General features: G+C 43.4%; 1 protein-coding gene and 1 pseudogene across 3 annotated transcripts; one reads left to right on the top strand and one right to left on the bottom strand.

Moving 5' to 3' along the window:
- Positions 1 to 14,663: 14,663 nt before the first annotated feature.
- Positions 14,664 to 68,888, top strand: KIAA1958 (the record flags this gene model as incomplete). Of its 2 annotated transcripts, XM_080940268.1 has the most annotated exons (4): positions 14,664 to 15,834; positions 36,949 to 37,032; positions 53,610 to 53,782; positions 68,069 to 68,888. In XM_080940268.1, the coding sequence occupies 4 exons, from the start codon at positions 14,664 to 14,666 to the stop codon at positions 68,873 to 68,875; spliced, it is 2,235 nt and encodes a 744-aa protein (XP_080796394.1). In that variant the 3' UTR covers positions 68,876 to 68,888. The 2 variants fall into 2 exon arrangements, with proteins under 2 accessions (XP_080796394.1, XP_080796395.1); XM_080940269.1 differs by lacking the exon at positions 36,949 to 37,032.
- LOC308438617 (cytochrome c-like) lies at positions 48,591 to 48,909 on the bottom strand (annotated as a pseudogene). Its single transcript has one exon. The product of its transcript is annotated as a cytochrome c-like (transcript).
- Positions 68,889 to 72,089: the final 3,201 nt, after the last annotated feature.

Genomic DNA, 72,089 nt, shown 5'->3' with positions numbered 1-72,089 from the left:
TATTTGCTTTCTCCAGGTCTGGCTGATGTGTAGTTGGAAAAATCTATTTGTATAGAAGTTAAGTCAGTTTACCAGATAGAAGCAAATGATGCCCATAGCTCGGCTTTACAGAGTGTTCTTTTTGTCAATTAAATGTATTAGTTGACTTGCAAGAATACTGTTCTTAAATATATTCAGGGGATATGAATGCATTCTTATGGATATATTCCTAATGAATCTATTAATATTTATCAGATTTTAAGCTGAGTTCTAAGCTTTTCCAATATGGTCAGGAATGTAGGCTATGAATATGAATATATGCTGATGAAAACATGAATATATTCCTGGTGAATATATTGATATTCATTAAAATTTAAACTAGGTTTTTAAAATGTCCCAATATGGTCAAGAACATAGTTCATGAATATGAATATAAACTTATAAAAATGTTCATGAATATATTCATGTTCATTAATTTTAAACTGTATTAAAAAAAAGTTTTCCCAACAGGGCAAGGAAGAATGTATTCATGAATGTATTCATAAGGAGGATATATTCATGAATCTAATCATTATAGAGAATATATTCACATTTATTGAATATATTCACAAAGAATATATTCACAGGAATGCTAGCTTATCCTAAAACCTTTTGCTTTTTTGCAATCCAAAGAGTTCCTAAAATCTGCTACAAAGCAGAGTAGAAAATCAGTGTACTAAAATTTCACTGAAGTCTTCAAAAAAGGGAAGAACTTAAATTTGATACGTTCAGCAAATTGGACTGCTGATGAATCGGCTCCTAGCAAATGGGTCTTGCAAACTAATTGAGAGCCCGCTTTCTCAGCATCAAGTGAATCATCATTCATTATCTCGTCTACTCCGGGACAACAAAGACAAAAGGAAGGGTTTGTAAACCGCCGAGCTATGAGAGTGCAGCACAGTGACCGTGGGAAGTGGGTCCTCTTCACCCTGTGACGTCACCGGTGGACAGTGGGTGCTAGGGTTAGCTGCCTGCATTTGGGAGCAGACTCTACTCACTGACCCTTTGGCTGATCCCTTTTCCCCAGTGAGGTATGATTTACATGTGGTAAAACACAGAGCTCTCCAAGTTGCTACATTCTTACATATGTATGAACACATACACCAGGCCAGTAATCCACAAAGTGCCCTTCACCTTCCTCGTGATAACAAAACTCTGACTTCAGTCACATGGAGTCTTCTGCCTGTTCTTGATATTCATTGTGTGTGTATTATACAATATTTATTCTAAAATGTATTAGTAATATTTGTGGTGCTGGCGTGTGAACATATAACACATTTGAGTTTCTTCTCCTAACGTGGAGTTTTGTACAGTGTTTTTCACAATTTGTCAAGAATAAGACTATTTATATTTTTGTGGGCTGGGGGATCCTTACACTTATTTCTCAGTGTTTGCCATGTGCACACACCCCAAACAACTCATCTTAAGCCATAGATCTGCTCTGCTTTAAGACAAAAGTAGTAAAACAGGAAATCTAAAAAATAAATATTTGCATAAGTACAAATATATATTTTGTTTGTGCTGTAATTTATTTTACATCTCTAGCTCTCCTGTAATTTACAGTTTTGTTGATGTTATTTGGCTGTACTTAGGAGCTAAGGACTTGAGTGTAGTTACCATCTGCATGAAGCAAGCTGGGGAGTCACATGGCTTGCTTTGCATGTTCTCACTTCATCTTACTGTCTCAGAAATTCACAGAAAGAAACCCCAAGGCTTTCGATAGTTGTTGCCCTGAGATCCGGTGTGCAGTGTTTGGCACAGCTTGCTTCGTCCCTGGGTGAAGTTCTGAGCAGCTTTGACACTGTTGCAGCAACATTCCAAATTTCTCAGCTTAGTTAAGAACACAAATATTACTCAATCTTAACATTTTATGGGGCCCAAGAGTAACCATTTATTGTACTAAGCAAAAAAATTAATGGTTAGATATAAGTGGATATTGAGTATATTAAAGCCCTTGCATTTGTTGCAGATTTTGTGTGTAATGTCAATTGTCTAATGTTCATACAAAGAGTGAGAGGCTCACTTGCCCTCTTCATGGACTTTACCCCAAAACTCCGACCTTCTTCAGTCTCGTTTGTACTGTCTGTGTGGTATTAATTACCATCCCCGATTAAATATGCTCTATTGTGTGTAACAGATGCTAAATGTTTACATTTTAATGACTACATTTTGGATTCTTAGATTAACCTCTTTAGAAATGATTAGTATTTATAAGATAATTTAGCTGAAGGATAAGAATCATTTGAACATAGTTTTTTAAATAATAGTTTATCTTTTCTTATGTTTGTGCTACTGTCTTTTCTGTTAACTAACAAAGGATATGGACACTAAGTTTTTGTGTGTCTATTGTCACAACAAAGGTACCTTCTTTTCTTCTGTGTACTTAATGACTTCTTAGGTTTTTCTCTCATTTTCCAACATTTTCCTCTTTAGTTAACATTTTCAGTTAGTGCACACAGTAGTGGGTTTATTGTGACATTTCATCTGTGATAGTTTTCTTTGTTTAGGTTTGTTCTCCCACTGTCCTCCCAGTCTCCGCTCCAGCCATTCACTGTTGGAGCTCTCATCATAGATGTGTTTATCTGTACGCGTACACACACATGCACATACGCTCTCTCCCTTTCTCTCTGCAGCTTACTTGAGATTCTGCATATGAGGAAAGCATGCAGTGTCTGTTTTATTTTGGTTAATACAATGACTTCCGGCTCTGGCTCTGCCTGCTTCCCTCAAATGCCATGATCCCATTGTCTCTACTGTGTATGTATAACATCCTCTCCTCTGTTCTGCACTCTAGGCTGGCTCCATTTCTTGGCTTCTGTGAAATAATTCTATAAATACGGATATTCGAGTGAAGTTGTCAGGGCCTCAGGCAACCTGCACAGCCTACGCCAGCGTCTGACCAGAGCACTAGGGAGGGAGGGGAAGTTTCCTTATTTTTAAAGTGGTGAAAACAAATGCAGTTAGGCCCGGGATTTGCTCCAACATATTTGAATGTGAAGTATCACTTTCACCAGGAGAGAACATTTACCACTTTATATTCTCTTTCATGTCTCCACTGCACAGTGACTGGAGCCACAAAATGGGTTTCCAAACTCTGGCACTGTTTTTCTATGTATATTAAACACTAGGTCTGTGCACACTCTGGGTAGGATACTTTCAACAGTGTAAGCTGATTTAGCTTTAGAAATGAGGATTATAAAGACTTAAAACCAAAGATCCTTAATTGCCTGAGTCATCATGGAGCTGTGTGCCCTTGGAGCAGATCCCATCTGGTGGGGCTTGGGTTGGAAGCACCAGGACAGGTGTGGACAACTGGCAGGGTTCAGGAGTATCTCTCAGGATATGTCTGTCACACTGTAGCAGTTCGCTTTGGATCCAGTCTTTCTGTTTTAGTGTATTTTTCGAGACACGGTTTTTCTGTGTGGCCCAGGCTGTCCTGGAAGAACATGCTCTGTAGAACATGCTGGCCTCCAGCTCAGAGATCTGCCCACCTCTCCCTCCCAATGAAGGCCTGTGTCTCCACTGCTCAGCAAGCTTTGAGTGAACGCTTAGCTTTCTTATATACCGGGTATGTATACATATTTATTAAGCATTCTGGCTTTGTTTTCCCCTTTAAGATGAAAATGATACCTCATAAGGGTCAATGTATTACTACATCTACTGTGCTTAGAGTAGCACTTGGGAGACAGTGAGCCCCCTGTCAGTGTGTGCTTTTATGTTCACTGTTAACTTCCGCTCTTGGGACCTTCTACATCTCCCAATTGCTTAGACGAGCGTAACCAGCACAGTACTGATGAGAAGGACCTCACCAGGTCTGTTTGTATGATTATCGGATCAGTGATGCTTTCTACAAAAGAGACAGAACAGCCTTTTTGGACTTGGCTCACATTATTCAGTCATTGTAAATGTTGAAGAATCACTTATAGAACGAGAATTTCTACATTTGTGAAATAACTCAACAGTCTGATGTCATTTCCTTGTAAAGCTAGCAGGAGTTCCTAAAATACGGCAGTGGGGTAGGGTGGAAAGGAAGCAGACACGTGCTCTAAAAGTCAGGTAGGTCTGCTCTGAAGGTAGTTTGGCTAAAGGATTAAAGAACTCTTTTTATTCTGGATCTTGGCATTTATCACAAAACAGAAGTATATTAAAAAGATGATCTGGAGCTGGAGAGATGGTCAGTGATGCTCTTGAGTCTTGAGATTAATTTCCAGCTCCAGAAGGTCCAGCACCCTCTTCTGGTTTTCTTGGGCACAAGAATATGTATAGACACATACATAGACACACACACACCCATATACTCACATACATATACACACAAATACATATATACACATACGCACATTCATATACACACTCACATGTGGACACATATGCATAAACAAATAAAAATGAAATATTTTTCTTAAAGTTAATATAAAAAGATGCTTTGTTGTAAGACCCCAAGGAGTCTTAGCTCAGGACCATGACCCACAGAACACAATTAGATGACAGACCACTGTAATAACGAGGTTTTTATTCCATGTACATGGGGTTGCTCATCCTCAAAGGGAGAGTCAACCCCAAACTCAAAAAAGCACACATCTTTTATCCTTTGCAGGCAGATTTCAGCAACAGCATGGGGTGGTAGATGATGTCACATTGGTGGGTTACAGTGATCTTTGGATTCATTGGATAAGGGGGTTTAGGCTGATGATGATGTATATTTGAGTCTTTTTCATGAAATCTTGTGGCTGTTAGCCAGCAAATTCTGTGGGTTTTCATCCTTGTTTTGTTTCTCAGAATTGGGTGATTAGAGCATGAGCTAATTATGACATGCGTCAGGACCCTAGCTAGGGTTTCTAGAGGGCAGGTGGCCATCGGTCAGTATATTCTGTGGTTTTTCTGAGGATTACTCTGGGCCATTGTTTTTATTTGTCAGGCACAGGCGGGATCTCATAGCCTTGGGATGACTGGAAAGTCTCTGAGTCTGACTTCAGCCATCTCTGTGTCTTTAGGGTCTCACATTTTAAGAATGGGGTGTTTTGGAAAAGTCTCAGAGCCCTTAAAAACTTTGTTTTCTACATCAGCTTATTGTTACATATATATTAATCACCAATAAGCAAAATCAAACTAAGCAAAAATACTCAAAATTGAAGGCCTGATTAACTATAGTTACTGTATTGTTAAAAGTCCTATAGGATTGTGGTGGCGAGACAGCCCAGCAGTTAAGAGCCTTTGCGGCTTTGAGAGAGGATCAGAATTCAGTTCCTAGTATCTATGCAAGGGAGCTGATCGTTACTACATGCTTCAGAGGATTTGACACCTGCTCTGACCTCTGGGGGGTCAAGCTAAAACTGAGGCTCTGTGTCACACTGTGGTGGTCATAGTACTTACCCTCTGCTTTATTAGGTGCCTCTTAGTGCCAAGTACTGGAGTTGTTTACTTTGCTGTAACAAAGCACATGAGACTGGGTGGCTTGCAAATACCAGAAAAGTATTCTTACAGTGTGAAGGCTGGGAGGGTAAGGTGCCGTCAGATTCTGTAAGTAAGGAGTGCTGGCTTCACTGACAGTCTTCCTCTAGCAACGTCCCCACATGGCAGAAGATGGAAGAGAAAAGAGGCAAGCAAGTGCCTCTGTGTCTTTACACAACACCAAGGCAGAAATACAGAAACGGCCCAAGCTTTCTGTCTACAAGGTACTTACTATTTACTTGGGCAGAACCATGGTTCAGGCATTTTTTTTAGGGTCCTCTCTTAATACTGTTACAGTGTAGTTTAAGCTTCAGTGTAATTTTTGGAGAGGACCAAACTATGCCGCTACATGAACTTCATAAACTACACAGAAAGCTGGGCAAGCCGGCGTGTTCCTGAGAGAGAGAGAGAGAGAGAGAGACAGAGACAGAGACAGAGACAGAGAGAGAGAAGGGATACAGTGGTGGTAAATATTATTGGATTTTCTACCCCACCATAGATCATTTAGTTCACAAGTAAAAGACATAAACCTTTATATTTATAATAAGCCTTAAAACTCTAGAACTGGGCAGCTCTCAGCCCTCTGTGCTATTTTGTCTACTTCCCTCTCAGTAACCGAGAGATATCAGTTGCCACGTCCTGCCTGGCAGCTCCTACACCAACAGGCCGGCCCTGATGGCCTTGTGCTCATGATCCTCATATCCTGTGGTGGCTTTCTTCCTCCTCCCCTGCCTTGTGATCTCTGCCTCCAACCCCAAACCCAGGAACCTCCTTTCCACCCCATCTCTTCTGCTCAGCCCAGACTGTAGGTACCTTTATTAACCAAGCATGGATAACGTGGGGGCAGGATTTACACAATAAAAGATGTTGCACGTGAGGCTTGTGGTGGAGAAACCAGATCTTGGGTACAGAATTTAGTGTTTGAATACAAGCACCACTAGACCAACCCCTTCACTTCCCTCTTTTTGTCTAAATAAAAAAGGCTCTTTCTCTTATAAAAATAAACAAATACACAGTAAGAACAATTATGAAATCTGTGGTGTAATAGTTACATTCATAGTGTCCAGTCCATTTGTATTTGGCAACTTAGGAGAAAATATTCTACCTTGGTGAGTTCAGAGTTTTGCATTTAAATACTTTTCATTAGCATCTCAAGCATTTAAATTTTTCAATTTTCATAACTTGCAATTATCAACCTTACATTTCTGTTCTTGTTCATATTGCTCAGATGTGTAACACCATATCCTGCTTTTTATGTGGATTCTGTGGATTGCACTTGGGTCTTCAAGTCAGCATGGCTACTTTGTATCTTTAACCTCTGAGCCATTCTCTCTACCCCCAATTTCTGAATCTTAAACAGATTTCAAAATTTGAACTCTGGGTTTACTTCTTAGCAGCCAACAAGACAGTGACTCCCTGTACTGAGGTATCAGCAGGCCATTGAGGCAGAGCACACCCACAGAGCTGACCAGATCCACAGAGGGACTCGTGAGACAGGAGCAGGAGACAGAAGAATGCCAGGCCCCATTAGTGAATGATGGGGACTGGGGACGTTAATAGTGGTAGTGTAAGATCCGTGGACACTGAGAATTCTCTAGATGTAACTGTTAGGTGTCGCTAAGCCCTGGACAGAGGGCTAACTTGTGTGCCTGTTAACATATTAAAAGCACACTCTGGCCACCCAATTCTCCCAGCGTCCCTCAGTCCTTACATTTTTCATGGTCTTCTTGGGTAGTATACCCTACCTACTACCCCCCACCCCCATTTACTTTTTCCAGTTTCTCCGATTCCAATATAAGCAAGCCATTTTGGTTATGTGACCCCTTTTGGCTCTTTTGGCCTCTTTGCCTCCTAGCCTGTTGGTTCTGGTTCTTCCCTCTCCCTTCCCTTTCTCCTCATATGGTCCAGTCTGCTGGTCATGTCCAACTGGACTCCCCTAAGATTTACCTTCATGGAAATAAAAACATAGCTGGAGGAATTTCAGACGGGTGTGTGTGTGTGTGTGTGTGTGTGTGTGTGTGTGTGTGTGTGTGTAAAATTGTGTGAACGCTCATGGGAGTTCCAGTATGGAGACCAGAAGTTGTCTTTGTGTTCTTATTTCTCTCCACTGATGCTTTGAGGAAGGGTCTCTCACTAACCCTGGAAGTCTTCCATTGGCTGGCTGATGGAGTGAGCTCAGGAATCTGCATTTCTCCTTTGACCTCAGGGCTGCTGTTATGGTTGGATGCCACTGCATCTGGCTCTGTGTGGGGCTCCGGTTAGAATTCAGATTCTCATGCTTGAGCCACAGGCCCTCACTAAGTCCTCCCTAGCCCAAGTGACGTACAACAGCGAAATAGATCCGACTATAAAATCTACAAGTAAATGAGAAAGTATGAAAATTTTGTGTTTTTACAAAGGGACTTTAATATTCAAACAAACAATTGATTTAAAAAAAAATTTTTTTTGCATCTGCAAAATGGTCTTTAGTTTCTAGAAGGAATGCTGTAGTCCCAAGGCTTTGTCTCGCTAACAGTGTCTTGAGAGTCAGACCATATTGATGTTTATCGAACTTATTTCAGAGTTTGTTACGAGTAAAAGTAGGTTACTCACACCTCAGTGTTTCTGTTTGGTGCCTACCTACCTCCTCTTCTGGAACAATTAACATTGACTTCAGCACTTGTCATTGTCATCTTGTTCCTAAAATGAGTCCGAAGAGAGGAGTTATTAGAATGAGGTACAGGTAGCTTCGGGTCTCACTCCCATGAGCAAATGTCACGGTGATGAGACAGATGCATCCTCCCTTCCTGAGAGATAGTGATTTATATGAGACTTGGTAGGCGGGGTGTTACCACATTTTTAAAAGGTTGGCAACTGCATAAGAACAAGACACACCTCTGTCTGACTGCTTCATCAGTTTTTGTGAGTTTCAGAAGGGCTGCACTGCTACAAATCACAGACTCAAAACACAGTCATTTTGAGAGCCAGTGGCTGGAATGAGTTTCCGGGATCGAACCAGGCCTGTTGGATCCTTTGAACAAATAAAAGCATCTCTCAGAGTCAGGGGAGGCTGCTAGAGTTTGAACTTCAGCGGCCGAGAGGATAACATCAATTATTAAGACAAGATGGCTTTCGGATATTAACTGGCGAGAGTCTGTACCTGATAACCAGGTCTCCATGGGTGGAGATCACTATCTAGTGCAACCATAACATGGGAAGAAAACACTGCTGAGGAACCGCAGCAAACCAAGAAGGAATGGTAGAGGCAGTACCCCAGGAGTCTAGAGAAAGAGGAATACAGAGCAGAGAAGCTTGGGGTTTTGGGGAGACCAGAGGCCTGGGGACTGTGGTGAAGTTGACCAGCCTTTGGGCTGGACAGGGTAACTCTATTTTCATGCTTTTCTGAGAAATCTTGAACCAGCCGCCTTTAGCTTACCCACAAGGTGGGATCTTTAGCATCTAGGTCAGATTCTTGGTTTGAAAGGTAGCATTGCTTTCTTAGCCTTGAACATCTGGGAAATGAGGCCGTGTAAATTTAGAGGCAGTTTCAGAATGTATGTACCATTTACTGTGTGAAAGAATTTTCAGATTTTCTGCTCACCACACTTCTTCCAATGGGCTATAAAAGCATGAAGCACCATGTCAAATCATGCCTAATGATGCAAACACCAGTTTATTGTTGTCGTTGTTGTTTTAATTTCATACATTCCGCCCCTTCTCTTCCCTTCAAGCTCTCCCAAGTCCTCCCCTTCTCAAATTCATGGCCTCCTTTTCTTTAATTTTTATTGTTACTTATGTATAAACGCAATGCCTGCTGAGTCTGTTTCCTGTCACTTGGAAGTGTACGTTTTAGGGCCCGGCCACTTGATATCAGATAAGTGGGAGTTCCTTCCTGGGGAAGACTCAGTCCTCCTTTCTCAGCAGTGATTGGCTGTGGCTCTTCACCTAGGGCAGTGCTCTGTGGGCATCCTGTCTGCGTTGCTTCTCAGCTGGTGCTGTTGAAGTAGCTGAATTGTTGAGACATGAGTGTAGTTCCCTGTTAAATCTAGAAGACTCAGTCTTCCTAGTCCTCTGGCTCTCACTCTTTCTTCTCCACATTCCTCCACGTTCCCTGAGTCTGAGGTGTAGGTAGTGTTGGAGATAGAGCAGAGGTGTGTCAGGCACCTGGTAAGTGGTTTCTGTGATAGATTCGGTGCATATAAGGATACCTAACGTATTAAGTAAGAATGCGGTGTGTCTGCACGTCTGGTATGTCTGAAGATAGCTACAACGTACTTACATATAATAAAGAAATCTTTTTTTAAAAAAAAGAATGCATGAGAAATTATACTGGTTTGAAAAGGTAGCAGTTCCCATGGCCTCACAAACCACTGGTAGTTGACTTAAGTTTTCAGGACCAGACATTCCTACTGACTGGGGGTCCTAAGTTCAGTTAAACAGCGGTTTAACTGAACCCCAAGATAAATGTGTCAAGTTGAACCTTTGGGGATATCTTGCAATGCTGGACGTTGTGGTTTGTAACCTTCACAGCTGGGTAGGACCTTTGATTCCTTTTCTTCCTTGGCAGCATGGACAGCACCTTCTGAATAGTGAAAGCTCAGCCTCGGGGAGGAGGCCTTGGGTCAGACTGTTTCTCCCAGTCGGTCCTGTATCAGAGAGTGTGGAACAGCACATGGAAACCTGAGCTGGTGGCACAGCTAGTGGAGCTTCACATAATGCAGCCAGTGCCCCTCTTGTTACTCTATCCTTCTCTGATGCTGCAGAATGGAGACCTCTCTTCAGTGTAAACTGTGACAACAAGAGTTTTGAGACACTGGGATTTCTTTAATATTTGTTTTTAATGTGTATAATTGTCTTGCCTATACTGCACTGCATGCTTGCCTGGGGCCTGTGGAGGCCAGAAGGAGGGCTCGGGATCCTCTGGAACTGTAGTAAGGATTGTTGTAATGCACATACAGTTTCAGGAATCCAATCCTGATTCCCTGGAGCTGTGACCCAGCCTTGGTTGCTTTTTTTTTTCTTTGAAGATTTATCTTATGTATATAAGTACACTATAGCTGTCTTCAGACACACCAGAAGAGGGCATCAGATCTCATTACAGATGGTTGTGAGCCACCATGTGGTTGCTGGGATTTGAACTCAGGACCTCAGGAAGAACAGTCAATGCTCTAACCACTGAGCAGTCCTTTTATCTTCTTTCTGCTTACTGTTCAGATCTGTTCTCCCCTCCTCCACCCACCTGACACTTTAAGGCTGGCTATTGTTGGATCTCCCTTGAATTCCAGCTTCTAGTTTGTCTTTCCCTCCGGCAATCAGATGGTTCTAAAGATACTCACTTGCTTACAATCAAATAATGCTTTGCCGTTATCTCTACAGCAGAGTCCAAGAAATATTTCCATGACCCAAAATGCCTTTGTGGTTGGAATTACATTGGATCTACAGATGGATTAGGAGACAGTCTAAGTATGTCTAAGTATGTTGACTTTTAAAATATACTAATATGGTTTATGTACTTATTTATGACATGCTTATTTTTTTCTTATGGCTTTGTACTTTAATTTTTCCCTCTGCCGGTAGCCTTGACTGTCCTGAAACTTGCTCTATAAACTGGGCTGTCCATGAACTCTGAGAACCAAACACCCTCTGCCTCCCAGTGCTCGGATTAAAGGTGTGTGCTACCACGCCCAGCTTGCTTTGTATTCTTGAGTATAGAAGTCTTCAGCATCTTTTATTCCTGTTGTTTTGCAAAGTTTAGTAATGTTTTAGAGCAGTGTTTTGTGAATTTTCTTGGTCTTTAAACAGCAAACAGCCCTGCCTGCCCTTTCTAAATAGGAAGGATCTGATTTCCTCCCTCTCACGTGAGGCCTTCTCCGTCACCTCGGTTTAGCTGCTTTCAGTGGCTACGTCTCTCAGGGCAGTGCTGAGTAGAAATGAGAATAGGTGGACGTTCATGCCACTTTTACTCAGAGAATGTTGTAAGACCCCCGAGGAGTCTTAGCTCAGGAGCGAGACCCACAGAACACAATTAGACAATAGACCGCTGTAATAACAAGAGGTTTTTATTCCATGTACATGGGGTTGCTCATCCTCACAGGGAGAGTCAACCCCGAACTCAAAAAGCACACATCTTTTATATTTTTTTTGTGAAGGGGGTGAACCACTATTTTATCATTGGTTAGCAGTATAATTTTGAGGAAGAGGAGAGGAAGGGGGGAGAAACTTTGGCAGTAATGTTGTTGACAATTTGCATTCTCCTTGGAACTCAGTACAGGGAGGGGTAGGGGAGCTGTTCCTAAATCAGTCATTTTTGTTTTGTCTTAACTTGGTCAGTATAGCCTGACCTGTCCACTAAAGCTTTGTTTTTACATTTTCAGAACCTTGTTTATATATTTCCATCCTTTGAGGGGTTTTGTCCTTGTTTTGTTTCTCAGAATTGGGTGATTAGAGCATGAGCTAATTATGACATGTGTCAGGACCCTATCTAGGGTTTCTAGAGGGCAGGTGGCTATCAGTCAGTATATTCTGTGGTTTTTCTGAGGATTACTCTGGGCCATTGTTTTTGTCAGGCACAGGCTGGATCTCATAGCCTTGGGATGAGTGGAAAGTCTCTGAGTCTGACTTCAGTCATTTCTGTGTCTATAGGGTCTCACATTCTAGTAAGTTCTGTCTTTGTCTACTTTCTCAAAAATGGGTGTTTTGAAAAGTCTCAGAGCCCCTAAGAACTTTATTTTTTGTATCTGAAGAAAAACGATCCACTCTTCCACATGTATGTAAGTGGCTCTGTAAATATTAGCCGCTGCGTTTGTTTGTAGATGCCCTTTGTCCATTTGTTGAGTTTTCCCAACTGTTATCAGTTTGTTAAGAGGATTTCTTTTTTCTACATTTGTTAAAGTGATCTTTTGGGTTTTCTCTTATAGACTGTTAATACCTCGAATTATGTTTGTTTATTTTCTATTTACTTTACTGTCTGCCTTGTACTCCTGGGGTATCTTTTCCTTGGTGACAATGTGTTACCTATTATTGGATTCCTTTTGTTAATGCTGTGTGAGAGGTTTTTACATAAGCATTTGGAAGTAGTCACAATTTATAACTGTTTTACAATACTGTCATCTGTTATACTGGCTGGTTATGTGGGTACACGCTTATGTGGGTACACGCTGGTTATATGGGTACACGCTGGTTATGTGGGTATACGCTGGTTATGTGGGTGCACTCTGGTTATGTGGGTACACGCTGGTTATGTAGGTACACACTGGTTATGTGGGTACACACTGGTGGAAACACTGAAGAAGTGGACGCAAGAGGATGGTGAATTTGAAGTTTGAAGTCAGCTAGGTCATGCCTTTGAGGCTGGAGGGGTTAAGAGTCAGCACTACTCTTGAAGAGAAACCAGAGCTGTTTCTCAGCACCCATATCAGGTGACTCCGGCACCTATAACTCCAGCTTTGGGAGAATCTGATGCCTCTGGCCTCCAAGACACCCTCACTCAACATGCATATACCTACACACAGGCACACACATGTAATTTTCAAAAATCTTCGTAAAATGCCAGAGATAGCATTGTATAGAGACGGGCACAAGTGCAACATGAGGTCAGATGCTAGGTCTGCGGCTTACCCGAGTACATCATTGGTGTGCAGTCCTGTAGATGAAGCTGGGGACAGTAGCAGTGCACGCTTTAGTTCCAGCACTCAGGAGGCAGAAGCAGGGGGTCCAGGGCATCCTGGTCTGTGGACTGAGTCCCAGACATTGAGGGATACACAAAGAGACCCTGTCTCAAAAAACCAGAAAAAAGAAAAAGAAATAGTATTGCTGGGTAGTGGCACACACCTTAAACCCAGCACTCCCAGGGAAAAGAGGCAGATGAACCTCTGAGTTTGAGGTTAGTCTGGTTTACAGGGTGAATTCCAGGACAACAGGGTCTACATGGAGGGAGAAACCCTGTCTTGGGAAAAAAAAGCAAACAAAACAAAACAGAACAAAAAAATCAAACCTATAGATGGTGTTGGGGTTAATGTTAGGACATCTGCTTCTGTGTTTCAGATTTTGAGTTTAATTGTACACAGAATGTCTCTTGCTTACCATACAGGGTGATGTTAAAGCATTAGAGGCTTGTTTACTAGTTTAGGGTAATCATATCTCACACTTAAGCAGACTCTTACAGCCCGGAATCTTGGTTCTCCTGTTTAGTGGTGTGTCATTTGGTAACTGTAAAATGCTGAGTGTCTGTCCTGTCAGCCGTATGAGGTATGGAGAATACGGTGTGGATACACTCTGAGTTTCTGAGGATCACCAGGGCAGATTAAGCACACTGAAGGCCTTTGTGTATCCCTGTCTAGCTTTCCCTCTCACCTGGAGCCTCCACATGCCCTCTGCACTTTCCTTCCCCATCCTCTATCTCTACTTACAGCCCAGCCAGGACTTCAGCCACTGATTCTCACTCCTGCCGGTTAAGGAATGGTTTAGTCCTGTTTTAGTTGTTCATCCTTGGGGCCCTCTGACTGGAACGCGTGGTGTCACTTCAGGAATTTGGAATGGCTGTGATGTGTGGCTCCAGAACCCAAGGCTGCCTGTTCTTGCTGCTTTGCACACTACCTGCTCTCACCGCAAATTCTTCCTGTTCTGTTGTTCTTACTTTTCCTCAAAGACTTTCTTCTTCACTTGCTAAGTTTAGTGCCGCAGTCTCCTGTGAATCTCAATTGTCTTGTTCTCTAGCGCCCAGCAGATTTGATCTTCCCACTCTGACATTTGCCCTACAATGGATCCAAACTTTATTTTCAGCTTTACCTCTAATAATGACGTTTACTAGGTGATGATGTTGAAGAGCAGTCCTCTTGGTTAATGCAAATAGTGCACACGTTTTCTGAAGGACTGAGCAACGAGCCTCCTGTCACGCTGGGAAGAGAATACAGCATAAAGAAATGTCACCACCCCCCTCCCTGCCCCGTTTTTCTGTTCCTTGTTTCTTTATTTGCAGGAATTGTAGCAACAAAGGAAGCTAAGGAACTTTTCTTGAAACTCTATCCTGTGTGGACAGCAGGCCTTCTTACCTTCCCATCCCTGTTGCAGCTTACAAGCACATTTTCCTTTTTTTAATTCCAAATGATTATAGTTGGAAAAAAAACAAAAGAGTTGTGATATGGGACTGTCTCGGGTAGTAACAGTTTCTCCTTCTGGTTGTTTCCCTTTAGGGAAGACACTGCTGATCCTGTAACATGGAGGATTGTCTTCATACCTCATCTGAGAATCTGTCCAAATTGGTCAGCTGGGCCCACAGCCATGGGACCATTTGCAGCCTCATTCCAAACCTGAAGCACTTGCTTTCTGAAGGTTCCCATGGGAACCTGACTGCAATGTGGGGCTGTAGTGCTGGCCACGCGTATCATTGGCCATTGACGGCCACTTGCAGAGCTGGGTCCCAAGAGAGGGTTTGTTTCCAGGACAACCGAAGTTTTAATTCTGATAGTCCCAGTATAATTGGGGTGCCTTCTGAGACACAGACTAGCCCTGTGGAGAGGTACCCTGGGAGACCTGTGAAGGCAAAGCTGGACTGTAACCGGACCAGAGACTCTTGTGACTTCTCTTACTGCAGTGAGCCCTCTGAACTGGATGAAGCTGTCGAGGAGTATGAAGATGAGAACACGCTGTTTGACATGGTTTGCGAATCTTCTGTTACAGATGAGGACAGTGACTTTGAACCCCAAACCCAGAGGCCTCAAAGCATTACTCGCAAAAGGCCAGGAATAGTCCCATCTTCCATCCATTCAAGTTCCCAGGGACAGATGGTGGATGAATGTAGTAATGATGTCATCATCAAGAAAATCAAGCAAGAGATTCCAGAAGATTACTACATTGTGGCAAATGCAGAGCTGACTGGAGGAGTGGATGGGCCAGCCCTTTCATTGACACAGATGGCAAAACCCAAAGCCCAGACTCACGCTGGCCCCTCCTGTATAGGGTCCGCTAAACTGATTTCCCACGTCACATCCGCCATCAACACGGAATTAGACCCACACGTTATGTCAGCATCCCCTTCTGTGATCTCCAGACCGATCATCTCAAAGACTGCTAGAGTATCTCTGGCTTCACCAAACAGAGGACCCCCTGGTGCCCATGGCACTGCCCACCAGGTGACCATGCAGATGCCTGTGAGCACGTCACATCCTAACAAACAGATCAGTATCCCTTTGTCTGCCCTGCAGCTGCCTGGACAGGATGAGCAAGTTGCTTCGGAGGAGTTCCTGCCCCATTTGCCTAGCCAGGGCTCATCTTGTGAGGTAGCCCTTTCTCCCTCTGTTAACACAGAGCCTGAAGTGAGTTCCAGTCAACAGCAGCCCCCTGTTGCTCCAACCATAACCACTGAAGCCACTGCACAGTGCATTCCAGGTATGGAACGCAAGGTGACCGACCGTAAGTCCCTCATCCGCCTACCTAAGACTTCTGCGCCGTCAGCACTTTTTAAAACAGTTGGTTTAGTTAGCTGAGGTATAGTCGTTTTCATTCTTAGGAAGACAAACAATGAAATAAATGACATGTAAGGAAATCTATGAAGGAACGCCATTCAGCTGATGCACCTTAGAGCTAAGATGGCAACTGTAAGCTTGTACTGTTGATGGTCAGACTTAAGGTTCATATCCAACGCCAGCTGAACTTTATATAGTAAATTTAGTTTTGGAAAAAAATTCTTCTACTAGTATCAAGGTAGTTAAGCCAGCTGATATTGAATAAGGTATATGATATTTGAACCAATTTCTTATTGCCGTTCATTTTAGTTAGTGTGATGATGTAAACTGATATTTTTCTAAAAAAGCAACAGGTAACTTTCTTAAAACAAGCACTTGATCCTGTCTTAAAAGTTAAAGGAATCAGATAACATACATTCGGGAGTGGGCCAGTTTAGCTCAATGCATTCTTGTTGACAGACGCGTGGAATTCTCGTGACTGCTCCCTGTGCAGTTCTAATTCTGAAGCTCTTTAGTTTAGACATCCATTGTTTGTTTGAACCAGGACACAAAGGGGTTTGATGCCTACACTTTGGGGTCCACAACTCAAATCTAAAAGGACAGACACAGGCCCTTTTGTGGACAAAGGGTGAGCAGGCACAGAGAATATCGAGAGCAGGACACTGTAGCACAGTCAGTCCTTTCCAGAGGAGCCAGTGTGGGGAACAACTTCCTAGAGTTAAGCTGCTTTTACGTTTTACACATTGACAGTTTCAGTGGGAACTTAGCACCTTTCTATTACAGTCCCGCAGGCAGTGGTGGCCCCTGCTAAGTGTCATCTCATGTTGTCTAGTTGCTTTGAAAAGTATGCTAGTTGGAAAATCATAGATGCTAATTTGGTTGTTTTTCTTAATAGTTTTATTAAAATGTGATTTACATTTTATAAAAGACACCCTTTTCTTTTGGGTGTTTCTGTGCGTGTGTATATGTGTACCAAGGAGGTCAGACATGAACGTCGGTTTGTGAATCATCCGTGTGGGTACTGGGAACTGAACCTTCGCAAGAGCCACCTCTGACACTCAAGGGCTCTTTAAAGTGCTGTGCGCCACAGAAGCCCCTGTTCAATAGCAGTCACTCTCTCCTCTCAGTACTTTCTGTGACGGACGTTACTTAGTCTATATATTCCATATAAACTATACTTTTCTGACTACTTTCTTTGAGTTAGTGTGGTATTTTCAGGATCAATTAGTCCATATTAGATCATTTTTATTGCCAAATAACATTTTACTATAAATATGTCATACTTTATTTTTCTTTAACTGATGCTCAGACATTTGGGCCATTTCCACCTTTGGTCTGTTTGCTAATGTGAACATTTATATGCAAGTCATTATGTGTGCATTTGCGGTGGTTTTTGTGGGCATGGTAAAGCCTGTAATTAGACCTCAGGGTAGGGCTGCTGGGCCTGTGTCACTGTGTTTCAGGTTTTCCAGAAGCCACTAAATCTACTTTTTTACATGTTTGATTTAAAGTCTGAGCACTAGTGCACAAGTTCCTGTTGCTATGGATGTCACCAACACATTATTTCCTGTGTTTGAAAAATTGTTCCTTTACTCCCAACACACAGGAGGCAGAGGCAGGCAAATCTTTGTGAATTTGAGGCTAACCCTGGTCTACATAGCAAGTTCTAAGCCACCCAGGGCAAGACCCTATCTTAAAATGCTCAAACAAGAACGTGCTATGTTATTGTGCCTGTGTTATTCTAATAACTAATGATATTGAGTATTTTTTGTGTTCTTATTGGTCACCCACACATTATATATTTTCATATTCTTTTGAAAATTTATCAGGTTCTTTGCTCATTTTAAAGTTCAGTTCTCTTTTCTGCTTGAGTTGTAGAGTTCTCTGTATTGTGGGTGTAAGTCCCTTACATGGTTTGCAGGTGTTGGCTCACACGCTCACCCATCCGTTCGTTCATCTGTGCTCATTCATAGTCCTCCCTCACCTCCGCTCCCCTTGTCCCTCCCACTTCTCATCGCAAAGTCTTGAACTTCTATCTTCTTTCCTTCACCCCCCAAGGGCTAGAATTACAGGCAAGGCCATGCCCAATTATGCTTTCTTTCTCTAAAGTACTTTATACTTTAATTACTGTATAATCCTGTGGACTTATGCCAGTCTTCATAGTGCAGGACCGTGTTTATCAGGCAGCAAACATCTTTACACTGGGGAGTAGCAGTTTTAATATGTGGAGGGTATATGTAATACTTTTCAGTTAAAAGGTTGGTTTATCCCCTTATTCTTTTAACTAGGAGACAACCTGGCAGAATTTTCTATGTTCTCAAACTGAATTTAATGAAACAGTTCCGAGATAGATTTTCGAGTCGTCTGGTGTGTTCACCAGTGTTCTAAGTCTGCTGCTTGCATCCGTACTAACCTGTGAAGCAGGTCATGGATGACATTTCAGTGTCATCGTGTAATCATTTGGGAGAGACATTCAACCTATTTGAAGAAGATGTGGTTTTGTTTTGTATTGTTTTTCGAGACAGGGTTTCTCTGTGTAGCCCTGACTAGCTTTGAACTCACTCTAGAGACTTTGCTGGCCTCAAATTTACAAGATATCTACCTTCTTCTGCCTTCCCAGTGCTGGGATTAAGGGTGCGGGCCACCAGCACCACAGCCCAGCAAAGAAGTGATTTTAAATCTTTCTTTAGTACACATGTTACCTTAGGGCGCTCTCTCTCTCTCTCTCTCTCTCTCTCTCTCTCTCTCTCTCTCTCTCTCTCTAATTAAAATTGCACCTCTTACCTCAGCTATAAAAATTAGGCATGACCAAAGATAGCATATAATGCATCTGATCTGTACATGACTCTTACAAGGAGAATTTGACAAGGAGAATTTGTTTGACCTAGAGTAGAATGTTCAAGGGCACTCTGAAGAACTAAGGTGGTTCTCATGTTCTGGCCCACCATTCTGAGGAAAGATACCAAATTTCAGTATGGTGTTGGCTTCAGAGAAACTGGACTGGAAACAGCAGTGAGATTAATCAAAACCCAATTAACACTTCTGTTTTGGGGAGAGTTACATAAACTTAACATAATTCTTCACCTTTGCTTCCTAGAACCTAACCTAGGTTCCATATTCTAAATTTTAAATTTTAACTTACTTGCCTATGTTTGTGTATTTATTTATCCTTGATCACTCACACACACACACACACACACACACACACACACACGACTCATGGAGTCAGCCTAAAACAAAGAGAAGTTATTTCGTTTTTAGTGGTGTTGTGGTCCATTAAGAGTAAACTAAGAGTCACCACGGATATGTAGGTGTGGCTTTGAGGAAGTCAGAGCCCTTCTGTTAGTGCTATTTCATCTCTCCACACCTCTGCCTGTCCTGTGAGTGTGCATTGTACCCACCCGAAGACGGCCCTGTGAGTTTGTCTCTGTGTCTCTCCTAACCTAGGGCTTCACTCTCAGCTTTATTGAACAGCCTTATTGAACAGCACAGGAGACATTAACAGGGAAAGAATGAGGGATACTTTACAAAACCATTAACAGATTTTTACATGGAATTACATCACTGACCCCAGCTGATCCAGATAACAAATAGTTTTACCAACGTCATTGTTTATCAGGCAATATCCACTTGTTAGGTTTATCATTTATGGTTGATACTCATTTTATAAGATGATGTTCAGTCTCTGTTTTTGCTGTTTCCCTCAAATGATTATCAAAACACACAGGTATTATTCTAGGAGCAAGGGGGTGTGTGCCTTTTAATTCCAGCTCCAAGGGGAGGCAGATCTCTGGCCAGCCTGGTCTACATAATGAGCTATAGGAGAGAGACCCTCACCCACCCCCCAAAAATTACAGCTATGCACTAACTTAGTTTGTAAAGGTTGGTTACATAAAAAAATCCAGGATAAGTAGAGTTGGTTTTCCAGAGAGGGCTGAGGAAGAAAAACCCACTCTGAAGTTGATGATATCATCCATTGGCTGCGGGTGGGGACTGACGTAAGAGAGAGCCAGGTGCAGACCAGCATCGCCTCTTCTCCGCTCCGTGTTCTGCAAGCAGTTCCCACAGGCTCCCATTGTCAAGGAGCCGCCCAGGACCATGTCCTCCGCAGCATAATGGACTATATATCCCAAACTCAAGCCAAAGTAAACTTCACTGAAGTTGTTTTTGCCAGGTATTTGGTCATAACAGTAAGAAAGGTAACGTATTTCCTTTAAGGTTCCCTTTTCTATTTACAAAATAATTTTTATGAGTGTGTGTGCTCTAAGGCTACAAACGTGTGTAACATGCTACTATAATGAGTAGTGGGGATAATTGTGCTGTGGCAGGTGCTTCTGAGTCTGAGCATAGCTAAAAATAAAAAAGGACCATGAAAATACAATAGATAAAAAATACATGTGTGTCTTTTTAGATCACACGCTGGGCATGCAGTTTGTAGGACCCATCGTTGTTTTGGGTGAGTGAGTAAGGAGCCAAGCAGTAGCTTTTGGGGGAGTGCGTCTCAGATACATTTATTGATGCCATATTGTAAGTAGTACTTAGATATTCTGTGTTCCCATCTAACACAGTTTGCCTAAGCTTGGCTGACACGACTCATTTTGTCAGGGAGCCATGGGCAGGTGCAGGATGGGCTAATGTGGGTGTCTCTTGCTTGGTTTTTAATGAAACTATCTGAGTTTAGTTAATGGTGTATGTCCTTTATCAGCACTCCAGATTTTATGAAGGCCATTAACCTGATTCCTACCCAAATTTTCTGGGAAAACTGGGTCTAGGAGGCTTTGAAGTATGTCAGTAGGACGGAGGCCGCAGCAGTTGACGACCGTGCAGTGCCCCGTGTTTCGTTCCCTTTAAAACTGTCTTCAGTGCAAATGTAACCTTAGCTTGCAGGGTTAAACCTGAGAGTCCCGAGGAGAAAAGACCAAATCCACTATTGAATTAAAGCAAGCTGCTTTTTGAGGTGCACCTGGGACTGCTTCAGGATTTGAGAGAGCAGTCCCTGCTGGCCTCTTGAAGTCCCTTTTATAGAAGGCATAGGTGTTGGCTGTTACACGTTGTTAGAAAGAGACAATGAAAAGAGAAGGAACAAACCAAGTATAAGCATCTTGTGAATGGACCCCAAGCAGTTTACACCAGATCAAAGACTCAGGAACACTTCTTAATTACAAATGGAAGCCTTTACTTGTAGGGACTTAACACAGGACAAACAGGAGCTTATTCTTAACCTTCTGCACACAGAACCCTTAACCGACAAAGTCTACTGTTTCTCCTTTGGTTTCCCATCAACCTGCAAGGAATATTGTTTCTGTTTTGGTCTCACAACTGTTAAGGTGTTTTTTTTTTTTTTTTTCTTCCCAGCTTCAAAATTTAGAAAAAAAATTTAAGCTTTCTTACTCTTATAATAACATAACATTTACCTTTAAAACAATTTGTTGTAGAAAGATAAAAACATTTTCTTTCGTTAAATTTTTATTATCTTCAGTCTGAAGGGTTTTTTTTCCCTCTTTTTTTTTAGGCATTTCAAGCTAGTTTAGTTAAAAACCAAGAAATAAACAGCCACATTAGCAGAGGCTTTTACAGTCAGAATCCTTAATTTCACTGTCTTTCTCCACACCTTGTCTCTTTGGAAGATCTTCAGGCCACAAGAGGTGGGGTTCTGCCTCCTGAGACAGGTTTGGTACCTGTTAAAGGACCTTCCTAAGGCTGTTATTATTGTGTGTATGTGTAGCTGTATATTAACTGGTTAGAGAGTTGTAGTTAGCATATAAAGGGATACACTCAGTCACCTCCAAGTGCTGTGCTGTGTACAGACATGTGCTGTACCCCAGGGTCTGCATGCACCGCCTCACCTCACAGGCATCCGTGGTGCTGTGAGGTATGATGACCTCTAAGCAAGAAAAAGTTTCCTGTTGTGTGGAAATCGTGAGATCGCTGTTACATGCAGCCTGTCATTGGCTGAAGGGTTGACATGTCAAACATGTGCTATAATAGCCCAGTCTGTCATGTCTGTTCAAAATATATTGGGACCTAATTTTGTTGGTGCTCTCTGAGGAAGTATAGATTTTCTTAAACTTTCTTGTGATAACACTTCTTTCATTCTTATCTGTTTAATCTGACATCTTTTTCTTGGCATTGTATTCAGATAGTCCTTTCCCTATCTTGAGATCAGATAGTTAGGTATCTCAGTGATAAAGCATTTAACTGATCCCAGGCATTTGCAATGATAAAAGAAAAAAATGTTTAAATGGTTATCTGGGGCTGGAGAGATGGCTCAGCAGTTAAGAACAGTTGTTGCTCTTGTTGAATAGGACGCACGTCTCAGCACACACATGGTGGCTCACAACTGTGCCAACTTCTGCATACACACAGCTAAAACACACACGCTTAAAAAAAGAAAATGAAGTAATTTTTAATTATCTGTCTTTTCCTCTGTTTCTTCTATGTCCCCCCTTCCTTCGCTCTCTTTTTGACATTTAAAACTCTAAAGTAACATATATTGGGGGTGAGATTTGATGTCATTTTCTGTAAGGTTCTAGAATAATTTATTGAATAGTTTCCATTTTCAGTGAATTAATGTATCACATTTTTGTTTACAATTGAATCTGTTTCTAGTTTTTCCTTTCATTTTTCTCCATTTTTTGTATAATTCTTACCTTATGGTTTTGTTATGAAACAAAATATGTTCAGAAGGAAGTGCCAAAATCTCAATTGTTCGCTGTCCTTTTTGAAAAATTACTGATGCAAAATTGAGTTTAATGAGCTTCTAAAAATTAATAAAGGTATATGTTGCTTCCTGTTATTTGGTTCGTGATGACACAATAATTAATGGTTTCTTTTGTCAGAAATAGAAACTGAGTTAAACCAGAGGAAAAAAATTAATTGCTGTATAGATCTTCAGGCAAGCATTTCTTCAGGGCGCGGGTGCCATCTAGTTTCTGCTGTCTTCAGCCTGGGCTTCCTTAGTACAGTATTGCTTCATCTCCGTTCCTTATTTACATGTGGAGTGAAGGTAGCTGCTGTCATGACCGTCAGTGGATAGAACCACGTCTCAGCATAAGTAATAACCCCTGATCCAGTCTTAGGAGATCAGGCCTCTACCCCAGAAATAATCGTAAGTCCTTGGTTAGCTACATAGCTGGAGAGAGGAGTCCGGATGAAGTATCCAGGACAAGAATGTTCTTGGAAGTTCTGTACTTGAGACAGGCACAGACAGCTACTGTGTGCAGTGAGTGTGAGATGTTTTATATAGGCAGAAAAGGTGATTCCTTTAGAGACATTGGCATGTACTTGAACAGTGTGCTAAGATAGAGATGTGTAAAATGTGTACACTTAAGTGTACACATACATGCATATACATATACATGTACTCTTCTTTTATGTTGCCATATTTCTCTGTTTGTGCATCTTCATAAGCAAGGTTCTGTTACCCTTGCTTATATTTTCTTACAGGAAAGTCTGAAACATAAGCGTTGAAAGATATGAGAGACCGTCAACAAATTCAGGTCTTTTTACCACCATCTCCCCTGTGAAAGAGCACTTGTCTGAGAACTATGTAGCAGGCAGCCTGGCTGGACAGAATTTAGAATAAGATAATTTTTAATCGATGCTAAATGCAAAATTGTAAGGTGAGGCCTGAGCTCCAGGGAACACTCAGTCGCCCAGTACTTCTGCCGGTATTGGTGTTTCTGTGTCTGCCTTGGCGCCTTCTGCTTGCCCGCTTGCTCGCTTCAGCACTCCTTAGGAAGTGAAGCCGATTGTGATTGTCGCCTAACTGTTGCTTTCTCTCCCTCTTTTGTCTCCGGGTGATGCCCATTTCTTGTCCACAGGTTAGGCTGTTAGATTATACCCCCCCAAAAGAGTTAAAGAACTCATTTTTCTGAGAATCCTTTTTAAAAGGAGCTAGACTTCATAAAGATTATCAGGAGCAAGAAAGCCGAGTGTGTCTTCGTTTCCCCCACCTCTAACCCCCACTTCAAAATCCCTGTCTGTGGGGGTACTGCCATTTAAAGGGGCAGACAGACCACCATTTCCGTGCATAAGATGTAGTGAAATGCAGTGTGGAACAGCTGATTTCAGGAACATGTGGAAGAGCATTGCAAACTGACCGTGAGCAGAGATGGTCAGACCGCAGCCTTGTGGAGAGTACGGAAGGAGACAAGGAGTTGAGTGTGGCTTGAGAACAGATTCGAGGGAGGGGGAGGCTGGTGCCAAAAGACAAGCTGGGGTCGGGTGTGAAAGCTGCGAGTATGATGTCATAGTGCCCAGACAGTTCATCGTCTTAGAAGAACATGCTTTATCCGTGTTAGTGAGCAGGTAAGAGTGACTGCTCACACACAGCAAGCTGAAGGCATTTGGAGAGACAGTTGGAGGGGACAGACCATTGTCAAGGGCAGAGAAGAGAGTAGAGGCCTCTGGGGATCCTTGTAAACTACACACTCCCTGTTTAAAGTCACAGCACAAAAGTTTCCAGAACACAGAAATCCTCAGTAAAGCCATGAGCCAGTTCCCTGGTAGACATGGCTCTAAGGCTAGAACCGTTCATTCACCTGCTAATTAAGCAAATGCCCACTGCGAGGCTCAGGAGGCCACAGTCCGTCAGATGACACTGGCAGCAGTGGAAATGACCCTTCCTGGACCCCCTCAAGGTAACCTGGGTTGTTCTGAGCTCCAGTTGTGGCTACGCTTGTGATCCCAACACTTGGGAGGCTGAATTTAGCAGGATGACTTAGCACCATGTGGGATACATGTCAAACTGCAGTCTCAATAAATAAACAAACAAATAAACAAACAAATAAAAGTTTTTTAGAGAACAAACTTGGTTCCAAATAATTGCTAAAGCATGCTGTTTTTAATCAAATTGAAAGACTTTGTAAAACTAAATTGGTTGCCCTTAGCACATCTATTAGAACTGTTTTAGGGTGATTTATGACCAAGAGGGAGTGGCTAGAATGGGCAATTAGCTGCTCTGATAAATGAAAGCTAAGTCTTTCTTAGCCAGCCCTCATAATTTATTCAGAACACTTTCTCCTCTGCTACAAATTAGCCTGGGTACATTAAAATTGTGAATTTATTTTTGCAGACAACTGGTAACCTGGCTCTAAGACTTCAAAATAATATCATTTACAGTGTAGCCCTGGATGGCCTGGAACTCAAGAAATCCTCCTGCCTTTGCCTCCGAGTGCTAGGATTAAAGACACTCACCACCATGTTTCATAGGGGTTATCATTAAGTCACAGTGACATGGGTTGAAATTAATCTTTTTGGTTTTGTAGCTGCATTCTTAATTCAGTAAAAAGCAATTTTAATCTTTTTCAGTTATTTTATTTTATGGCCAGATATATATCTATGTGTGCCTGGTGCCCAGGAAGGCCAGAATATCGACTATCAGTGCCCGTGGTCACACTGGAGTCACATGGTTGTGACCACCGTGTGGGTGTTGGCGATCCAATCCAAGTCCTTTGCAAGAGTGACCACTGCTTTTAACCGCTGAGCCATCTCTCTAGCTTCTAAAAAGCAACTTTTAATGCTGCAGTTTACATACTATATCTGACATTTTATAGCTTTAAAGACTTCTTTTACAGGGTCTCACTATGTAGCTCTGGGCAGTCCTGCAACTCACTATGTAGATGAGGCCCTGGAAGAGATGGAGACGTATAACCGGCAAGCTCTGGAAATGAGGATGATGGAGGTAACTCATGTACATAAAATTGACCTGTCCACATCCGGGGATTGCGCCTCTCTCACCGCTGGCCAGTGTCTGAACTCCTTTCCTCTTGCTTCCCCCACACCCTAATTTTTTTTCTGGCTCTTTTGATTTTCTTTAAATCTTTATCCTTTAAGAATTTCATCCATGTTTATGAGCTATATTTTTTATTTTACATACATGTGTATTTGTAAATATGTCTTTGCATCTATGGAGGATTATGGAACAGGATTATGAATGTCTGTGAGCCACCATGGGGGTGCTAGGAATCGAACCTGAGTGGGTGCTCTGAAAGATCAGTAGCGCTTTTAACCACTGAGCCATCTTCCCAGCCCTACAGTGTATATTTTATTACCCCAGCTTTCCCACCTGACCCTCCTGGACTCTCCCGCATGTCTGCCTCCCAGCTTCATGTCCTCCTTTTGCTGTCATCAACTTGTCAGTTCAGTCAGTGCTGTGCATGCACGCACGCGCACACACACTCACACACAGACACGAGCATGTGCATGCACACACACACACTCATACACGCACACACATACATGCACACGCACATGCACATACAGACACATGCACAAACACGTGCGCGCATGTACTCACAGACACACGCACGCACACACACACTCACAGACACGAGCACATGCATGCACATACACGCACATACACATACACACATACATGCACACATGAATACATGGACACGCACATACAGACACACACAAACACACACGTGTGCGCACATACTCACACACAGACACAGGCACACAGGCCTGATGCTTGTTTCTGTCTTTTGGCTCTAATGGGACGTCTCAGTTGTGAACACTCAGGTTCGGGTTTTCATGTGGACAGATGTTTCCAGTTCTCTCAGCCTGGGCCTTAGGGGTGAGCCTGGCGTGTCACACAGCACCTCTGTGCTGCCGTCGGGAGGACTGCTGAGGGGTTTCCGTACATGCGTGTGCCATTCCGCTTCCCATCAGCATATGGCTCTAACGTCCAGATCCTTGCTAACATATGTTGCATTTTGCCTTTAATGATAACTAAATCAAAGCTGGATGGGAAGTGGTGTGCCTCATTGTGGTTTGAGTTTGCACTTCTGTGATGGATGATGATCATGAGCGTATTTTCATTGTGTGGCCGTATTTAATATGATAATTTTAAAACATTAGAAGCATCCGTATGTTTCCCGCTCCGTTCAGCAGTGACTGGTAAATCTTGCTACTTGGGTCCAATTGTGCATGTACAAGCCAGTAAACAACTATTCACCTCTTTCTTCATCTCAGAGTGATTTAGGAACAAAGTTGTTGATTTCCCCATAGAAGTACATATAGCTCATAATAACTGAAGAACAATCAGGTATAAATACAAAATAATATTGAAGTAGGAAAGCAGTGTCTGTGAACAATACAGCTCAGTGGTCTACAGTATAGCCACACAGTGATCTGTTGTAGTACCCGAAGAAAATATTAGATTTACCGATTTTTATTTGTACTAAGAACTCAACTTCATTGGTCCTTAGTATATTGAATGACAGCAGGGTGGATGGAAAGGCGGGGGTGGGAGGGGGGACCACTTTGGAGGATTTGACTCAAATCTATGTGTGTTGAGATGTCATAACGAAACCCATTATTTTACATGCCAACTAGTAAAGTTAATTTTTTTGACTAAATTCACTCAAGAAGAATTATAATAGCTATTGTTTCTGTGAATCTGACTGAAAGCTGATTCAAAGCACACAATTGTGTCTTTTTTGAAAACAGCATCTAGAGTCTTTGTTTTCCAGATAACTGTAGCCTTGAGAGTGTAACGTTCACTCTGACTGGAGTCACCCCATCTTCAAAGGCCTTGAGTTTCTCGTTTTCTTGAACGTATGACTTGTGGTAGGATGCTGATCTGCGTAGGAAACATCCTTTGTTTTCTAGAATGTACTGTGTACTCATCTCTGACCCACTTAGAGAAATCAGCATCTTCCTTCTGTCCATTAGGTTATTGCTTCTTGGATGGAATTTAATGAATATTAATAGCTCAGTTCAGAAGGAGGTGATTTATTAGAGTCCTACACATTTCCATTTTTATGTTGTTTGCTTTCCTCGTGCTTTATGTGCCGTGCGTCTTTTACTTCGGGTTGATTAATAGCTGCTTTTTGTTTTCTGCATTATTATGCATTTTCTATATAACATGTCTTCATATTTTTATTTGTACTGACTAAAATATGCAGTCATAAAACGAGGTGTAAACAGGAAAGAAGTGGTTTCTGGTGAGTAGTTTCTGGTAACTTGTGTTCATGGTCCATTTCAGGCTCGTCATCTGGTACCTCATGTTATGTTTGTTCTCAGCTGTTGAAGCCGGAGAAATTGGACAAGCTCATGACAGGGACTGTCACACTCTTCAGTTCTGTTGTATAATGAACTGATGACAAGGGTAACTCTTGGATGTTTTGAGATGGGTTGCCCCATATAGCCCTAGCAGTTCTGGAACTTACTGTGTAGACCAGGCCACATGAACTTACGGAAATCCTCCTGCCTTTGCCTCCCAAGCGTCACACACCCGACAGAACAGTGCTTCCTTAACTTCCTAGCCCCCTTTCAGATGTGGGTCACTGCTGGTCCGCGCACTGACCAGGGATGTAAGGTAGCAGCAGTGACAGCCACACTGCTGAGAGTCTCATGTTCTCTAAAGACCTTGTAGCGTTACCTGACGATAATTCAGCTCTCACAAAGCTGTGAGGACAGAGTGATCCAAACCCCGCCTTACAGCTGAAGAGGCGCAGTCACAGGAAGATGAAGGTCACTGAAGGTCACACTGGAACAACCAGGTGGGAGGTGTACGGTTCCAACCCTGGGGTCTGGTGCACAGGCTTGCACTCCTGACCAGGGTGCTGGTTCTCTTGAGTCTCAGCAGCTTCCTTACCGTGTTCTACACCTAGATGGTGTCTTCTCCGTCCTCACAGATGGATGAGTCAGGGTCTGACAGCTGCAGTGCACATGCGCAGAGGCACTTGAAGCTGTGCCTCCCAAGTTGAGGCACTGAATGTATTTTGTTGAAAGTTGAAACAGATGTACAAATAGTACATCTGGAAAGGAAAAGGACATATGGCCTTCAAGGTGGCTCAGCAGGTGAAGATACTTCGTTAACATTCCAGATAGCCCGAGTCCAATCCCCAAGGTTCACACGCAAGGAGAGAGCTGACTGCCAGACGCCTCTCACCTCCACACACACCACGACACATACATTCACCAAAATACTAAATCACTTTTAAAAGAATAGGACATAGCTTTCTATTTCCTTGCAACTTTATACTTTTCTTAACAGTTTTATTATATATGATTTGATACTCATTAATTCACTTATGTGTTTATCAATGCCTGGTCTAAATTTCTTTAATCATAGATGGATCTGTGTCAAAACACATTGCCCCTTACTTCATGACGCTGATGCTCTAAGGTTCTATCACAGATGTTAGCAGATAGTCACACAGGTATGTCATGCACACGGAAAGTAAGAGTGGGAAGCAAGATTGTCTCTGGGAACTGTATATGCTGTGCTGTATTTCACAGCCTGCTGGCAGCATCGCGCTGTATATTTTATGTATTACACCAGCGGCAGATATTCAGACACATCGGAAGGTGCTCGTGATTCATGTCTGGCAGTGTAATAAACAGGCAGTGATGGTTGGGTGTTCTATGGTCTCTAATAAGCAATATCTCAACGGGCCTGTCAGATTCTATGAAAAGTCCACAAGATGATGTATTATGTTAATTACCGCCCTGTGGCTTTCATGCTGTTAAGCCTACAAATGCAGCTACATTTTGAAGTTGATTTAAGAATATATTTCAGCCAGGATGAAAGCGCTCCTTATTGTGATTAATGTCATACAATATTTATTCTCTTGTTCTCCTTTTGCCTTTGCTTTGGAATGCTTAATTTCTTTCCATAAGTACGAATTAACCTTGAGATTTAAGCTTTTTCTAGTTTATTTTTAAACCTATTAGATGATCTCCTTTTTGGCTTTTAGTGTCTTATTTTATTAATTTCAAAGGCCAGCATTTAAGAGAGAACCCACGATTGTGCCATTGTTTAATCCTGTACTGAGCTCATTCCGTAGCCATCGCTCATAGTGACACTGTGGACCTGGAATGGATACAGTCTCCAAAAAGCTATTCGAGATGCAAACTTCAGTGTACAACTGCCCATAACAAAGTATTTTCTTACACATGAAAGCTTATAAAGGTTTGGGGAAATTAGCAAATGTTTTGCTATGAACAAGCATCAACAATGGGACTCAGTTTTTTGTTGGTGTTGATCAAACCCAGGACAGTGCTCGGCAGGTGCTTGCTGGATAGGGAGGCTTGGGCTCGTGGGTGGAACACAGTTTCTAAACAGTGCTGTGTTCAAAGGGCAGAAGATACGTGGTGTGCCCGGTACTGAGCTAAGTATCCTTTGCTATCTTACTTGGCTTCCATACAAAGCTGTTAAGAGATACAATTATCACCACTTCAGTAGAAGAAACTAAGGCTTAGGTTTTAAAAACAGACATGATTTTATGTAGCCCAGCTCAAACATGGCTTCTAAGATTTGCAAAAGATACTATGTTGGCAGAGATCTATTAGCCATTGCCAGATCAGCTGAGTAGATGAAGATTTTAAAATGGTCTTGCAGTTACGTAAACAGTGTTAATAACTTAATGATTCCAGGGGCGGGAGAGATGACTCAGTGGCTAATGTTGTTTAACTGTTCTTGCAGAGTTCAGTTCCCAGCACCATATCATGGCTCACAACCGCCTGTAACTCTAGTTCTGAAGAACCCAGCCCCCTCTTCTGGCCTCCACAGTCACCTACATAAACCTAGTAATAAACAACGCACCTGTGGTGTGAATGACTGAGGCTTCTGTTACAGTTTAAAGCTTAGGCTTTTGCTGGAGCAGTCCCCCTGCTACTCACCCCGTGGCTGGGTCTGTAGACATCTCTGCTCCCCTCCAGCCCTTTGTTCCCCTGTGTGTCTGCTGTCAGTTGTCTTTCTTCTGCATCCCTCTCTCTGGGTCACTTTGCCTGGAAGCTCTGCCTCTTTCCTGCCCGGCTGTTGGCCATCAGCTCTTTTTTTATAACTACTCAGCAGCGACGCAGCCTTGGATGTATCTGTTTACAAAATAGAAAACCCAGTGACTGACCATAGAAATGACAGTACCAGAATCCTGCCTGCACTTGGTTCTCTGCCGGTACAGAATTTACTATTGAAAATACAGAGACCGCCTTCATACAAAACCTCCCTAGTGTTTAGCTGGTGTCTTACCTGGCAAGTGAAAGATCTCAGACTATAAACACTGTCCTTCAGGTAATTCTGAGACAGAGTGTGGGCGTGGGCCACACCTGAGTTAGAGCCATCTTGGGACGTGTTGAAAATGCAGACTCCTGTACCCTGATAGCCATAAATTAACTCCATGCCGTGGTCCACCCCCACCTCTCAAAGTCAGCTTTGTGGTCTGATTTAGTTAATCGAGAGATAGCTGGTGGACCAGTTAGGACAGAAACAGGCCTTTCCCTTGCACCGGAGACCCCTTGGATTGGTTTAGTAAATAGTACGGCATTTTTCGGTCTATTTATTTTTTTTCTACATGTCTGCTGAGGAAATTCTCCAGAGGCTGTGTAGTCACATGGTGGACCCAGCCATGATATAAGCTGGTGGCAAATGCCACCAGCTTTTTCTTTTGCTTCAGTAAAAGAAACTACCAAAAAACCACACTGGATGTTCCTAGTTTTGTGTTCTTGGAGTGTGTGTGTGTGTGTGTGTGTGATGGTTTTACTATGAAGCTAGGCTGGTCTTAAACTCACAATACTGGCCTCAGATTCTGAAGGCTTGTACCACCATGCCCAACAAGCAGTTTGTTGTGATGGCTAGGAACTCTGATTTCCTAGGGAAATGTCCCTGAGGAGAGCCACTAGGGCCTCTTATGCCACTTCATGCCATCATTGTGGATGGTCAACTCTGCCAATCCGACCCTAGCTGACTGTTACCAGTGTTAAAAATGGATCAGGTGAGGCTTTGAATCTGATTGTGATACCACACACTTAAATTCCTGGCCCTTGCTTTATTCTCAATGCTTTCCAAATGCAATCCGCACAGTTTCTGCAGTGGACTGAGTAGCTCCCCAGTTGTGTAACTACCCTTTGACCTTAGTGCTGACTCAGCAGCCAGTGCTCACTGAAACTTGGGAAAACACAGTGAAGTGTGGTGGGTCCTCTGTGCAGAGGGAGACGGATGTAAAATAGTCAACACGTGCCGGGTTAGGATAGGTGCTGGAGGTGGCAGCAGCAGGAGGGAAGGAGTGAGGGACAGCAGAGGTGAGGGTGGCTGTAGATTTGTTTGTCTGTTTAGATTTTTGACATTTGAGGGTTCTTTGCATTTAGCACTGATTCTCTGCTGTCCCACTGGTCTAGCTTCCTCCCTGTTCTGAATGTCCCCGAAGCAAGAGTCAGCGCTTTACACTCACGAGCTCATCTTTGTTCTTTGCTCACACAGTTTCTGCAGGGATGCCCCACCATCCTTTGTTGCTTAATCACATGGTACCCGATCTTCCAAAACATCTTCCCCTCCCTCCATAGGTCAGAGACCGATGAAGCTCCCCTACGGCTCTGGCTTGGAGGTCTCCAACAGAATTCGCAGCACCTCACAGTCATGCCCGGCCTATTGAACTAGGTTTCTGTGCACTGCTGATCTCCCTAGCTGTGACATTCTTCACAGTGGCTGAGGATTTGTCATTTTACTCACAGAAGTTCTGCAAATGCGTCCTTACTTAATAAGCCCCTGGGCTTATCCTTCACTAGTTCATAGGGAATCCGAACCTTTCTTTACTAAGTGAAAGGTAAAATACTCCCTGTTGTACGTGAAACCAGTAAAGACGTTAAACAACGGGAACGGTTCCATATCACTGCGGACGTATGGCTTCAATAACCACACAGGGATGCCACGGCTAAGTCTGTGCCTGTTTTAAATTGAATGCTGCAGCAGCAGGAGCAAATGTGTCTGGATTTAAATCTAACATGGATCTCCTCAAATTAAATGAGGACATAAGATTCTGCACTAATTATGTGTGCTCCATGTCATCTCCTAACTAGGAAGGGATAATTGGATCGATGGAGCATGGAGACAGTGAGCTGTGGGGGGCTGGGAAGGGTTCTGGACGGCTGGCTACATTTGCTGAAAATGCTGCTTTTCTTCACAGCACTTGGGCTAGTGTACTGAAGATTGACTTCAGTTACTGCCCCCCTACTTGGGGGTGAATCCCCCAAGTCCCCCCAAGTCTTGTCAACTATACCACTTCGGTCCTGGCCTGTGACCTGTGTATAGGTGAGGTGGCCCAGCTCAGCTGTAAAAAAGGGAAAAAGTTGTAAGGGTCCAGGCTGCTGCCCGGGGTGGTGAAGCTTTGTAGGATCTCTCTCTCTCTCTCTCTCTCTCTCTCTCTCTCTCTCTCTCTCTCTCTCTCTCTCTCTCTCTCTCTCTCTCTCTCGCTCTCTCGCTGTTGGGCATACAGGCAGGTGGAAGCAGTGGGAGACATTAGTTGCATTCCTGCAGGTTTATGTGATTCACATACTTGATCTAGGAGCTGTCGATGTGGCTCAGTTTGAAAAATGCTTTCCAGGTAAGCAGGAGGACCTGGTCAGATCCCTAGTACCAGAGCAGAAGGTTGGGTGTGTGTTGTGTGCTTATAATTTCCTTCCTGGGGAGGCAGAGACAAGAGGATCCCTGTGACTAGGCAGCCAGGCTAGCATATTGGTGAGTTCTTATTCAGTGAGGAAATTAAGTGGAAGGGCTGGAGCGATGGGTGAATGAAGGGTTGACGGTGCAAGAATGAGTTTGAATCCGCAGAACTAAATCTAGGTCTGAGGATCTAGAATCCCAGGCCTCTGCCGTGAAATGATAGAATAGTTCCCGATGCGAGCAGGCTGGCTAACCAGGTGTGTGCAGTGGTGACCTGCCTCAAGGTGGACCTCTGCGTGTGCACCCACACTCGTGCAAGTGAATATGCACACACATCACATACAAGTGTAAGGTGGGGAGCAGTTGAAGATACCCATGGCCAGCCTCTGACCTAAACCACGTACAGTGCACACACCTGCACATACTATACACACACGTACACAGGTACACACAGAGACAGAAACTAAACACTTGGCTTGATTGGAAGAAAATGATTTGTGTCTGCATGCTCTTATCTGCCATGCCCTGCTTTGTTGACTCTTCTTGGCCTTTGGGGTTTCACTGAGATGTTGGGTTTATGTGTAGGAATGTCACCCTGTAGAAAGGATGAAGTGCCTGCAAGGGCATAGCCATGGGAGAAGCTGAGAAAAAAGAAGCCAGGCCCAAGGTTCTGTTCATAGGCATTATAGCAATAGGCCAGCCAGCCAAACTATGATATTTCAAGTAGGAAATGGTGGGAGAAGGAATTTTTCTGATATGGTTCACAGGTTCACAGATATTCTGTGTATGTTATATCTAATTTTTACAAAAAGACTTTAAAAAGGAGTGGAGCAAAAACTTTTCTAAAACTGGAGACACATGCGTGCTGGTTGCAGTTGTTTTGTTTTATTATTGGTATCCTCTGGCCTTATTTGATTCTGTTATTAGCTGAGAACGCACACTTCTCACTTGTACAGGGTTTGAGAGCTATTTCTTTACCCTGTTCATGCAAAGTGGGGGAGAGTGTCTTCCCTTCCAGCCGTCCCCTGTGGTGCAGTCCACAGGGAAAGAGGCTGCCACAGCTCACTTGGCTGTTCCAGGTAAGCTTGAGACCAGCAGAAAAGAGGGAAGGACTCTCAGGAAAGACTGGGCTGAGGATGGCTGAGGTGAACTCAGTGCAGTAGGTTGGAGCTGCAAATGTGGCTGAGGCAGATGTAGGAGAGCTGGCCGTCTGCTTGGGGACCGGGTCCTGGGCTGCCCTGCAGCAGCTGCCGGAGCTTCTCTGAGTGCCACGCACCTGGTGTGTGCTCACGTGACCTGAAATCATCCCTCACTTCTAAATTGATACCCAAAAGGTTTTCAAATCAAATTTTAGCAACCTTTTTTGGTAAAAAAGGATGTAAAATTATTAAATGCTTTATAAACTCAGAATGAGTGCTGGCCAAGTAGCATCAGTACGTCCCAGTGGGATTTTGATGGTAGTTAACTGAGTTCCTGTGGATGCACACACACTGTACAGGTGTCTGAGGGGTGTCAGGGATCCAGGTGACAGGGTACACAGACTGTCTCAGCCCTGAAGTTGTCTGTGAATGTTGATTTCCTGGAAAGCCTTTGAAGTTTGAAAACTGCTTTTAGGTATTTGCTTAGCAGCCAGAGTAAACTGGTGCTGGCCTCTGGCTGTCCATGTGAACACTCCATTCCAGCTGGTGAAAGGTGACAGTCAACCTCTGCCTCTTTGTTTTTAATGAAAGGGAAGCTGGCCCTCGTTGTTAATATATAAGCAAATTCAGCTACAGAAACTGAAAGTTCAGCTATTGAGGTGTGACGTCTGTGTGTGTGCTTGCGTTTTAGAAATGTCATATCTCAGGTGTGCCTATGTACATAAGAAATTCGGAAATCTGTCTTAGAATTGTCATTTAAGAGACATGGTTATTTCTAGATACATAGAAATGTATGATGATGTTTTACAAAAAGTAGTTTATTCTGTGAAAAAAATCATATTAAAAACTTTATCTTTGGGTATAATGATTACAGACTATCACCGAGCAGTCTTGCAAGTTAATCTAAAGTTTTTCTTTTAAATATTTTCAATAAACAAAATGCTATTACCTTATACACAAGAGTCCTGAGTTGTATTTTTTTTTTTTTTTTTTGCTTTAAATTAACTTCTGTTCTTCCCTCTGAAAACCAATAGGAAAATCAGTTTCATTGCATATCAGTAGGTAGGCTGGTTTTCTAATGTGTGATTCTCAGTTTTGTCTAGACCATGTCTGATGCACAGAACAGGTGTTTTGTTTAAACCAAGTTTTTTTTTTTCCTTTGTTTTGTTTTTAGTTTGTTTTTCTGTGACTTGGTTTCTCTGTGGAGTCTTGGCTGTCCTGGAACTAATCTGTAGAACAGGCTGGCCTCAAACTCACAGAGATCCACCTGCCTCTACCTCCCAAATGCTAGGATTAAAGGCATATGCTACCATCACTTGGCTAAACCAAGTATTCTTATTAGTAAAGTTAAGGTCTCAAGTTTAAATTACATGTTACTGAAATGAAACCATTTAGTGTTTCTTAGACTTTTTTTTTTTTTTTTTTTTTAATGGGCAAAATGGAGTTTCTTACATAGGATAGAGCTTGGCTTTTCTGAGTAGGCTTTGAACTTGAGACCCCCTGGCTCCTGAGGAGCTTTTGAAGGAGCAGGAGGTGTATATAGACTCCCAGGCTTGCTGCCAGGTAGTCCGTGTTTGCTTAAGCACCGTAAATAAGTCTGAAGATTAGTGAAGTGTGAGGCCTGCCACCTTGACCCTGCTACTTAATGGATGATCCATGGCTTGGGCCTCAGTCCTTCCGGCAGAAAGTAGATAATAAGTCAAGAAAACAAACCACTGAACCAAGATAGGCCCCCCTTTTCACCAGTTTAGAGCATTCACGTTTAATTTTCTTCTTGTTACCGTGAAGCTTAGTCCTGGTCTTCCTCTAAAAATAGCAGGTAGATTCTGATCACTTCATTACTTTAGCTGTCCGTAAGGAATACCTAATAAATTGTGTTGGCCTGAGTTGATACAGAAGAGCAGGTATCAAGCAAACTGCCATTGAATGTCCTTAGCTCTTTCTGAATAGACTTCCATGATGTATTAGGATAACAGAGCAGCCAGTGGAGCCGGAGCTACCTCCAGTTCACAAAGAACTGACTGGACCGGCTGGGGGAGGGGAGCCTCGCATGGACATAGGGCAGAAAGCGCATCTCTGCCATAGTTTTCCTCAGAGACTACCTTAAGTTTCTCCCTTACTGCAGACCTTCACTCACTAAGCTATGTGACTCCGGGCTAGCAAGATGGCCGAGCAAGCCTGGGGTCAATCCCTGGAGCTGCACCTAGACCCACTCACACGCATCATGCACGCACACCACACAGCAATAACAAAACATTTTTGAAAAGAAGTTCTCGTTGTCCTGACGGCCTGTATCTTTCGTGTACATTTGTGAATCGGAACCTGGCTTCAGTAGTGCGGAAAGCCCAGCTCATCAATACCATGTACCACTGTTCTCTGGAAAAAAAAAAAATTGATCCTTCTTTTCCTTTTTCGTTATGAAAGGAAACTTTATTTCAGAGTAGCAAGTGCATTGTCTGAACTCATCCACACCCTCTTTGTCCCTCCCCTCCCCCGTTTGTTGCAGACCAGGATGAAAGAGCAGCTGAGCTCAGCAGGGAGCAGAACGAGAAAACCATCCGGAGCACGCAGACTGCGCTCCGCAACTTCCGGGAGTTCCTCATCGCCAAGTACCCTTCGGAAACCAGAGAGATCTATGTCATCCCTTGCAAGGAGCTAGACGCCTACCTTGCCTCCTTCTTTGTGGATGCCAGACAGAAAGATGGGTCTGAGTACGAACCCAACAGCCTGGCGAACTACCAATGTGGGCTGGAACGGTACCTGAAAGAGCACAGGTATGGCTACAGCATCACCAGGGATAAGGAATTCAAGCGCTCCCAGGAGGCCCTGAAACAGAAGCAGATTGAGCTCCGCTGCAAAGGCAAGGGAAACAAGCCGCACAAGTCCATGAAGCTCACCTTTGCCGATGAGCTCATCCTGCGGAAGAGGGGGCTGCTGAGCAGGTACAACCCCGAGGGTCTGCTCAACCTCGTCTGGCTCAACAATACAAAAGCCTTCGGCCACTGCACGGGCTTCCATGGATCCACCTTGAAGTGGGGTGACATCCGGCTCCGTGTCACAGAAACTGGGCTTGAGTACCTGGAGTGGATGGGTCAGGACACTGGTGATTTGAATGCCAAAACCAAGAGAGGAGGAACAGACTCCCGAGTTTACGCCACCCAGCATGCCCCACAGACCTGCCCCGTGCAGGACTATAAGGAGTACGCCCAGCGGAGGCCTCCAGCTATGCGCTATGAGGACGCCCCCTTCTACCTGTCCATCAAGCCAGTCGTGAACTTGGCAGCTCTTCATTGGTACAATTGCCAGGCCCTCGGCAAGAACAAGCTAGCCAAGATGGTGAAGACCATGTGTGAGAAGGGCAACATCCCCGGCAGGAAGACCAACTTCAGCGTCTATCAGAGCTGCAGCACCTTGTCTGAGGCCCAGAGCAATCAGCTGGTGCTCATCTGCAACAACCTGAGCCAGCAGGCTGCCCAGTCCGTGGCGGGCCACTCCAACAGCGGCAATTTCATTGTCTCCTCTTACGACTCTTCCTCAGACACGGCCTGAGCAGGTGGCTCGTTCAGGACCCCACTTTGGTTTCTGTGTCCCAGGAAAGCGCCGTGTGTACTGATTGCGCCCTCCCACCTGCCCTCATCGCTAACTTTATAAAATGCAGATCTCTATTTTTCTTTTACAGAAGAGCCAATGGCAGTAGTTTAGTAACTTAACACGGTATTTATAGGCTTGAGACAAACACGTGTGCTTGTGGGTGATGACGTGCAATTGCTGTCACAGGCTTGGCAAAAACCATAGTGGCTCTCAGGCAACTGTGGAGAAAGAATTCCGTTTTAAAAAAAAAAAAAAAAAACCAGGAAGGAAACCGAGAGTCATTCACGACACTGTGTTCTCAGTTCCTCCTCCTGCCTCACCTCCCGCATTTACTCTCCTTCATAGATGGATTTATTTTTTTAATTTTTAAAGATTACATATGAACCAGGAGACGGCTTTACTGCTCATGCAGTATTGCTGAGCCCGATCAGAAAGTGGCATCCTAAGCTCAACATGAAGTTATCTGCATATATTTTTAGAATAGAGTTTTAGCCGTGCCTCATTTTCACCAGCTATGGAGATCCCCACACGTAAAGAACTTTCCTTTGGGGAGGTGGGGTGTAGAAGAGGAATAAAGGTGCCATTCTTTTTTTTTTTTTTTTTTTTTTTTCCCGGAGATGTCTCATTTAAAATTAATATGCAAGGTGGGCTGTGGGGGTGGGGTAAAAGGTTGTCTCAGAGTTCATTTTAGTGCGGTACTTGGGCTCAGTAGAATGCTCCTTATCCCCAAGTCTGATCATCAGATTTACAAGAAATTTAAAACTACCAAAAACTTAGAGAATATTTGAGTGTTAGATTGTATATCACGCATGTGAGAGAAGGTAGAGAGTAGACGCCCCACTAAAAAAAATCTGACGCATTGGTAGAGCCACGCTGCAGTATCCTGTTACTATGTCTAAGCATTAAACTCGGCTCTTTTCCCTAGGGTCTACTTGACTCCGAGCTTAAGATCAAAAGAACGTTGACACCCATTTTAAATCACAATATTTTGTTACCAGGCTTAGCAGAATTCAAAGCGTTCTTCAGTTCCTTCTCAGAAAACAGAGATGCATTTATCCGTGATACTCTGTAGTTCCAATAATGTTAGTCATGGTTTCTTTAGCCTTTGTTTTCAAGTCTTGAAGACTGTAGTAAATTACTAGCTAAGACGCTTCAAAAATCAAGTAAGTGTGGGTGTTAGAGCTACACTGAGGCTGAGCCGGGGTCGTCCACATCATTTGCCATCAGTAAGGTACAAGGACTGCACACCATCTTTGGTCTGTCACGTCTGAGCGGCCTCTCTGGGTATGTGTGACTCATTAGCTTGGAAGGTAGTGGTTTTTTATATTATGATAAAAAGACAATTATTTTTATTTGCTTTACTAAGTTCCCACGGCCAGGTGGCTCTTTGCATCAGTAAGTAATAACATGGGGACTTGTGGGCTGTGGTCCTCGAGGGCAGAAGTGGCAGGTCTGCCTGGGGCACTGTTGGGTAGTGTATCTCTATGACCTTGTCCTTCAATGGGAAGTTGTAAAGAGAGGTGTGTATATGTCTACACAAGTATTATCTAACTCTTTTGAACCACCTTCAGGAGAAAGTAAGTTCTCTTCACTTCAGGATGAAATGATAAGTCAGTTAGATGAAGGACTTGTCTGCTTTTTCTGTTCGCCCTCTTCAGTATGAGCTAGGTGTTGGTTTGAGCCAGAAATGAGAGCGTCGTCTTCTATCTCGGAAGGCTGTCTGCTCTACAGGAATGGGCAGGGTGTCATGGCTGCCCACTGTCCTCTAACCCCCTCCCCATTGCCTCCACTTTTAACCGCACAGGGCTTTCTCCCTGCTCCTCTGCAGAACTTCCCGCTCTCCTTCCTCTAGAGCTGGCCCTTGAGCTCATGACAAGCCCGTTGTGAGGGAGCCTTTTGAAAGGCCATTTTTATGGGGTATACCTGCCGTTTTCATGGCATAGTTGGTCAGTCCCGTGGTGTTGGCCTCAGAGTGTTTGAGAAGGAAGTCCTCTCAGCTGTCCTGAGAGAACCGTCTGAGGACCGACTGCAGACCTGTCCTGCTTACTCTGCTACGTTTTCATCCAGACAATATTACATTGGTATTGTGAATTGTTTGTTTATGATTTTCTGTGAAAACTAACAGATAGGAACACTGTGATATTTAGATTACAACAGCCTTTTGAAACATGGCTTATAGAAGAAGCATAGCCAGTTTAGAACTTCTTTAATTAAATTATAAGAGTCTGTGACTACCTCTGAATTCTGTGTTTTTATCTAAAAATTCTGGGGACATATCACTGTTGGAAGCAGTTTTTATTATTTGGGATTTTAACCGACAAAAATTATTCCACTCTGGCACAGCCACATGCCAACATTTATTGTGGTTATTAGGGCTAATGTGGAATGTTTCATACATAATATACGTCAGCTATTAAATATTATTTCATAATTTTAACGACCTTAAATGTTCCCCGTTAATTCATTTTCTCTTAAGTTTTTGTTGTGTTTAGTAGGGTTTCACCACACAGGCTGAAGTAGCTTTAAAGTCCTAATCTGCATCCCTCTACATGAGTGCTGGGATTACAGCAACTATACAGTGTGTCCCTAAAGTGGCACCTTGTCTATGACAGATGGCCTGCATCCTTTCTGGCGTAGGCTAAGTCCTCGTGTTTTCGTTAAATTCATACTTATGGAAACTCTGGCACTGACCAACGCCCAGAGCTGTGATTTCAATGAATTTATTGCTATGAAAATTTATGGCCACATAGGCAAGTATTTATTGAGTATTTAGTTGGTGGGAAGTCTGTAAAGATGAATAAAATTCTGTTCTCAAAGAAAATGTAAAGATGTAATGAAAGTTTCATTTTTGAGAGCCTAGCGCCCCCCCCCCCCCCAGCCTCTATGCTGGTCCCATTCTGTCTTGTCTTCGCAGTTTGCTGCAGAGTAACCCACTTTCAGTTTTCTATGAAGGCTTTTCCTTAGAGCGTCTCATAAAATCAGTGATACGGTGAAGCCATTAGTGCAGTGGTTCCCGTGTTCACACAGGTGCACACAGGAGTGAAAGGACCCGTGGTGTCGGTCCTTTGTTAGAACATACATATAGGTGTTCCCCTATAGCGGGTGCTTCTAGTTGTCTTTATTAGTAATTATTTTAAGTGATTGTCCCTCTTCAGGAAGGAGAAAATCTGATAGGTTGTCCGGTCACGGAGCGAGCAGGTAAAAGCGGCTATCCGTGAAGTGCGCCTGGATCCCAAGTCCCGCTGCTCCAGGAGTGGCTGCTTGCACTCCTGATAATTCTGCAGTAGGCTTTCTGGAGTAACAAGCTGAAGATAAACTCCCTGGTGTAAGACAGGTTCTTTGAGAAGAGGCCCCACATGTAGGCTATGCTGTCATTTCCTAAGGCAGAGAGCGGGGCTGCCTTGAAAACTTTAATTCTTACCATCAGACAGGTCTGAGAACTCACACACTGCAGATGCTGGGCTTCCTCACTGCTGGGTTCCTACTGATAACAGATAAAGGGGTCTTTAATTACCCACAACTCTGGACTTTACTGTTCTGAGCAGAGAAAAGGAAGATGTATCTCCCAAGGCCCAGTATAACTTAAAAATTGACCAGCAGTGTTTGCTAGAATTGAGTGAAAGATCCTGTTTGGTATTGAAGATTGTGGTTTCTTAAAAATACGCCATTTCAATATACTGAGTTGAGGTTTTGTGCAAATCATGATGAGTTAGAATCAGTATTAGTTAGGTCTTGTTAATAAAACCATTGTCTTTGTTGAATTGTGATCTAGAAAAACCTAAGAAGCCGCCCAGTGATTGCCAAGATTTAGACTAGGAAACCCTCTTGCATAGGTGATAACATATGCACGTGAATACTCTCATTACACTCCCTAGGTACCTCAGAACACACACACACACACACACACACACACACACACACACTCACACACTGAAGACAGTCGGTTCCTTAGGCCTCTCTTCCTTTGAGAAGCTGTCCCAATTGGGTCCGTGTTTCCTCTGTTAGAGACACTTCAGATGTTTTTAATCAGTGAAACAGCGCCCTGGAGAGATGAGATCCGTGCCTGAGTCTTAGCATCTTGTTGGGACTAGAGCCATCGGGCTGGGCACTCAGACTCCCTGCCCATATATAACACTTGATAGAATTTAGAGAATTACCACCTTGCCACCCATATGGACATTAACCCCAAATAAAGTGGTTTTTTCTCTTTTCCAAACTGTATTTTAAACTCATGTTTTTTTTTTTTTCCTTGTTTTTTAAAGACTGAATCTCACTGTGTAGTTTGGCGAGCTGGAACCCCCTGTGTAGTCTAGGTTGGCTTTGAACTCACAGAGATTTGACTGCCTCTGCCTCTGGAGTACTCAAAGGTGTGCCAGAATCAGCCCGTACATTTTTTTATGGGCTGTTTGGATGTGAAACTTAACTTTTCACTGTACGGGGTTGAATGTATGTGAATAACCTCTCGTATAATTGGTTCTTAATCAGTTTCACCCAGTTTGTCCCGATCACATTTAGTTTTCAGTTGGACATGAAGAGGCAGGTTACCTGCATCTTTTAAGTATTGGGTTCCATTTGTAGACCTGTTCATTGGCATTCTCTGAAGATCAAACTGTATGATATCCGTATTATTGATATGAGACATAATTTGTGCAATCTGACTGTTTGAGACAGACCTTCAGTCAAAAAGATTACATTTTCATCAACATAATTAAGATTTCCTAAAGTGAATTTGTTTGGTGATAATGAAGGGGAAATGGTGGCTGATGATCCAAGTCTATAGCAGGGAGGTTAGAAACGCAAAGAGCAGGAATGTATTATGTTGACTTTTCTTCTGAAAAGAAATTCAAACATAAGAAAATTCCCAGACATAATTTAAAAACTTATCAGGATCAGTGGAGACAATAGCAAAATTTAGGATTTTTTAGAAGAACAGTTTAATTACTGGTCTTTTTACAGACCATCTGTCCTGGTTTGACACTCGAATTAGCATTTCTACCATTCTGCATTTGTGTCAATAGGAGCTCTAAGGATGCTTTGGCCTAGTTTTCTCGTCTGTGGTAGGTAGAGTTAGGAAGGCATCATGATCTAGAATCCTAACAATTACTGTGCTTACAGTTTTTATAGATCTGTAAAATTGCTTTTCTGTGTTCCAACATTTTATAAATCATATACCTTAGAATACTTTACTATTAATTTATAATTGAGTATTTATACTGGGTATCCATATCTAGTATTAGCCCAGGCAGATTAACTTTATCTAACTGAACTTTTATACCTATAATCCATATGGTACGACTTTTAAAATAGCATTTATAATTTTAAAAACTTTTCTTTATAAAGCATTTGTTACAAAAAGAAAAAGAACTCGCCAAAAACCATTACACTTTCTATGCATTGTGTGACAACTGAGTGACTCCAAAACTTTGCATGTTGTTCTAGGTGCTCGTTCGGTGTTTATGACGTTGTTGTGGGGTTGTTCACCATCGCTGCTATCACTGTGCTCTAGAGTTAGGCTGTGCTACCCATGCGTGTGTGTTGTGTGTGACTTGAGAAAGTCTTACTAAGTCCAGTATTTTGAGCCAGCATTTAGTGGCTTCTTCGGAAGGAAATGTGGTTGTCATGCAGTGCCAAACCACAGTCTCATGTGTGTCCTTCCATTCCAGAGAGGGGGCGGGGCTTTCCTGCCACCCACCTGCAAATAAAAAAAAAAAAGAAAGAAAGAAAACAACAATTCTGTTTCGTTTTGCTTTTAAGGATTCTGTCCCTGAGAATTTTCTTCTTTTAAACCTGAGTGTTTTTACTGGGAAAGTCTGGTGGAAGACTGGGGGCAGCACAGCCTTATTTTTAGGTTGAATAGTGTAGTAGCAGAAGCCTGCAAGGTGTATACATCATCTTAGGTGTCAGCGTGGTTCACTGCTAGAATTGCATCTATAAGAGTAACTAGCAATTTAGGGGCTGGAGAGATGGCTCAGTGGTTAAGAGCACATCCTGTTCTTCCAGAGGACCGGAGTTGGGTTCCCAGTTAACACATCAGGTATATGTAATTCTAGCTCCAGGCCAAAATCTCTGCACATACTTACGTACAACTAAAGATAATTTTAAAAATGAATCTAAAGAGGAATTTGATGTATACCTTAAAGTTCCTAATGTCAGCTTTTGTGTTGAGCACTTACTTGGGCTGTGAGGTGTTTCATGGCCTTTTTACCTGTCTGTCTATTCAGTCCCCACTGCTTCCCTTTGCCTAGGTGGTAACACACACACACACACACTAAAGACAGTAAAGACAGGAAGAATGCTGCTTTAACAGATTAACTCCGCCTACTGTACTTGCAGGGGGAGGGGGATATTACATTCTTATTCTCTCACAGCAGAGGTTAGGCTATCATACAATAGTAAGCAAAGACAGCTGCCTCTGGAGGAGCCTTTTTACGCCAACATGCCAAAACCCCTCCCTTACCACAGGGTCCCCTGTCAGTTCAATAGGTAATAATTACAAGATTGCTTTCATGAGGGAATTATCTCCTTAGTTACAGAGAGGCTTTTTGTGTGACTGTCAGTGGCATAGTGACAGCCAGTGCTATGTTTGGACACATTGGGTCTAGAGCTACCGATTTAATTCTAGGATTATTAAAGCTACTTCATCAGGGCTCCTGCCAAGTCTTTGCTTAGAGCCTCAGTTCCCACCCTGTGGTTTGTGACCCTTCGGGGGTCACATGTCAGATATCCTGCCTATCAGATATTTATACTGCAGTTCATAACAGTAGCAAAATTACACTTAGGAAGTAGCAATAAAGATAATTCTGTGGTTGGGGGTGTCAAATAATGTGAGGAACCGTATTAAAGGGTCACAGCATTGGGAAGGCTGAGAGCCACTGGCTTAGAGAAAAAGATTTAACCGAGCATGCCTGCCAGAATGCGCTTTGAATGTTCACCTCTCCGTGAGGTGACAAAGCGATGAAAAGAAACTGAGTTCTTCGTGGTTTTTTTTACCCTCAGGTCTTCTGTTTTGAACATCTCTCTAACCTAAGGCCCTTATGTCTAGAGTAGTTTTTGAATAAACAGTGTAGATACTTGATCCGTTTTTAATTTATTGTTTTCATTTCCCCATGACTGTAAGCATGTTTGTTGCTAAAGTTGGACGTAGAGTTGCTACATCAGCCTTGTGCTAAGGGGTCGTCTCCCTCTCCTGTGTGGTCATATAAACATTTCACCAAAACCCCACAGACCTGAAGGCTGCTGAGGAAACCTGATGGGTGGCCATCTTTAAATTTACCAGGATCAGTATGTGATGCAAATGTGCATTATAAAGAAGACTCTCATGCCTTAGTGGGATGGAGGGAGGCTGCAGTCAGCTCCGTGAGGTCCTCTGCTCTGGCTAGACTGTGGACAGGTTTATAGCTCCTTTTCTTCCGTCACAGAGGACTTAGGGAATGTCATGAAAGCACACAGGGCTGGGCTGTGCTTTCGGAGTGTGTGACTTGCCCAAGACGGTCGATTGGCATCTTTTTGTGTGTTTCGTAGCCCCTGGCTTTTGTATGATTCATGTGGGGAAAACGTGTGTCTCTGTCACTGAAGTCATATTTAAACGTTTCTTTACGCTGCTACACTTATAACTTGTGACAGGAAGCAGAGAAGGGTGAGTCCAAGTGGAAGAAACTTGTGTTAATGTGTCAGATGTCAGGTGATCCTCTGCCTGTTGGTGTTTGTGATAATGTAGAACTTTTGTCACTAAGGGTATGTATGGTGCTTCTCTCACATTTACTTCGCTGCTCACTGACCTTTGACACTAAGATGTTCCGTCTTTCTCAGCTCACCATTGGCTTCATTACTGTCTGTGTACTTGTGCTTTAAATAAAACTCGAGCTTTGTGTCCCAGTGGTCGATCCGTCGTCTGTATAACGTCTGCCTCTAATGGAGCGAGATTTTCTGTTGGCTTTTTATATTTGCTGGTACAGATGGAAATGAGCAATCCAATAAATTCGGCCAGTGCGTGCTGATGGTGTCTCCCGTGCGGGCCTGTTCAGTCACACTGTCTTTTCTTTATGTGGGCATGACAACCAGTTTTCACTTAATAAATTATTTTCTGCAAAGTAGCTGGTTTTGTAACTTTACCAACTTAAAATGCAGGTTGAAATTTGAAAAAAAAAGGTCAAATAGTTGTCCTGGTATACTGCAGTGACCCTGGGATGTTGTCACTATGTACAAAGCCATGGTTGGATACTCCATACACATGTATCTAACCATGAAGGGGACGTCCCTGAAAGAGGAAGCATTTATGTACACAGCTATTTACAAAACAGGTAATAAAACAGGTAATGGCTCTGGAGCTGGTTTATTCATGGGCTTTCTGTAGCTCCAGGCCAATTTATGGAACAGAATACTCCACAGCAGATATTTAACCATTTATTTGTTAATTTATGTATTTACTGTGGAGGGGATATGTACGTGCGTGCATGTGTGTGTGTGTGTGTGTGTGTGTGTGTGTGTGTGTAGGCTAATGGTGAACGTCAAGTTCTTGTCAGTTGCTTCACCACTTAACTTTTGAGACAGGATCTCTGAATGAGCCAAGGGTTCAATCAACATTTTAGCTCAGTCGCCTGGCCACTGTGTGTATGTGTGCACACATGCTTTTTAAATACATAAAAGTCGTACAGATCTAAATACATTATTGCAGATTAGAGATGGTTCAGAAGTTATTAGCACATGCTTCTGGGGGACCTGGGTTTGTTTCCCAGCACCCACATAGTAGTTCACAACTGCCGTTAGCTCCAGTCCCAGGGGATCTGACACTCCTTCTGGTGCATCAGGACATACGTGGTACACAGACATACATGCAGTAAAACCCTGATACACAGGGCTGAAGAGATGGCTCAGCAGTTAAGAGCACTGGCTGTTCTTCCAGAGGTCCTGAGTTCAATTCCCAGCAACCACATGGCTGCTCACTGGTGAATTATTAGATACAAATGGTTACAGATCTGTAATGAGATCTGGTGCCTTCTAGTGTGTCTGAAGACAGCTACAGTGTAGTCATATAAATAAAAATTAATCAAACCCTGATGCACATTTATATACATATATGTGTGTGTGTGTGTATGTATATACTGTAAAGCTGGACATTGTAACACACACCTATGATTCCAGCACTCAGGATACAGAGGCAGGTGGATCTCTGAATTTGAGGCCATCCTGGTCTACAAGATGAGTCCAGGACAACCAGGGCTGTTATACTAAGAAACCCTGTCTCAAAAGAACAAAAGAAAGGTGTGTGTCAGGTCCTAGGTTTCCTTATTTTTAGAAAACAAATGTTTTTCCTCAGATAGGATTCTCCGTGTGTTGTTCACTACATGCATCATGTGTTACATTGCTCTTTAAACAAAGTAGAAATGGTTCCTTGGCACTTAATCCTGGGCATCTCAGTTAGGTCACTAAAATTATTTGAGGACAACAATGGTGATGGGAGCTAGGGAGATACTCAATAATTAAGAACATATTCTTCAAGAGGACCTAAGGTCAGGTCCAAGCATCCGTGTCTAAAAGCTCATAACTTAGTTCTAGGGGATCTAGCTTCAGAGGACACTTGTGAGTGTGCACTCAGAAATACACAGGCACATACACACACAATTAAGAATAAATCTTTAAGAAAAATACCTGAAAATAGAATGAATACTCACAACTACTTTGCTAAAATGTAAGCCTATTGCATATCTAAATAATTCATTGTTCTCAGCTGAAAATTCCAAATAGAGATGGGTAGATTGTTGTGACAGCAATGTGGATGGTCTAACTAAGGTTATGACTGTTTTCGTAGTACTTCAAGAAACAAGAGGCCCATCTTTGAAGAAGTTTGCAATTTGTATATTTATGATGAACCTTATTTTGCTTATAGGGAAAGAACATTAGAACTCAAGTTGACTCAGGTACAAGTCTTTAAGTTGTTTCTATTTTTAAAGTTTAAAAGTGATTTTGTTTGGCTAAAATGGTTAATGTATGTGAAATGTTAGTGAAAAGATAAGTTTGAAAGTAAATATTGAGAATGGCAAATACGGAGAGTCAACTTGATTTTAAATGGAAGTGAAACCAGCATTGGCTTTATTTAGCGCATTCTAGAGCTCTATGACTGGGACAGCAATCAACGTCATTGCAAACAAGGAGCAGCTAGTGGTAGAGAGGATACTGGGCTGAGACTCTTGGATACAGCCACACAGATAAGACTTCCTCCTGGTCCACACACCAGAAGAGGGCATCAGATCCCATAGATGGTTGTGAGCCACTGTGTGGTTGCTGGGAATTGAACTCAGGACCTCTGGAAGAGCTAGCTGTCAGTGCTCTTAACCATCTCTCCAGTGCCTTCTAGAAAGTATTTTTAATTTTAAGGAGTTTTGGATTGTTTTCTTTGTTTTTTTTTTCCATATTACCACAAGTCACTTTTACTTAAATCAGAACTGTCCAACAAAAACATTGTTAGCCATTCATGATCTGAATTTGGTGTATGAAATAAATTATGGTACACATTAAAAGCCACAAGACATTTGTTTTGTAATAAATAAGGCAGTGAAATTACTCATTAGTGGCCTTTTTAAGATAAGCTATTAGGTCTGCTCTTTCTCTCTTCTTCTTAATTCCAGCGAAGATAATTTTTGTTCCGGGGATGTACTTTTGGGGATTCTCCAAATACTCCATCAGGGTATCCTCTCTCCAGGTGATGCCTTTGCTCTTGTTGGCATCTGTCTAAGAGACTCCAATAGCCTGACCTGTCTTCCGCCCAAACAGACCGTGGAGATTTGGTCCAGTCTTACGGTTGCCTCCCTTTTCCACAGTGTGGCACTGGACACACATTCTGAACAAAACCCCTCCTGCCTTTCTCAACATCACTCATTTTAAATTCGCTCCGGGCTGGTCAACACCACAGTCATTCAGACTCTTAGCCAGATGTCCCGCTCTCTAACCCAAGGACACGCCGGCCCACGCCTATGTTCCGGTGTCAGTGCAACCACACTTGTTCTTGAATTGTTTCTTATTAAATTACACAGAAAAGCACACAGATCATTAATTTTTTTTTTCTGAAGCAAACCTTTTCACAGCCCCCACTCAGAGGAGTAAGAACCTGAACCTGGAGGTCTCTTGGCTCTTCCTGGCGTGATCAGCAAGGCTCCTGCCAAATGGCCCTCGGCTTACTTTCTTAGTGTCATGCCTGTGGGATTCATTCATGCTTTTACATGGCTTATTCCAGAAGTTGCTCGCTAACCATCGCTCCGTGAGAATGCATTGTTACGTGTTTTGTAAACTCTATGCAGTTTGTGTTTTATGGGCAGAGGACGGTCTTCAGTTTGGAGCTGTTATGCTGTTAGATTTTCTTAAACATTCATACGTGCCTGTTGATACATGTGTGTACGGATGATTCTTCTCTCCAGCCCCAAGGTTTGCCCATCTCTGATTGAACTGTCTGCTTTCTCATTGACTGGTCAGAGAAACACAGAGAAACTCGTGGCTTTTGCCATTATGTGCCTTGCCTTTCCTACCTCTTGTTTTGTTTTGTTTTTAGTATTTGTTCTTAACTGTTATTGAATCCAGTTTTTCATTCTTTCACTTATACTTTTGATGCACTGTTTACAAATGTCTGGCTACTCCAGAGTCATAGAGCTGATATCTTAAGGTGTTGTTGTGTTTTGAGACAAGGCCTCATGTACCAGACTGGCCTTGAACTCACTGTATGGGTTACATTTCAATTCATTTGGAATTGTTGTATTGTTCTTGTTCATAGTATGAAATAGCAATTCAGTTTTCTCATTTTTTAAAGCACTTTAATCTATCAATCTGTTTATTTATTGTGTGTTTGAGTGTTTTATCTGCATAGATTACATGTGTATCACATCCATGTTTGCTTCCCAGGGAGGCTAGAAGAGGTTGTCAGATGTCCTGGGACTAGAGTTCCAGGTTGAGTGACCATGTGGGCACTAGGAATTGAATTCTGTACTCATTACAAAAACTTAGTTACTGACCCACCTCTAAACCCCTCATACTGTTTTAGAGACATGTTGTGTCTGCTTAATAGCTGAGTTGTTCTGTATTTGTTCTGCTTTTATGGGAAAGGTACACACGCCGTCTTATAAAGTAGTCGTAGGAATTGCTCTGTGGTTAAGAGCACTCTCTACTCTTACAGGGGACCTGAATGTGGTTTTTAGCACCTATATCAGCTGACTGACAACTTCCCACAACTCCAGTTCTTGGGGCTCTGACACCCTCTTCTGCTGTCTGTTTGCCCTGTACTTGACCACAAACATACACATGATTAAAACTAACAATAAATCTTACAGAAGACGTCAGGTGGAAGGAAAGAAACCAAGAAAGGAAAGAAAAAGAATAGTTATACCATTTTGTTCCCTAAAGGTGAGATAATTTACTAGTAAAATCCATCTAAACCTAATATTGCTTTCAGAGTATTTTACGATAGATCCACTTTCTGTAAGCTGTGGAAGACTGTTCTGACTTCATACATTTTTCTTGATGTTTAAGCAATTTGTGTCTTCTTGGCATTTGTGCTTTCTACTCAAGTTTTAGGTCTACTGGCCTCATGTTGTCCATGATTTTTCTTCTCTTTGTAAGCTCTAGTGATAATTTTCATTTCTGGTGTGAAACTGACTTTCTCCACTTTCCCTTGCTAGTATTTGAAATCTTGTCTTTCCAAGTTTATCTTGGCATTTCTTCCTTACTGTAGATTTGCTGTTCCTCCGCTTTCTGGTTTTGTTCCCTTCTTTCAACTTCTCTTGGTGTAGTTCTGTGTTTCCTTCTGGGAATAGTTGGTAGTGTTTCTTTTCGGGTCTACACAGCTAATGTTATCAATTTCTCTGTGGCACACAGTAGCTGCGTCCCAGGTCTGGGGCATGCTATACTATCCTCCTCATGCAGTTTGACAAACCTTCTTGCCCCGTGAATTCTGTCTGTTCTCAGAAAGAAGATAGTATTTGTCATTTGTGTATATATGGTGCTTACATATCTGTATGTAATATTGAATGTGTTCCCTTTTCTTCCCATGCCTCATCTTTGTATAAAGTTGCTCTGTGTTCCCAGTTATCCACCGACACATTTGTCAGGGTTTTTCCCGTTTTGTGCTTTCACTGTCTTTTGGGGATCGGTAGGCGTGTGGGACCTCTGTTGTGCTTGTGTATCTTGGCAAACATCAGTTTTATTTGTGTTCTCACATGTTCAGATTCAAGTCTAGGTTACCAGTCACTGGTAGAAATTCAGTTATTTTGACGGTTTCCATTTGATGCATTTGGACAGAACCCACTTCTATAGGTAATATTGAACACAAGGCTGTCCTAGTGGATTTCAGCCGGCAGTAGCAAGTGGCTGAAGTTCTCATAAATAGGTTTCCCTTCATAGGGCTTGAGAGAAGGCTCAGTATGTTCGGAGCACTTGCTGATCTTTCAAAGGACCCAGGTTCAGTTCCCAACACCCAGATGGTGACTGTTATCCTTACTAAATTATTCTTACTGAGATTGTGTCCCTACGGTACCTGGTACCATTGCTGTCATGACCAGTGTGTGCCATCAAACTTGAGTTTGGTAGCCTGGATCTACCAGTGTCTAGCTCATGGCTTCAACAGCACACTTCTTGCACATTGATGACTCTGTGGTATCCATCTGGTGAGTGTATGAAGCTACCGAGATGTCTGGTGCTGTTTCCCTTGTCTGTGAACAGGTATCATGTACTTGTTCACAGATTATACACCAGCTTTAAAAATCACCACATAGGGGCTGGAGAGATGGCTCAGTGGTTAAGAGCATTGACTGCTCTTCCAGAGGTCCTGAGTTCAAATCCCAGCAACCACATGGTGGCTCACAACCATCTGTAATGGGATCCAATGCCCTCTTCTGGTGTGTCTGAAGACAGCAACAGTGTACTCACATACATAAAATAAATAAATCTTTAAAAAAAATCACCACATAGTAGGCTTCCATTGATTTTTATCTTATTAATGTCAGAAAAGTTGTGCAAATTTTGGAAGTGGTGAGAGAAACTTAGCCCCGTGATACTTCAGACAGCACTCTTACATCCTCAGCGTTGCTTGTTCCTCTCGGCACCTGGACATAAAGCAGTTTGTGTGTTCTATGGTTGTGGGCAGGATCGCATTGTCAAAAGTGACGTCAGGTTTTTGAGGAGAATACAGACCATCACTGTTAGAGCACACAGCTGAGAAAAGAGAAGGCAGATGTGGAAACATGGGAAAGGGAGGTTCTCATGTGCAGACAGCTTCTAGAAAAAGGGTTGAAATCGTAGTGTGTTGAGAGGCTGGAGAGATGGCTCAGTGGTTAGGGGCACTGGCTACTCTTCTGGAGGACCTAGGTTCAGTTCCCAGCACCCATGTAGCTCACAACCCTCTGTAACTCCAGCGCCAAGGAATCCAGTGGGCTCTTCTGGCCTCTGTGGACACTCGGCATTCATGTGGTACACAGACATACATGCAGACAAACACCCATACACACTAAATAAGTTTTAAGAGTGTTGATTTGTCACACACACACAGACGAGAACATGCATGTGTGCACGTGTGATGCCCCTGAGTGCAAGAGGATTCTGGGTCCCCGGGATGCTGGGAGTTTGGTACAGAGGAGATACTCCATGGGAGCCATGGAAACCAAGGTGGGTCAGGTAGAGTGAACCAGCTCGAAGACTGCACTGAATATACATTTCTCAGAGGGACGCTTGGTTTTATCATGCTCTAGGATGGTAAGGAAAGGCCAGCTAGTGGTTGCGGATTTGGTTTTTTGTTTGTTTGTTTGTTTGTTTGTTTGTTTTTGTTTTATCTGTTTTTTGACAATTTAAACTGTCTTCCTTCTCATCTGGAGGTGAGCTTACCCCTCCATTTCTTAACACTGCTCCCATTTCACCTTGTACTCGGATTTGGAACTGGTCAGTGATTTGTGTAATCACGGCTTCCGTCAGTCTGTTCTCCCATGCGTGCCCATGTGCGTGGGCGTTACTTGGAGGAAGAGATTGAGAGCGATATGCCAGCTCCACTTAGTTCAAGTCTGCTCCTGAGGGCCCCAGGTAACCTGTTAACAAAGGACGAGCGTTCTTTATGCACTGAAGGTTCCTTCAGTCTTCCATCTTTTTTAAAATCTCCCCTAACTACTTCCTTTCTTCTCATCTTTTGCTACTGTTGGTAAAATGCTAAATTTTTTTTCTGGTGATAAGTTTAGAATTTTCTAGTATTAATTCCATCCTATTATTGAATAGTTGGGAAGTGTGTTAGCCAGTGCCCATGGCAAAATGATCAGTGTTAGATACAAGGCATAGGTTCTCGTACATGTAAATAGTTTTTGGAGACGGGATCTCACTGTGTAGCCCTGGCTGTCCGGAATTCACTATGTAGACCAGGCTGGCCTTGTGGGCATAGAGATCTGCCTGCCTTCTGAGTGCTGGAATTAGAGGTGTGCCCCACCACTAGACATGGCTAGGAATTTCACTTCTTTACTGTCTGTATGGAGTTCTTTGTTACTTAACATCATCCCAGGATGAAACTCACTAAAGACGGGGATGGCACATTAATATCTCTATTGTTTTTATTTCTAGCTTATTCTACTAAGCTCAACAAATTTCCTGTATTTAATATTAATGATGACTTGAGTGGTCTGTGTACCAGTGCAGTGAGCCCAAACACCACCAAAGCCACGAGGTACGCCCTAAATGTGTGGCGCTACTGGTGCATGACCAACGGGCTCAAAGACCACACGGACATCACCAAGGTAAGGGACGCGTGAGTTTGCTCATTCTTTCTTGGCTGTCTGCACTGGGCTTCCGGGTGCCAGCCACCGTGCTAACTGCTGTGGGGAACCGAGGTGAAAGAACATGAAATGCAAAGGAAATTATCCACAGAACCAAGTAGAATTTAGAGAGTTCTAATGAATGTCTGTCAAGATTCAGGAGAATAATTCCAGCTGTGTTTCCAGGAAGAGGTAGGAGTTGGTAGAATTAGAAGGCAGGCGGGTGGTGTGAGATGGTGTGAGAAAGAATGGAGAGGCAAAGCCTGCTTCGGTCCTGCAAGACCGAAGCACCAGACATCGAGGACTTTCAAGTAACAAGCTCAGGGTCTTGGGTTTGGTTTGGTTCGTTTTGGGTTTTTTGAGACAGGGTTTCTCTGTGCAGCCCTGGCTGTCCTGGAACTCACTCTGTAGACCAGGCTGGCCTTAAAGTCACAGAGATCTGCCTGACTCCCTGCCCCCCAAGAGTTGAGATTAAAGGTGCGCAGCACCACCACCCACCACCAAGCTCAGGATCTTGTAAACACTGGGAATTGCTGAAGTCTCTTGGTTTTCCATGCTGCAGGATCCGATTGGGAGAGCTGTACGTTTCTCAGGTCAGGCATAAAGGACTTTCAAAAACAAATCAAAAAAAAAAAAAAATATGCAAGGCATAGAGGGCTTAGAGACGGCTCAGTGGTTAAGAGCAATCATTGCAATTGCAAAGGACCTGAGTTCAAATTCCAGCACACATAATTGGGTAGCTCACTTGTAACTGTAACTCCAGTTCCAAGATCAGTGCTCTCCTCTGGGTTTGCAGACAGCTGCACTCATAGAACTCTGTCCCTCCAGAGACACAGAATTGAAATAAATAAGTAAATAGGAGAAGCTGTGCAAATGTATCATGGCCACGTTCTTACCAGGCAATGAAATGACACTTAAGAACAGCCAGAACAAAAGGAGAGATTGCCTACAGAGTCAAAAGTGAGGGTGAAAGACTCATTAGAAACCAAGCAGCTGAAAGGATATTGGAACAAATGTCTTCATTGTTGAAAGGAAAGTAATTTCAGTATCCACAGTGAAAAGACTTTTCAGAAGAGGCAGTGATGACTTTTGAGACATTCAGAGATGAGAGAATTCAGCAGCAGCAGATCCATACAAGGAGAAACATTTGGCCTCCATCCAAAAGGGAGAGGCTGCCATCTCTTTGTGATGGAATGTGGTCCATCACAAAGGGGAGGGAAGTACCAGGGAGAAGGGTACTGGGTAAATATGTGGGTGCTTTAAATCTTCCTATGGAGTCTCATTGACTTTCTAAACAAAACAGAAACAAGAAAAAATAATAAGTAGTGAATTGATCCAGAAAAGAAGAAACTGGGCAAAACCAGTTCTTCATTAGCAAGTCTGCAAGTCAGACGAGGAGGGAACGTTCATAACTAGCTGAAAGAAAACCTGCCCACCTAAAATTTTACGCTGCCTCTTCTCCCTGCCCTCCTCCTGTCTTGTTCTTCCTCCTCACTTCCTCCCCACTCTCCCCTCTTCCTCCCTGCCTCCCCTTCTTTCTCTAAAAACAAACAAACAACAACAAAACCAGCCCGGTGGACACCTTTAGTCCCAGCACTGGGGAAACAGAGGCCTGGTCTGCCGAGTGAGTAGAAGACAGCCAGGTTTGCCACACAGAGAAACCCTGTTTCAAAGAGGACAGACAGACAGACAGACAGACAGAGACAGAGAGACTGTATTTGAAGTCCCATCAGCCAAGAAAGAAGTTTGGTGACAGAGCCCTGATTAGTATATCGACATTTTAGTGTGTCCCTATCCATAACAGAATTAAAGTACGTTAGTCACAGATAGCTAATTAAAAAGACCCTGATTCTGGGGAGTTATTAAATGACTTACAGATCAAGAAGAAACCACAAAGGAAATTATAACAGATCAGGAACCAAATGAAAATTACCTCCCAGTTTAGAATCTGTGGAACGTGACTTGTGGTGGAAAATTAGGTAGGCTACCTGGAGATATTTACCTCTCCTATTCTTCCAAGTGCAATCCCCCAGTCTCATCCCCAAGTCTGCATCAGACCACCTGCTGCATGTAGCCTCTCTTACTTCTCTGCCCCCATCTCCAGTAGATCACACAAATCTCCTCCCCCAACCTCCCCTCTCTCACACCCTCCATTGCTTTATTCCAGTCCTCAACGTCAGGAGACACTCCTGGGGAACCCATAGGCCACTCTGAGCAGGGAAGCAGGTAGGCTAACTGCAGGTCTTCACCGCTCCCTCCAGCCCTGCATTCTCTTCAGTGTCAGCCCCAGCTCTGTAGGAGTGGCCCACCCTCCTCTTTGACCCCATTCTCAGGGGACTAAGCAGATCTTGATAGAACCCCTGCTTTTCTACCTCCTGTGGATTCCCTCACCCTTTCCCCGGGACATCTCCATTCCTACATGTCGGCTCCCAATATACAGAAATAGATTTTACCTGGAAATCTGGTTGCCACATCTATCCCAGAAGGATTTTCCACCAGACAACCCACAGCCACCATACTCTTGAGAACCATCTTAGGGCATCAGAAACCAAGGAGCAAAACAGCCACCTCACATAGACAAGACCAGATATCAGCCACTAGAGTTATAATCTTCCCTATCACAGCAGGCCCTGAGTATTACAACATACTGAAGTACAAGGCAAAGACTTTAAAATAGACTTTAAAATATGATAGAGCTCCTTATAGAGAAATTAACAGTTCCCTTAAAGAAATCAATGCAAACACAAACAAACAGGGAAAGGGAATAAATCAAATAGTTCAAGACCTGAAATGGAAACAGAGTCAATAAAGAAAACCCAAACTGAGGGAAATCTGCAAGTGAAAAATTCAGGACCTAGAACAGTAACATCAGAGGCAAGCATCAACACTTCATCAATCATACATGAGATGGAAGAGAGAATCTCCGGCATTGAAGGCAACACAGAAGAAAAGGATACCCTCCCCCTTATCCTCCCCCAGTTACATCTTAAAAACTGGCACAAAATTCAGGGAATCTGGGACACTGTGAAAAGACTGAATCTAACAATAATAGGAATAAAGGAAAGAGAAGATTCCCAGGTTAAAATCACAGAAAGTATTTTCAACAACAACAAAAAAAGTTTGCCTAGCTTAAAGAAGGAGATGCCCATCATGGTCCGAGAAGCATAGAGAATGCCAGATAGACTGGAACAGAAAAGAGAATCCCATCAGCACGTAACATTCAAAACACTAAAGGTACAGGTCACAGAGTAGTAAGAGCTGCAAGAGAAAAACAAGAAGGAACACATAAAGGCAGACTCCTAGTTACACCTGACTTCTCAGAGGAGAATCTCGACTCCAGAAGGACCTGGGTGGATGCTCCACAAACTCTAAGAACCACAGACACCCGTCTAGATTGCCATACCCAGCAAACTTTTAAATCACAATAGATAGAGAAAACAAGACAGCCTACGATAAAAACCAAACTTTAGCAATATCTATCTACAGATCCATCCCTACAGAAGGTGCTAGAAGGAACTCCAACCTCAAGAGGTTAACTACACCCAAGAAAAAGCAAGGAATATATAATCCCACACCTGCAAAAAAAATGGAGGAAGTATACACACATACATACAACACATATACACACACCACCACCAGTAACAACAACAACATAACAGAAAACAACAGTCATTGATTATTGATATCTCTCAACATGATGGTCTCAACTCCTCAGTAAAAAGACACAGACTAACAAAAATGATGTGAAACCAGGATCCAATCCTTTTGTTGCACCCAAAAAATACACCTTAACATGAAGGACAGACATCACATCAAGGTAAAAGGATGGAAAAAGACATTCTAAGCAAATGGACCTAAGAAGCAATCTGATGTCGCCATTTTAACATCTGACAGGATAGATTTCAACCCAATACTAGTCAGCAGAGATAGGGAAGTATATACTCATCAAAGAACAAAGACCTACCAAGAGACATAAGGCATTACAATTCTTAACATCTGTGCCCCAAACAGAAGGGCAACCAAGTTTGTATAAGAAATACTACTTCAGCTTAGATCACACATTGACCCTCACACACTGATAGTAGGAGTCTTCAATACCCCAGTCTCACCAATAAATACACCATCCAGACAAAAAGAAATTCGGGGGCTAACTCATGTTATAAAGCAAATGTACCTAACAGGTATTTACAGACCATTTCACCCAAACCCAGAAGAATACACCTTCTTTTCAGCACCACATAGAACTTCCTCCAAAACTGACCACATAGACACAAAACAATTCTCTACAAATGCAAAGTAATGGGAACAGCACCCTGTGTCCCATCTGACCACCACTTACTACAGCTGCGTATCAGCAACGGCAGAGACGACAGAAAGCTGACACTCCTGGGAACTGAACAACTCGCTACTGAATGGAAACTGGGCCACGACAGAAATCGAGAAAGAAGTTTCTAGAATCGAATGAAAGGGAGTGGGGTACACACCATACCCAAACTTGGACACACAGTGACGGTGGCTCCAAGAGGCAAGGTCATGGTGCTAAGTGCCTGCATTTAGAGAGATCTCATGCTAGTAACTTGACAGTACACCCAAAAGCTCTAGAACAAAACTAAAGTCACATCCAAAAATAGTAGATGACAGGAAATAATGAAACTCTTATCCAAATTAACTAAAAGATGGAGAGGGAATATCCAAATAAAATTAGGAATGAAAAGGGGACATAACAGCAGATACCAAAGAAATCCAGGGAGTCCATAAGGATGTACATTAAAATCCTGTATGCTGCTAAATTGGAAAATCTAAGAGACATGGATGAGGGAAGGAATACAGGGAGAGACAGCTAAAAATAAGGACCATTTGGGCGCTAGTGTGGAAACCTAATACAGGAGAAGCCCCCTTAAATATTTACACATTCATGAAGGCAGGCTAAATGAATCACCAAATATGAGGGAGACAGGGCCCCAGCTAGACATCTCTTGTCACCAAATGAAGCCTCTAGTATTGAGATGGGGTTACATCTAATTGAGTTTTTGTCCCTAAACAACACACCCTGTTGCCAAGACTATAGGTGGTTCTCCACAAACTGTCAGCAAAGCCCCACTGCTGAAGACAACACCCACACAACACAGTGAACATGGAGGAGTTGACTGAGTGTGTGTGACACACACACACTACATCCCTACATTTTAACTCCTACAGTATAGGAAGTTAGTCTGCAAGCTACTAGAAGATACACACACACGCGCACACACGCACGCACGCACACATGCACACACACACCAAACTACTCACAAACCCTTTAGTCTACAATGATGTCCTGCCTGCATGTAATGCAATGGAGTGCCATCCAGCATCTGACTTAAGGCCTACCCTATAAGATAGGACCCTGCTTAGATGACCAGGAATCGGACAGCCCAGGACCTAGGTCGAGACCAAATGCTCCTGTTCTGGAAACAACAGAAGAGATGTCAATCAAATGACGCCTAATGGGGTTCTGCTGTACAGAGAGATAAGCGCTTTGCCCAGCCGTCTGCCGAGAGGCTTTCCTATACAGCAGAAGGGCACAAATACAGGCTCCCACAGCCAGACATTATACAGAGTGACAGACCTTGGAGCACTGAGCCCTAAATGGGATGTCTCCATTAAATCCCTCCCCTAAGATCAGGGAACCCTGCAAAAGGGGCAGAAAGGGTGTAAGAGCCAGAGAGGATGGAGGACACCGAGAAAGCAAGGCCTTCTATCAACATGAGCAACGTTTGTACAAACTTGGAGACCACGCAGCGTGCACAGGTCTGAACCAGGTCCCCTGCGTGTATGCTGTTTCTATGGGATTCCTGAGTGTGCAAATGAGAGGTTCTCTGACACGTGTGCCTTCCCACGGGCTCTTTTCCTTCTGTTTGTCTTGTCCAACTCCACCGTGTTTTATTTTTGCTTTATTTTATTTTTTTATTCTTTTTAAATATTTAACTTCAATGATTGTTTTTTAAAGATGTATTTACTTATTTTATGTAAGTACACTGTAGTTGTCTTCAGACACACCAGAAGAGGGCATCAAATCTCATTACAGATGGTTGTGAGCCACCATGTGGTTGCTGGGATTTGAATTCAGGACCTCTGGAAGATCAGGCAGTGCTCTAACCACTGAGCCATCTTTCCAGCCCTATTTTTAAATTATTATTATTATTTTATTATTATCCTTGGAAGCCTGTTTGTTCTCTAAAGAGACAGAAAGAGGTGGATCTGGGTGGGAATGGAGGTAGGGAAGAGCTGAAAGGAGTGTAGAGAGCGGAAACATCGGATAGTTCATGTGAGAAAAATGTTTTAAATGAAAGGATCAGCTCAAGGTATGTAAATAGTTTAGTTACGTCTCTCGAGTATATGGCTAATGTTCAGTCAGGGTGAGCCTGTGGTTATAGAGTGTTAAGAGCAGAGTATGGTCCCTTGGACTCACAGTGTTTTCTGAGTCTGTCGCCCCTCGGGCTCATGAGAAAAACTATATATACATCAGTTAAGCATCAACTTCCATTTTCAACAAACTCTGAACTCTGAAGGTTACTCCTGATGTACATATGAAAAATAATTTGTCTTGAGAAGACTTAATTTTGAGAAGAGTTCTTTTTCTTTTTTTTTTTTTTTTTTACCTAAAATACTCAAGTTTCTTTTTAAAAAAAATGATTTTTATTTGAGTATTTTATACATAAAACCACTGAAGTCTTTTCTCCCCCAGTAGGCTGTATAGAACCTTCTGGTACTATGAAGACTAGCCAACAGGGAAGAAGTTTCCTGGTCAGTCTTGAACGTATTTTTTTTTAAAGATTTATTTATTTTATGTATATGAGTGCTATGCGTACACTGTAGCTGTCTTCAGACACACCAGAAGAGGGCATCAGATCCCATTACAGATGGTTGTGAGCCACCATGTGGGTGCTGGCAATTGAACTCAGGACCTCTGGAAGAGCAGTCAGTGCTCCTAACCGCTGAGCCATCTCTCCAGCCCCAAACTTATTTTTTTCTATCTGGCAACTAAGGTGTATGGTGTGCTGAGCTGTATGTCCTTACCATGTTATAATGGGCAACAAAGGATGCTGCAAGTGGCCTCTGGACCTAGGACTGTCTAACCAGTAACTCAGAGCTCATCCTGGCATCTAAAATGTCATTTAATGATGCATTATTTCTGGGCCTGCTCCCAACATTTCTTACAGTAAGTTAAATAATAAACCAGGTAGTGGTGACACACACCTTTGATCCCAGCACTCAGGAGGCAGAGGCAGATGAATCCCTGAGTTTGAGGCCAGCCAGGTTTACCAAGGAATTCCAAGATGGCCAGGACAACACAGAGAAACCCTGTCTCAACCCCCACCTCCCCCACACACAATAGAAGATTTATATTAAAAATCAAATATGGAGGAGGGGTAAAAAAATGCAACAAAAGCAGTATTTATAGGAAAAATAAAGGTTAACTCTAAATGCCTATGTTATGGAATAAAATACAAATATAAAAGCTATAAATCGATCAATTAATATGATGTTGAAATAACTTAAAAGGCAGATCTGTGCTGGGCCTGGTGGCACATGTGTGGTTTCAGCACTTGGGAGCTAGAGGCTGAAAGGACTGTCGCAAGCTCAAGGTCAGCCTCAGCCATGTACTGAGTCCCAGTCTTCCCAGGTCTACTTCAAACATCCTGTCCCTAAAACAAAACTAATTAAAAAAAAAAAGTTTTAGACTCGGATGACGAGATAATAGTAAATAAATAACAAGAAGACTCTGTAGAACGTGGCACACAGCGAGGTTATGTCCTCAGTGGGGCAAGCTAGGTGTGGTGGCTCCTGCCTTTGCTGCTAGTTCAAGGACAGCCTGGAGTTTACAGAGACACTCTCTCAATTTTTTTTTAACAATAAAAGGAAAGGAATTAAGATTAGAGAATATAAAAGAACACAAAATGCCAAGAGCAGTAATAAGGGGCATATTACTACCAACCTTACCAAAAACCAAAAAGGCTTCTGTGAACAACCATGTGCCGGACAGAGCTAAAAGGAACTGATTGAGAAGTTTTCAAGAGAAACAACAGAAAGAAAACCCACCCTCTGTAGCTTCCTTTGCCCTGGAGATCAGTTCCAGCCTCTTACCTCCTGCTGCACTGCGTGGGGACGGGCGCAGCTGCGCTCTCTCCTGAGTGCACATCTCTCCAACGAACTTGCTGCTCTTCCTCCTAAAATGCCCTTTTCTTCTGTGAGGGTGCTTGGGAACATTCTATGTGCTCTCACAGAATGAGCCCAAGTTCTGTCTCTGCATTCCCAGACTCTGTCCCCCATCACCTGGGTCCCATGGCATCTGTATCACAGTTTGTGTTGGTTATGTTTCTGTTCGTGGTGACCATTCCCACACAAGAAGCCACTTGGTAGAGGAGATGGTAAGGAACGGCAACAGGGCGAGGGCTTTTTGTTTACAACTGAGTGAGTCAGAGCAGAGGAGCCCCCCCCCCATTTTCCCATTTCTGAGCCCCTGTCTTTACCTCCTGAGTGCTGGAATCACAGACATGTGCCACTATTGGTATGTGTGGTGCTGGGGACAAACCCCAGAGCTTCTGCGTGCTAGGCAAGCAATCGACCTGTTGAACTCCATTCCCAGCCCTCCTTTATTTATTTTATGTATGAGTACACTGTTGCTGTCTTCAGACACACCAGAAGAGGGCGCTGAATTCCATTACTGATGGTTGTGAGTCACCTTGTAGTTGCTGGGAATTGAACTCAGGACCTCTAGAAGAGCAGTCAGTGCTCTAACCACTGAGCCATCTCTCCAGCCCCCACTGAGCATTTTTTATTCAGTCCTAGACCCCATGATTGGTGATGCCTACAAAGCCCTCGATCACTGTAGTTCCCCAGAGTCTCTTAGTCCAGCTGAGGAGGAAGGTTAGCCACTGCTTTCCAGTGGAGTGATCTTCGTCGATTGCCTGTCTGCTGCCACAGATGGTTCAAAAGCTCCTTAAAGGCGAGAGCTGCCCAGGTTCATGACTGGGTCCCCAATTCCAGCGAGAAGCCTAAGTGGGTGATGGACATGTCAAGTCGATGACCTAATCTAAGTATCAGGAGCACCCCACACACATAGATATGCAATGTTTTTCTTGGTTCCCACAAAATGCTTTACACTTTAAAATAAAGTCACAACAAAGCAGTTTCAGAAGTGTCTGCTCACACAGAGTGTATTGCTTGCAATAGAAGAAGCGGTTCATTCTGGCCTGTGCCCAGGCTGATTTGCTTGTCAAATATTTCCCATTACCAAGGCATCCAGTCTCTTAAAAAGACACTGCAAGAAGTAGTTTTACTTCAGCTCTCGAGAGTCAACTTACGGTGTCACATGGGGAAAGGCTGGCAGCAGCTTATAAACTTGGCTTCTGTCACGTAAGGATGACTGGGACTAACAGCTCTTAGCTACCAAGGCACGCTGACACATGTAATCTCAGCATTCTGAACCGCAGAGCCACCTGGAGAGAGGTTTTGCTGATTTATTTTTCTCTCCTTTTTTTTTGACAAGTTCTTACTGTGTAGCCCTGACTGCCTTGTGCTACCTGCTGTGGACACCAGGCTGGCTTCGAATTGCCACCAACTCAAGGCATATGCCACCACATCCAGTAATTTGAGTTTTTTAAGTTGAGGTAAAATAGACATAATAGTGAACATTTGAACTATTTTTAGTGTAAAATTTTTCTACTTTTCTTGAGATTCCACACACAAGTGTTAAACCATTTCCATCCCTCCTCACTGTGATTCCTCTCATGCTCCTGCAACCCGTGTCATGTTCCAACTGCATCTCAAACTCATGACCTCTTCTCTTATTGTTTTGTGTGTGTGTGTGTGAGTGTGTGCACACACGTGTGTGAGTGGGCATTCTGTGTCTATTTGGAAACTCTACCTGGTCTCACAGAATGAACTCAAATTCTGTAGGTTTCTTTACTGCACACACGTGAGTGCACACACACACACACACACACACACGGATATATACTACATACACATACGTGACCTGCCGAGTCCATTTACTGTTGCTTCTATGTACATGTGTTTAGGACTGACCCGTGGGATTAGATGACCTACCATGGGCTCATCTCTGGAGCAGACAGATTCTCCCCTTCTGTAGCTGGTACTTGCCTGTAGCTCTCCTTCCAGGGGCAGGACCTTGTAGGATTTCTCCCATCCACGTTGGCAAGACAACTGGTGTCGCTATGCAGGTCTCCTTTAGATGACCATTTATTTGCGTTTTCATGGGTACAGCCTCACTGTCCTGTATAGAAGATACTAATCTCACAACGGATGTCCTGGCTCTCTTCCACGATGTTCCCAGAGCCTAAAGGGTAGAGACTGTATTGTAAATGTGCACGTGGGGCTCGAGACCCTACAGGCAGGTCTCCCATTTTCTGTGTGGATTTCTGTGATGGTCTTCATCTGCTGCAAAGAGAAGCTGATTTGATGAGGGATGAGAGATACGCCTAACTGGATATGAGGGTAAGTATACCGGCTTAGGGAAGTCACCGTGACCTCACCAGCCCTGGGACGTCAGCTAGGCTTACAGCAGTAGGCATAGTTCTCTCCCACTGGGCTGGCATTAGCTCCAGTTGGAGACTCTTGAATGTTCACCAGATGCAGAACCACTGCTGCACCTCCTGGATGCTTTGCACGGTGGTGTCAGTGCACGGCTTAGCGGCACTCGCTGCACACAGGGTTCCGCAAGCCGTCACTGTCACTCCTTCCTGGGATTCTTCATCTAAGTGGGAACTCTGTACCTACTGAATACTGTAAAATAATACAGCCTTCATTTCCTCCTTGCCCCAGCCTGGAGACTACTATCCTGCCATCTGCCTCTGTAAATCCTACTCTAGGATGGGCAGATTAGCAGAATCTTTACTGCCCTTTCTGGCTTTTTCTGGCTTACTTGTTCTCTGTGTCTGAAGTGGGAAATGTGAGCTTTAACGTAACACTTCAAGATTCCTTTTTATTGCTGAAGAGAGTATCATGCATATATATGTGCCTTATTTTTATTTACTTACCTACTGATGGGCATTTAGGTTTTTCCCACACTCTTTGGTCATTGTTAAAAACACTACAGTAAGACTTTACACATCATTCTTTTGTTTGGGCATAAACTGTCGGTCCTTGTGAATTCATTAATTAAATTGAGGGAACAGGATGTTTCTAAGGCAACTACATTGTTTCCCGTTCCCATAAAGGCATTTGAGCATTCCAGTTTCCTTACATTCCAACTCACACTGGCTATCAATTGGCTATCATCGCTTCTTTTCCTAACTCTAGTTATCCTACTGGGGCAGAGCACAGTTCCACTCAATTTTAATTTTCTTGTGCCAAAGAAAAAAGAGATTGGGGCTAGGCAGAGAATATCTAATGGCCTTGGAGTCCCCTAATTCTGTAGCACTCTTTAAGGCCCAGGTTTGTTCAGGTTTGACTTTTTTCTACAACCAAAGAAATCCCAGTGAACACTGTCTTGTTCATAAGAAGCTGGCCTCAGGGCTGGAGGGATGGTAGCTAGGAGCACTGACTGCTCTTCCTAAGCACCCAGGTTCAGTTCCCAGCACCCACATGGCAGCTCCCAACTGTACAGATCCAAGACCCCACACCCTCACACAGACATGCATGCAGGCAAAGCACCAAAGCACATAATCTAAAAATTAATAAAAAGAAAGTTAGTCTCATGCTTTGTGCACAGTTACTCTAATCTGTAGTACCAATGAACTAACAGATCTAACCATTATCAGGAAATGGTTTTTATGTCCTTCCTTCTTTCCTCCGTCCCTCCCTCCATCCCTCCCTCCCTCCCTCTTTCCTTCTTCTTTTTCCAATTCAGCACGCCACCCTGCCTCTAACTTTATAAGAAGTCCAGTTTTCATTGTGGGTCTATTTTTATAGTTCTTGCCTGCAAAATACTTTTATTTTTATTAAGTGGATTTCTTGCAACATCAGTTTGACGTCGATCCTAAGAAGCGTAAGGGAGAAACCACATCTTTTAAAATGATTTTTCAGTATTTTAAATATTGAAATAGGCCATATTCAGTGTCTGTGCCTGTAAATACTGAGATTGGTCATCCATACACTGTGACGACACTTGTGATGCAGTGACTCCTGTCACCTTGACTAGTGTCTTACAAGGCACCACGTTGCCCTGGACTCGTGTGTGCCAGAGCCACTGTGTTTGCACACGCTCGTTAATATTTGCTTACTGTCTTTGTGTGTGTGCGCACAGACATACCGTGGTGTACATGTGATGGTCAAAGGGCAGCTTGTGGAAGTCAGTTCTTGCCTCTTCCTTTGTTCTGAGGCAGGGTCTCTGGTTTCTCTGTCTCTGCCTCCCATCTTACCTGGAGTGCTGGCATCACAGATCCATACTGCCACATACGTGAGTCCTGGGATGTGGCAGCCATAGGCTTGCACGAGGAGCACTTTTCCTGCTGCGCCATCGTCCCAGCCATTGCTTCCTTGGCGTTGTGTTACCGTGGATGCACCTTATCCAGCACAGTTGTCTGCGGCATGAGAGGTCCTGTGGGTTCCACTAATACCCCTTGACTTTTTATGTTCTGTGTAGATGTGGGCCGGATAAGAATGGGGATCCTATGTGAATTCTTTCCCGATAGTGCCCACAGAGCGAGCAGCGTTCTTTCGTGTTCTTTCCCCTCATTTTATGTCAGCCTTCTCGTTCCTAATGTTCTGAAGTCCCTGCTATGCTTCTCTCTTCCTGTCTGACTTGACAGGACCTGATTAACTGGATAGGTCTTTTCAAAGGTTGATGCTTTCCCCTTCATCCTTCATTAGTTTAGATTTTTGTTTTTATTGGCTCATTTTATGATTTATGAATTTGACTTACTTTTCTAGCTTTGGGGGTATCTAATCAGTTTGCTTACTGAGAATAACATTTTCTAACAAATCATTCTAGTCTACGTTATCAGAGTATATTTAATGGTAATATAATATTAATTTAATATAGTAATAGAGTATTTTTATATCTAATTGTAATTTAGTTAATTTTTACTTTTAAATCAAATTTTTTATGGATACTACTTTTTTAAAGCTTTATTTTTTGCCAGGCAGGGGTGGCACACACCTTTAATCCCAGCACTAGGAAGGCAGAACAAGCAGATCTCTGAGTTCAAGGACTGCCTGGTCGTGTGTGTGTGTGTGTGTGTGTGTGTGTGTGTGTGTGTGTGTGTGTGTGTGTGTGTGTACATGTACATGTGAGTGCCTGCAAAGGCTAGAAGAGGGCGTCTGGTGCCTAGAACTGGAGCTACAGGGACAAGCCCCTGACTGACATCTGTGCTAGGAACTGAACTCTCTCTGCTTGAGCAGCCAGGATGCATAGCCTAATTAATACCATCTCTCCAGCACTAATTTGGTTAGTTTTTAATCTATAATCTTATATTTTCTCTTTGGCTCTTGGGCTATTAGCAAAATGAGGGCTAATGATAGTTTCTACTCAAACATTTTTATCAGCACTTCCATCTTGTCCAAAGAGTGTGTCATGTAGCCTGACCTGACAGAGCAAGGCCGCGTACTCTTTATTTCTTGAGCACAGCGATTGCTTGTAAGTCGAACTCATAAGACTGGTATTGAAAATGTATTGATATTAAGCTAGAGGTAGGTTAGGGTGTAGTCAGATAATTCACGGGGAAGATCATGGAGCAGGACATTTCTATGTGAGTAGATGAGTCGGTTCTCTTCCTGTGAAGCCCACGCTTAGTCGTGGGTACCAATCAGTACGGGCAGGTATGAAGGACATCAGTGCTGTGATGATTCAGAGGTCAAGTTACAGAACCCTTTAGAGAGGATGCCTGAACTTGACTAAAGGAGGGGAAAACAAATGGTTTGCAAGCAAAAAGAAGAAAAAAACCTTCCAGGGAGGAATGGTCAGTGTTACAAAAGGCCAGTCATAATAATGATCTGTGTGCACATAGGCAGTTGGGACAATATATAAGGGTGTGGATGCATTGCTCCTTCACACCCTCGGGAACTTCCGGTCCATGTCCACCACAAGCATCTCTTGTGCACTTTGAGACAGTGGCTACCTGTGTGCTGTATTTTACAGACGAAACCTAGATGATCCAGACTGAAATTCACTGCTTTTCTACTGTATAGCATGAAGGGTTTGATCCTCTAGAGGTTAAGAAACCGTCCTCCCCATAGCACGGCCCCTAGTGAGGATTGGGGGAAAGAGGGCTCAGCTGTTCGGGTGTCCTCAGATGTATAACCTCGGTGTTTGTCTCATTTGAGATCCCTGCAGTGAAGTTGAACGAGCTGCTTGAGAACTTTTATGTCACTGTCAAGAAGAGCGACGGCTCAGACTTCCTGGCTACCTCACTTCATGCCATCCGCCGCGGCCTGGACCGCGTCCTGAAGAACGCAGGCGTGGGCTTCTCCATCACCAGCAGCACCTTCAGCTCTTCCACCAAGAAACTCAAGGAGAAGCTGTGGGTCCTGAGCAAGGCAGGGATGTCAGGTGCCCGGTCCCGCAACATCGTCTACTTCTCCCTCTCCGATGAGGAGGAGATGTGGCAAGCAGGGTGTCTAGGGGACGACAGCCCAATTACTCTCCTGTCCACGGTGGTCAAGTACAACAGCCAGTATTTGAATATGCGGACACTGCAGGAGCATGCAGATCTCATGTATGGCGACATCGAGTTGCTCAAAGATCCACAGAACCAGCCCTACTTTGCCCGGACAGACAGTGTGAAGCGGGAGAGCCGGAGTGGTTCGACCAGAGTGTGCCATGGGAAGATCTACCATGAGCACTCCAGGGGGCACAAGCAGTGTCCCTACTGCCTCCTCTACAAGTACATGTACATGCACCGGCCACCCACCCAGATGGAGGCCAGATCCCCCTTCTACCTTACAGCCCGGAAGGAGGCCGCGGACATGAGCAGCGTGTGGTACGAAGAGCAGAGAATGGGGTTACGGTCTCTCCGGGGAATTGTCCCAAACTTAGCCAGGAAGGTCAAACTGGAAAACTGTGAGAACTTCACCTTCGTCTCCTTCACTCAAGTCTCCAGGCGACTTGGCTCCCACAGCTGCTGCCAGTGAGCCCTCGGGGCCACGCCGCGGTGCTCACCCGTGTGGCCCGGGCCAGGCGCCAGCAGGCAGGTTCTGAAGCCACGGAGGGAGGCTTGGCTCCATGGTCCAGCCGGTCTCCAATACCACACCCGGCCATTCCTCGGACTCCAGCTTCACTTTTACACAAAAGTAGAGGACTGAATAATTTGGACGTTTTATCTAAATGTGTGACACCTTGTTAAATCATAGAATATAACGATATAAAATTACTATATACAAGAGTGAAGAAATTCATTTTATCTAGTGCCTTTTTAGCACAGGTTTTCTTGAAAAAGAAAAAGGAGAAAAAAATGTTTTGAGTAGTTACTTAAAAAATATCCCAGTAGCCCGGTAGCTTTAGAATCGTATAGAATTATATACGCTTTGTTGGGTTTTGGGTTTTTTTTTTTGTTTGTTTGTTTGTTTGTTTGTTTTCCCCCACATCGGGACCTAGAGCAGGAGAGGCAGACAGGAGAGAAGACTTGAACTCAGCACCGTTTTTGTTTTCTTGGTGGACCCTCTGCCGGGCAGCGGGCTGCTCACCAGGGTAAAAGGTACATTTTTGCTGTGCTGTTCATAGAGGCAGTTTGCTGGAAGGAAGGTCTGTTCTCTGAAAGGGCGTGTAGGACACACAGTGCAGGGACTCGGTGGCACGCACCGTGAGTTCTCGTTAGCGGAGGGTGGACTCGGGAAGCCTCCTGTGACCCGGAAGTGAAACCTCCTGAAGCGGAAGTGCCTGTGTCTGTCGTTCTCCTTTGAGAACACTTGCTGTTTGGACTTCGTTTTTGTTTCGTAATCTGCTTTTTTACATCTCCAAGTTGTGGTGTTGGCAGGAGTCCCCGGACCTGTGAGGCTGGCTAGGCTATGCTTAACTAGGAGAATCCACAGAGTGAACCTCGAGGAAAACCCTCCCCAGGGCGTTTTTAAAACCCTGGGAAACCTGTAGGCTGGCCCCAGAGCTAGGGACACTGATTTAGGCAGCCTGCCTGGAAGGCAAGCCCAGCGCAGGGACGCAGCTACGGGATCAGAGCGTCACGGTAGGTTATTCCTGCATTTAAAAATCATTTCACATTAATAAAAGTCAACCTGACCATGTGTTACTTAAAAAGCAGACTTTTCTAGTAACTACTGTGAATACATGTTTTTAGAAAGGAGCCCAAAGAGTGCTAATTAATAATAGTAATTTCTACTCTATTTTCTATTCCAGGAAAGACTGCTTTAATTGTACCGTTATGTTCTTGTGTATGCTTTCTAATCCCAAATTAAAATCCCAATGCACATTCATATTGCACAAGTCTTTAGATTAGTTATTTATCTTCCAAAGCCTTGTTTTGGTATTTACTTAAAACCGCTGTTTTAAAGTCACTCACTAGTCACTCAAGAATGTGACTGTACCAGAGAAGACTCAGCCAATGCTGCCTTAAGGTCTCATGTTGTCCCCTTTCTAGTGACTACTTGTCTGTAGCTCTGTGACCTTCCCTGGGTAGTGATGAGTTAGTGTCTCACTGTGTGTGTAAATAACAGGTCATTGATAATCAGTGTTCTCACTTGATCCTGTGTCTCGGTCTGTAGTGGTTTCCAATTGTGATTTTAGGTTTTGGTTTAGAAGAGATAGACAAACCAGGTGGGGTAGCACACACCTTTAATCCCAGTACTTGGGAGGCTGAGGCAGGTGGATCTCTATTAAGGCCAGCCTGGTCTACAGAGCTTGTGTCTGGACAGCCAAGGCTACACAGAGAAACCCTTACTGGGGCTAGGTTGGGGAGTTGGGAAAAGAAGAGAAAGACACAAAACATTAGGTCAGTCTTCTTTAGTTTGCGAAACACCAAAAGGGTATTTTGTTTGTGGGAAGCAAGGAGTCATTTGTCAGCTGTGCATGGAAGATGGAGCTGTGACTTGTGTGGCCAAGTTGCAGAGCTTGCAGCTTAAGTACTAACCCTTTCGGTTTTGTTTTAAATAGCTTCAAAATGTTGCCATTAGTATGCTGGGGTCTTTTCAACATCTCCAGAAGTAGCAATAACTGATGGGAGGCTATTAAGCTTCCTGTTTGTTTAACTTCTCAGCGTCTCATAACCTTCTGCCTCAGCTTGCTGCCTATAACCTATTTGATACGTTGTAAATTCTCAGAACTGAGAAGTAAACAGTTATACTAAAAACTCAGGGGTCAGATCTTCACTTCGCTGGTAGGATGAGAAATCTGAGTTAGGCCTCCTCGGATCATGGGAGGAAAGAACACACGTGCTTTGAGGGCTGCCATATGCCGTGTACAGCTTTGTGCTTGTGCAGATGTGTGTGTGTGAAACACACTTTTAATCAATGTGTGGGATAGCTGGGTGCGCCCACTAGGGTGACAAAGTAACTGTCTGCGTGGTTGGCCATGCTTTAGAGGAAGCCAGAGAGCTTGTGGCTGAGGCTCAAATGAAGCAGTTACTCAGTCTTTCCAGTCAGCACTGTACGTCTCCACAGGAGAGGGGTGCAGGGAGCTGCACCTGCTGCCCACTCGCCTTTGGCCTTCTGTGCCCTGCAGCGTTTGAGCTGGGGCAGCGGCTCAGTGGCAAAACACTTGCCTCGAGTGTGCAAGGGCTTGGGTTCCATTCCCAGCACTAAAGAAAGAAATTCTTTCACTGGTTCACCTAGATGCAAGTTGCTTCTGAGCCCTGCATCTGTGTTCTGAGAGGACCCCTAGATCTTAGGGGAGATCATTCCACATTTTTATTGCTCTAACAACAGGAGTTGAGTTAGGCATGGTGGCACACACCTGCAATCTCAGCACTCAGGAAACTGAGGCAGGAGGTTTGCTGTGAGTGCAGGGCCAACCTGGGCCACAGAGTGAGACTCTGCAACCCCCCCTCCCCCAATTACATTAACTATTTAGAGAGCTAGAGATGCTCTGCGGTTAAGAGCACTGGCTGCTCTTCAGAGGACTTGGGTTCAATTCTTGACACCCACATGGCAGTCCACAGTCTGCACCCGACACCCCATTCCCCGGCCCCTACAGGCACCAGGCATGAACATAGAACACAGACATACATGCGGGTAAAACACCCACACAAACAATAATAAAAGCAATTGTAGGTGCTACCTCCCTAGAGCCTTCATGCCTCTCTCTGGGGAATGGTTTGCCAGGTAATAGGTTAGCATCCTGATGTAGGAGCTCCCGCTGGGCATGAAGAGGTTATCTGGGCATGGGGCTGTATCTTAGGCA

Source organism: Micromys minutus (genome assembly GCF_963924665.1).
Source record: "Micromys minutus genome assembly, chromosome: 28".
Classification (NCBI taxonomy): Eukaryota; Metazoa; Chordata; class Mammalia; order Rodentia; family Muridae; genus Micromys; species Micromys minutus.
This window is presented reverse-complemented; position numbering and strand designations above follow the sequence as displayed.